The 71,381-nt window shown below is 39.6% G+C and overlaps 5 protein-coding genes and 1 long non-coding RNA gene across 8 annotated transcripts; 4 read left to right on the top strand and 2 right to left on the bottom strand.

Moving 5' to 3' along the window:
* Nucleotides 1-9,157: 9,157 nt before the first annotated feature.
* Nucleotides 9,158-10,188, top strand: LOC122003608 (non-specific lipid transfer protein GPI-anchored 12-like). Its single transcript, XM_042558695.1, has 3 exons — nt 9,158-9,532; nt 9,631-9,681; nt 9,750-10,188. Exons 1-3 carry the CDS (start codon nt 9,187-9,189, stop codon nt 9,899-9,901), a joined length of 549 nt encoding a protein of 182 aa, XP_042414629.1. The 5' UTR covers nt 9,158-9,186; the 3' UTR covers nt 9,902-10,188.
* Nucleotides 10,189-11,806: 1,618 nt separating this feature from the next.
* On the top strand, nt 11,807-17,094 carry LOC122005423 (protein ETHYLENE-INSENSITIVE 3-like 1a). 2 transcript variants are annotated; one of them, XM_042560456.1, is made up of 2 exons: nt 11,807-12,003; nt 14,825-17,094. In XM_042560456.1, exon 2 carries the CDS (start codon nt 14,885-14,887, stop codon nt 16,790-16,792), a length of 1,908 nt encoding a protein of 635 aa, XP_042416390.1. In that variant the 5' UTR covers nt 11,807-12,003; nt 14,825-14,884; the 3' UTR covers nt 16,793-17,094. The 2 variants fall into 2 exon arrangements, with proteins under 2 accessions (XP_042416390.1, XP_042416391.1); XM_042560457.1 differs by lacking the exon at nt 11,807-12,003 and adding an exon at nt 12,583-12,606.
* Nucleotides 17,095-17,320: 226 nt separating this feature from the next.
* Nucleotides 17,321-18,044, top strand: LOC122005427. The gene is made up of 2 exons (XR_006118396.1): nt 17,321-17,420; nt 17,527-18,044. It is a non-coding gene; the product is annotated as an uncharacterized LOC122005427 (long non-coding RNA).
* On the bottom strand, nt 17,742-18,454 carry LOC122005426. The gene is made up of 2 exons (XM_042560458.1): nt 18,093-18,454; nt 17,742-18,020 (listed from the first exon to the last, which is right to left on the bottom strand). Exons 1-2 carry the CDS (start codon nt 18,190-18,192, stop codon nt 17,878-17,880), a joined length of 243 nt encoding a protein of 80 aa, XP_042416392.1. The 5' UTR covers nt 18,193-18,454; the 3' UTR covers nt 17,742-17,877.
* A 15,099-nt stretch (nt 18,455-33,553) lies between these two features.
* On the top strand, nt 33,554-38,459 carry LOC122005428 (cyclic dof factor 3-like). 2 transcript variants are annotated; one of them, XM_042560459.1, is made up of 2 exons: nt 33,554-33,760; nt 36,805-38,459. In XM_042560459.1, the coding sequence occupies exons 1-2, from the start codon at nt 33,602-33,604 to the stop codon at nt 38,065-38,067; spliced, it is 1,422 nt and encodes a 473-aa protein (XP_042416393.1). In that variant the 5' UTR covers nt 33,554-33,601; the 3' UTR covers nt 38,068-38,459. The 2 variants fall into 2 exon arrangements, with proteins under 2 accessions (XP_042416393.1, XP_042416394.1); XM_042560460.1 differs by lacking the exon at nt 33,554-33,760 and adding an exon at nt 33,800-34,025.
* A 728-nt stretch (nt 38,460-39,187) lies between these two features.
* Nucleotides 39,188-40,769, bottom strand: LOC122005429 (thioredoxin-like 1-2, chloroplastic). Its single transcript, XM_042560461.1, has 4 exons — nt 40,395-40,769; nt 40,052-40,228; nt 39,793-39,957; nt 39,188-39,702 (listed from the first exon to the last, which is right to left on the bottom strand). Exons 1-4 carry the CDS (start codon nt 40,608-40,610, stop codon nt 39,460-39,462), a joined length of 801 nt encoding a protein of 266 aa, XP_042416395.1. The 5' UTR covers nt 40,611-40,769; the 3' UTR covers nt 39,188-39,459.
* Nucleotides 40,770-71,381: the final 30,612 nt, after the last annotated feature.

Raw genomic sequence — 71,381 nt, forward strand, 5'->3', positions numbered from 1 at the left:
TTTTCCGCTGCGTTTATACTCTAAGTTTTCGAATCGATATTCACCCCCCCCCCCCTCTATCGAATCTAACGGTCCTACAAGTGGTATCAGAGCAGGTACCGCTCTGATTTAGTGCAACCACCAATCAGACTAGGGGTGAAATTCTTTCTTTCTTCGATCTTCAATTTTACACTCAAAACTCCAAACTGGTTTATAATTTTCTATTATTTTTTTTTGCTAAATTGGTGCAACACCAATCTAGATTTTTCTACTATTTCTCTCTTCCCGCACTACTAATCCAAGACCAAGTCTTGGGATTTTTTTTCGGTTATTTACCTGTGCACAGAATGTCCCAACAAGAAGGATTCAGCACAGTGCGACCTCCACTCTTCAACGGGGACGACTTTCCGTACTGGAAGAAGCGCATGGAGGTCTACCTCAAAACAGACTTCGACCAGTGGATGAGCATTACGAGACCCTACAAAATTCCAGTGGACAACTCCGGGAATCTAGTGGATCCTGAAGACTGGACAGCAGATCTGAAGAAAAAAGCATCAACAGAAAATAAAGCGATCAACACTCTACAGTGCGGATTGACAAGAGAAGAACTGAACAGAGTCGGTCCACACAAAAACGCTAAAGAGCTATGGGACAAGTTGATCGAGCTGCACGTGGGAACGAGCGACGCTAAGGTAACAAAACGAGACCTGCTTTTAAATAAAATTTTTAATATAAAAATGCAGGAAAGAGAAACAGCGAATCAACTCCACGCGAGGATCAAGGACATCCTCAACGGGCTTCAGGCGATAGGCCACCAGATGGAAAATAGAGACTTAATAAGGTACGCATTAAACGCCTTTCCACGTAATAGTTTGTGGGCATCAATAGTGGATGCCTACAAAATTTCTAAGAATCTTTCTAACTTAAAATTAGATGAGCTTTTTTGTGAATTAGAATTACACAAACAAACTAATGCTGGAGTCGAGAAAGGTATAGCTCTATTTGCAGGTTCCTACAAAGAAAAGAAGAGCAAGCCTGAGGGTGAAGAAGATTCCGACCAAGACTCTGAAGACGAAGAACACCTGGTGAACTTGGTAAGAAAAATGTTCACCAGGAGAAAGAGGAGCTTCAGCAAAAAGGACCTTCAAAAGATCAGCTCTCCCTCAGAACAAAAGAACGTGACTTGCTACGGCTGCAATAAAAAGGGACACTACAAGAACGAATGCCCAAAACTGAAGTTCGACAAACCAAAGCCAACCAAAAAGAAGGCCCTCAAAGCAACGTGGGACGACTCCTCGGACGAATCAGAGGAAGAAGAACAGAAACATCAGAGCCACCTCGCACTGATGGCCCGCGAAGCTGAAACAGAAGACGAGTCGGAAGATGAAGACGGGTCTGAACCCGAAACAAGCCACGAGTCCGTACTCGTTTACGAAGGCTCGAATGAGGTATATTTTAATTTAAACAAAAAAATTTTTAGAATCATCTCCTGTTTAAATAGTAAATTAACTAAAGTAGAAAATGAAAACAAATCACTTCTTGAGGAAAATCAAAACCTCAAGGAACAATTAAAAAATTCGAATCCAACTCAAGATCTAACACTTGAGGAGGAGAATTTATCATTAAAAAATGAAATAAATAATTTAAAGGAGATGTTAGAAAAATTCACAACAAGATCAAAAAATTTAGACTTAATCCTAAATAATCAAAAAGCATGTTATAATAAAACCGGACTAGGATATAAGTCGAATTCAAATAAAACCTTCAAATCATTAATAACCCAATACAAGTCAACCAATGTAGCTTGGGTCCCGAAAACGTGTCTGACCACACAAGTAGGACTTAATCAATATTATATACCTAAAGAAAAAATACATTATATAAAATTGAATAAACCAAACCAAAATCCAAAATACAAACCTAAATCAAATTCAAAATCTAAACAGTTTAAAAATCAACAAAATTATCACCAAGTTAACTATAACTATAAAAAGAATCGACACAAGCCTAAAATCAAAACTTAAATTAATGGCCAATAATTCAGGGGGAGGCTCCAGAATAGCTGGCACCTCCAAAACTAACTTACCCGACAGGGTAACCCAAAACTAACTAACCCGGCAGGGTAATTAGAATTAGAGACCAAGTTTAACTTGAATCATGGTACTGGAGAAGTTTTTGGATGATAGTATGTTAGGGAAGCTTGGGCATCGCATGTCTAGAAAGATATGGCTTTGATCTGGTGCATTTGGCCAAGTGAAACTGACCGAAGCTACCCTTAAATGGATCCTAATCAGTTAGACCAAGATTTAGTACTAAGCTCCGTGGATAGGACTATTCGGAAAATCTCGAAAGGTTGGTTACTTCTAATGACGTCCATGTGACTCACCAAGCTTAGAAATTTATCCGAAGAATGCCTATTTGTGGAGACCAAAGCTAAATCTGAATCTAACTCAAGTTAAACCAAAACTCCATAAGTAAAAAAAAAAAAAAAAAAAAATCTAATTTCATCTCACAAAATCATAGGATTCCCTGATTGATAATATAGATCGGGTGAGATGAATAAGGTTTAAAATTTTAAACTTAAAAAATTATTTTTAAAATTCTAATTTTAAACTTAAAAAATTATTTTCAAAATTCTAATTTTAAACTTAAAAAATTAATTTCAAAATTTTAATTTTAAACTTAAAAAATTATTTTCAAAATTTTATTTTTAAACTTAAAAAAATTATTTTCAAAATTCTAATTTTAAACTTAAAAAATTATTTTCAAAATTTTAATTTTAAACTTAAAAAAATTAATTTCAAAATTTTAATTTTTAAACTTAAAAAATTATTTTCAAAATTTTATTTTTAAACCTAAAAAAAAAAAAATTAATTTCAAAATTTTGATTTTAAATTTAAAAATTTTAATTTCAAAATTTTAATTTTAAACTTAAAAATTATTTTCAAATTTTTTATTTTTTTAAAACTTAAAAATTAATTTCAAATTTTAAACTTAAAAAATTATTTTCAAAATTTTAATTTTAAACTTAAAAAAATTAATTTCAAAATTTTAATTTTTAAACTTAAAAAATTATTTTCAAAATTTAATTTTAAACTTAAAAAATTATTTTCAAAATTCTAATTTTAAACTTAAAAAATTAATTTCAAAATTTTAATTTTAAAAAATTATTTTCAAAATCTTATTTTTAAACCAAAAAAAAAAAATTAAAATTTTAATTTTAATTTTAAACTTAATCTCAAAATTTTAATTATTTTCAAAATTTTATTTTTAAACTTAAAAAATTATTTTCAAAATTCTAATTTTAAACTTAATTTCAAAATTTTAAATTTTAAACTTAAAAAATTAATTTCAAAAATCTAAACTTAAAAAATTATTTTCAAAATTTTAAACTTAAAACTTAACTTCAAACCTAATTTCCAAAAAAAAAAAAAAAAAAAACCAGGGCCGGGCGCCCCTGGTATTCCCCTCCAGGGCGCCCGGAAGGGGATCCGGGCGCCCCGCCCTAGCAACCCCGGGCGCCCGGAAAGGATCCGGGCGCCCGGAGTCCCCTATAAATAAGGGGCAGCAGGCGCCCCAATCCTTGCCCCACAACAATCTTACTTTTGCCAAGGTTCACTCCGAACCTAAGTGCGAGAGTATTTTAAATCAAATTTTCTTGCGGTGAAGACGCTGTTGCGATTCAACCGAGGTCGTCAGATCTATATCTTATCGATGGCTCCTCGGTAAATCTTCTTCCCCTATCTAAAACTTTATTTGAAGTTATCTTTGCAACCTTTCTTAGAATATTTTTTAACAGTAGGAAACGAACAAATACTGGTGCTGGACCCTCTAATGCTAGCACTGACCTTAGGTTTCCCACAGAAGAACTAAGGATTAAGTTTGAGTCAACCATTTATAAGGCTATTAGGACTACCTGCATAGATAGATCGTTCTTTCTAAGGTCATGTCCCTCCGCTTTAGAGGTTATAGGCCACTATAACTTAAGGAATCTCGTCGAATGTACCAGTCCAATAAACATAAGTCTGTGTGCCGAATTTTGCAATAACCTAGTGAAAGTAGACGATCTCACCTATACCACTAGGGCAGCAGGCACTGATATCACATTTTCCCCTACGACTATCCGAGAGTTTTTAGAGTTGCGTCCATCTACTTGTTCTTTTTTGTGCTATCCTCCGAGGGATCTACCATTCGGAGATCCCTACTCACATATTACTCTCGATACGATTTATTCGTATTTTTTTGGGGGAGAGAGAGATCCCACTATGACACAGTTTAGGTCAGTAGAACTTCGGGTCCAGGACTACGCTCTTTATAGGGTTGTAGTCCTTTGCATTTTACCACTGACTACTCGGGACATCGCTGTGATGCGCCCATTCCATTCGTTCTTACTCTATGCCCTGATTCATAGGTTAGACATTGACATCAGCCTGCATATCTTCTCCACCATTATCTACTCAGCTGGATTCGTGACTGATAGACAAGTCCATATGCCATTTGGTCACATTCTGACAGCCTATATGTCCTCGTTGCACATTGATGTCACTAGAGGAGACATTGCCCATATGACTGAGTTCGATGTTATAGCAGCTCGGAACTTCTCCCTAGCCGGTATCCAGATAGATAGAGATGACGGGACTATGTCTTGGCGGAGGGGGCACAGCACCAGCCCGATCCAGATGCACAGATGGACGAGTTCATGCTCGCACTATTTCCAGAGGAAGCCGCACCGGCTCCACCACCGCCCCGAGCTCGAGCACCACGACACGCTTCCCGCACTCTAGCCGACCGTATGACCGGACTAGAGAGAGCTATGGCGAGTCTCCAGCAGGAGAACTCTGATTTTCATCGGGACATTCGGCGAGAGATAGCCGAGTTACGAGCTGCCGGGATACCCGACACACTGAGCTGATGGCGCTTCTCCGATCCTTGGGATCTGGACCACCCCCTTCATCATCTCAGTAGATCTAGTTATGACTCACTTCTGTAGCTACACTACCTGTAAAATATTTTGAATCTATCTAGTGATATTTCAGACTTACATCAATTATGTTCTATCTTAATAGACTAGGATTCTTTTTAAACTATTTTTAAAAATAATGTTTTTTAACTAATAGGTTAAACTTGTTTGTTTTCAAAACTTTCCATTTTTAGATTTTCAAAAACAGTTTTGGCCTTAGACTAGTTTTGAATCCTTAGAAAGCATGTACCCATAGGACTAGTTTTTGAGCATCTCACCAACACCTTAGGCTTACCTTGCTTGTGTTTGACAAACATAGAAAGGGGTGAGATGCATAGGCAAACTGTCTGGACTTAAGATGCTTATTTCAGTGCATCAGCATAAGTCTGGACGTTAAATACAACTCAGATATTAATCAGATTAAAGTTCAACAGTCAAGTCAAACACTGACTGGTTATAATCAACTTAATCTGACTAACCAAGTGAAAGCTACTATCTTCTGATAGTTAGTTAGTACCTAATTGGTTAGACAGCTGGTTAAAGTTAAGTATCAAGTTCAGGGGGAGAAATTAACTTTATATATTTTAAAAAAAATATTTTTAAAACACCAGTTTTCAAAAAGTTAAAATTAACTAAGTTTAATCCCACCTAATTTTTTTAAACCTGATTTTAAAAGTTGAGTATAGCAAATTTAAACTTATTCAGTTTTTGTAACATATGCTTGAAAATTCAACTTTCCAAACTTAGCTTTTATCAAATTATCCTTAAAAATTTATTTTGGCAAAAATTTTACTTCTTGAAAAATTATTCTTACTTGTTTAAATTTTTGCTTTGTTTTTAAAAAATCGAAGTTGAAAATTTACCTTGTTGAAAAGTAAATGTTACTTAAACATGAAAAGTAAATTTGAAAAACCTGATTTGAAAATTTTTACACACTTGAAAAGTTAAACTTGATTAACTTTAAATTTATACTTTTCAAAATTCAACTTGTCTCCCCCAAGTCAACTTGACTATTTTTTAACTTGGTGTTAAAAATTGTACCAAACTCAGATTTTTTTTTCAAGATTAGCTGTAACTATTTTTTTTACAGTAACTTGACACTATGATTGTTTACCCTTGTTTTTTGATGAATGCCAAAGGGGGAGGGTTAGGCGGTTAAGTTAGATAAACCAAATTGAAAACACTAAAACTAACTTTAAAACCAATGTACTTGATTTTTTCGTTCTTTCACTAACTTAACCAAGTTGTCATTCCATCAAAAAGGGGGAGATTGTTGGTGCGGGTAGCACTAACGGTCTAACCCAGGTTTTGATAAATGACAAATAGGTTAAGTTAGTTTTGTTGTTGTCTGACACTTTGATCGAGTGTGCAGGAGAAGTCCAGCTAGGTCGACGGGCTGACCGGATAGCTGGCGAGAAGTCCAAGCGGGTCGACGGGCTGACCGGACGCTTGGCGAGAAGTCCAGCTAGGTCGACGAGCTGACCGGATAGCTGGCGAGAAGTCCAAGCGGGTCGACGGGCTGACCGGACGCTTGGCGAGAAGTCCAGACGGGTCGACGGGCTGACCGGACGTCTGGCAGGTAAGTGAGGTAAGTCACTGGAGGGGAGTGACTGTGAGGACGCGTTCCCGGGAAGGGAACATTAGGCGTCGATCCGGCTTAGATCCATTTCGGATGTCTAAGTCGAGATCGTGACTAGATTCCGGTCTCGGAAAGACGGAATCTAAGTCATACTCTTTGCTATTACTTTGTTGAACTTTAATTGTGCTAACAATCTGTTTTACAGGATATATATTTGCCTCCGGACTAACGTTTGTCGTGCAGGACGGATTCTGCGGGAAAACAGGGTCCGGGCGCCCGGAAGGAATCCAGGCGCCCGGAGGTCCGGGCGCCCGGAAGGGATCCGGGCGCCCGGGAGGCAAACTTTATCCTGATTGCGCATCGCCACGTGGAGCATCTCGGTTTGAGCAGCTACGTCACATTCCAGGCGCCCGGAAGGGATCCAGGCGCCCGGAACAGCATATAAAAGAAGCCCCAGACAGGAGCTTCAGAATCAATTCATCTGAGAACTCTTCTACTGCTGGTCTTGCTGCTCGACGTTCAGTGCGACGCCAACAACGCTCCGACAAAGTGCTCCTTCGGCTTTTATTTAATTTCCTTGTCGGTATTGCTTTATTTTCACTAGCATTTCCTGTACTTATTCTGTAATCATATTTCAACTTGTTAGTGATTGCCCAACGAAAGTGGTCAAGGACCACGGGCCTTCGAGTAGGAGTCGTCACAGGCTCCGAACGAAGTAAAAACATCTGTGTCTATTTTACTTTTCCGCTGCGTTTATACTCTAAGTTTTCGAATCGATATTCACCCCCCCTCTATCGAATCTAACGGTCCTACAGTTATATCTCTCAATATCCTTTTGGGAGATAGTGCCGCTGACATGAGGCATGGTCAACTGGCGAATCATACGGCAGAAGCTTCTACTATCTTGTTAGGGATATAATGCCCTGTTAAGGTATGGTGTCAGAGACACTTTCCTGACAGATCCTTTCATAGGACACATTGGAGAATGTGTCCATGCCTTAAGGAGCGTGCACGTCGTCCACCATGGCTCTATATAAAGGGGTCCAAGTATCGGTGGAGGTACGCATTATTCACTGTTTACGCATGCGTTACTGTTGCTCTACTTTCCTCTACAGTTTCAATGTCTGACTTAAGTGTCAAAGGGTCAACGCCATGAACCCCTTCCCTGGCTCAGCACTGACGTTGCTTGTTTTGCAGAGCAGGACACGGTCTACATCTAGTCAACGCAGCTGCCATATCTCTAGTTTTCCACCCTCCCGTTTTCGGACAGGATTAGTCGACATGACGTGACCCCACAAGATCTTCTGCAGTATGATGACATGATACTTTCTTTACTAGGGTATGATATCCAATTAATAAGGAAAGAAGTACTACTCCTCATTCAACAATGTTATACGCTATCATGGGCAAATGTATGCTTTACACATTACACACATTTACAAACTACACATTTCCCTATTCTCCTTGCTCATACTAACTTGAGCATCGAAATGACCGAGCCAAATATTCCTAATTTTTATTCTAACTCTCTTTCTCTCTCAAGCTTCATAGATGCTCCTAGTGATTCGCACTCTCTCTTTCTCTCTTTCCCTCCCCAAAGACCTGTCAATATAAAAGATAACTCATCGGTGACTCGTCGTCAGCAATATCAGGTGGGAACATCAATCTTACAACACCAAGTGAAGTTGACAAAACAAAATCCGGAAACCAAACTGAACTAACTGACAGTATTTGGTTTATCAGCTTAACAGATTGAAAATATTTTTGCTTCAGGTTGGATTCAATGTGGCAAACTGAATTTGACACTTTATCGACTCAAAAGGTTTTGGTTGTTTTGTTGAAGTAGATTGTGATCTGACTAGAACCCCATGCCCCATGGCACTTTCTCTTCTCTGCTTTTTTTTTTTTTTCATTCATTTCTGTTCCTAGTTTGATTACAAGGTGTCTGTTTTCAGACAGTTCTTACAAGGGTTACTGATCTGACTTTCTGAACTCTTAACTCATATAACAAGTTCATGTTAAAAAAACACTGCATTATCCACATGCAGACAAGAGCTTAAATATAACCATTGACAACTGACACCCACCTGGTGGATTATTACTTGCTATCCCTCCTCAACCACAAATGGAATTTGAAGCAATACAGACAACTAGCGTTGTCATCCGAACTATTCTGCCTGCATATCATTTCACAGCACTGTTGCACTTGTATCATTCATTACCAAGAAATCGACTTTCTGCTCTTGACATCTCAGCAACTTGCCTGATGAATTTCTACAGTCAGTATACTTGTCTAGACCATCTGCATTTTTGGTGCTATGAAGTAAGACTTGTACTGTACCTTCCAGGATCCAAAATTTTAAAATTTGTTTGTTTTTCCTTTTGCAGTGTGTTTCACTCATTCTTTACGGTTTGTTTGGAGTTAGATATATTGAATCAAAACAATAATCAGATAAAACATAATTGCTGATAGTATAGGGACAACCAGTTCATGTGAATTTTTGTGTGAGTGGTTGAATTACTGACAGCAGAGGTAGCAGTTCATGTGATCTCCCAAGAGCAGCAACATTCACCGCTGCGCATCGCCACAGTGCATGACTCCATTAATACCCCTCGACTCAATACTACATGTCGAACACGTGCTGCGTCTACCGAACCACCAGACCACATGTCGAACACTCGGCGGGGCATCCTCTCGCTCTTCGTCCACCTCTCCCTGCTCCGCGCCGCGCGGCCGCAAGGGCCGTCGCCGTCCCCCGCGCCCGCAGGCGAGTGCGCCGTCGCGCTGCAGAGCCTGTCGCGGTGCTCGACGTACGTGGAGGCGGGGAGCAACCTGAGCAGGCCGCAGAAAGGCTGCTGCCGCGCCGTCGCCGCCGTGGCGGGGGCCGAACCGGCCTGCCTCTGCGGGCTCATCGACGACTACCGAGGCTTCGGGGTGCGGGTTGACACCACCAGGGCCCTCATGCTCCCCTCCGCCTGCCGCGCCCCACCGCCGCCGGCGAGTCTATGCGCAGGTGAACTTGAAAATAATAATAATAATAATAAATAAAATAACAAAAATCAAATCGTGTGCTCACGATCTAATCGATACTGCCGGATTGCGCCTTTGTAGTTCTCGGAATGCCCGTTGCAACTGCTGTGCTGCCACCATCGGAAAAACCAGGTAACGATGAACTCCTTTTACCGTCTTTAATCAAAGAATTCGACGTTTTGGTTTTAAATCGCGCACAGGAACAGGATGCTGTGCCTCGGGGGCACCGGCGGCGGCGCCACCGATCAAGAACGGCGGTTGTAGATTAACGACCATGGTTTGGCGTGATCCTCGTCATGCCTTTTGTCTGGCGCTGCTGCTGCTGCTGTCATACTCGTTCCCAAGCTTGTAGAAAAAAATTGATTGCATCATGGACTTGCAGACGCTGTGTTCTTGTGAACAATCTGAAGAGAAAACAAGATTTGTTTTTGAGATTCCACGCACCGGCAGCTGACAAACTTGTTTCATGGTGGTCACGTTGTGAATTTAGTTGAAATCTACTGTTACATTTGTTTCTTCTTCTTCTTTTTTTTAAAAAAAAAACAGGTTGAAAGTCAAAGTCAAACAAAACATGGAATCATGTTGTCGAAGTCTCCCGTCTCTATGGCATGCCCCACTAATAAAGGGCCCCTTTATTTCGCTGTCTGATAATTGTGACTTGAGGTTGATACTTATCACCTAATCGACATGATATCGTATACATTAATTTTTTTAATCTCTGTCGTTCGTTTTTATGAAGTCAACTAACCTTAAAGCTAAACAGTTGACATTCTATACATCCTCAAAGTTACACAAATATTACTCCAAGATGATGCGCTAATTTAATATCTACAATTATGAGGATCGAACTTGGACACATTGGATTTGATGTTTGCTAGATTCATTAACCTAATGTATTAAATTAGGCAGAGGAAATATTAAAAAGTGCATTGAATTACATTACTTTGGTTGGGTGTAATCTAATTCAATTTGTAATATAATCAAATTTGTTAGATATAATCTAATCCAGTTTGTAATATAATATAATGTATCTTAATTACGTTACTATGTTTGATTATATAATGTAGGTAATCTTTGATTACAAAAATAATTACATTTTTTTTTATTTGATATTCATTATTTTTTATAAGGAATGTAATTCATATTATTATAAAATGATAAAAATATCCTGTGACTTCTATCGACGGTCGTCGCATTTCTGTCGGAGCTTGTGTCCGGTGACCGATGACTGCAGGACGACGACGGTTGACGACTGACGACGGTCGGTGACAGGCGACAACGGCGGCGGTTGGCGACAGCCGGCGACCGGCGACGACGATGGCCGGCGACCGACGACGATCGACGACTGGCGGCTGCCGACGACTGACGATGGCGGCGGCGACCGACGATCGGTGACGGTCGGCGACTGGCGGCTGCCGGCGACCGGTAGCGGTCGACGACCGACGATGGTGACGGCGATCAACTGCGGTCGGCGATCGACAGCGATCGGCGACTGGCGGTTGCTGATGATCGACGGTGGCGGCGACGACCGACGACCAGTGGCGGCCGACTACCGGTGACCGACGACGGTCGACGACCAGCAGCGGCCGATGACCGGTGACCGGCGGCGACCGACAACCAGCGACGGTCGGCAACCAACGGCGGCCGGCGACCGGTGACCGCAGATCGATGACCGGCGACAGCCGATGGACAAGTGGCGACCGATGGACGGTCGACTGACTAGGAGTATATTCGACATTCAAATTTTGGTTAAACAGTGACCTCGTAATGTAATCAGATTACATAGTATTACTTTGTAATTCATATTACAAAATTTTACTATCTTTTTTAATTGAGATTACATTACATTACATTCCAGGTTTAAAGTTAAAACAAATAGAATAATCAATCTGATATTATATTATAAGACAAATTACATCCTATTAAACGTAGTCTTATGAATTTCATTTTTTTTATTCATTCGTATTCATTTTATCTGGTGGGAAATATTTTTATCCCTATTAGTTTAAATTAAATTTCGTATTCATACAGACATTTTTAAATTTTTATATTGCGACGGTAAATTCGCACGTGCCCGGGGGCATCCCCACCCACCATGAGCAATGGACGAAGGAAGCGAGGCGGGGTAAGAAAGCGACGGAGTCCATGGAGATAAGAAGAAGAGGAAGCGGAATAGACTGTAGCAAGGACCACCACCTTCTCGGCCCCTTCCTATTCTTTTTTCCTGTTTCTTGATGTTCTGATCATTCTTTAACTTTTTTGCCGTCTCTATCATCCTCTCTCTATTTTCCGAGCCCATCCTTTATTTTCTTCGCTGATATATCGCTCTCTGTCTTCCCTCTCTGATCTTCTCCAGCACTTCGCTCCTTGAATCCCTCCGGAAGCTGAGGAATCGTTGCCGAGTCGCGTGGAGGTGGAATTTACGGCGTCGCGGATGCGGACGTTAGATAAAAGGTGCGATTTTTGCTCGTGTTTTCGCTTAACGGTTCCTCTTTTCTCTCTCTCTCTCTGAACGTTTCTGTGTCCCTGCAACTGTGGATCTCAGCGCCTTCCCCCCTTGATTTCTGTGCTTTGGTTTCCCCTTGGTGGCGGCGTTCGGGATTGTGCTTGCTAAATGTTAATAGTGGTAGAGAGATGCCTTTTCGTCGTCGTTGTTCTACTCGATCTTAGATACAGATCAGATTCGATTTGCCTCCGATAATTTCTTGGATATTATGGAACTATTCCTTGTAGTTGGTTCATATTATTATTGCTTGTAAGGAATAAAGATGGATTTTTTTTCTGGGGTTTTGGTTCGACTACTGTTTCAGGGAAGAACCCGCGTTGACATATTTCGTTTTAAGCATTTTTCACGCGTGATGCCGTGTGTGCCCGTTTGAGTAAAACATGTGGCCCCCTTTTAGCGAGGTAATTAATGAAGTTGACGAAGGCAATTTTCGTCCGGATCTTCTCATTTCCTCTGTGCAATTGCCCTAATTAAGATCTGGAGCTTATAATTTTTGTTCTATTCGAATGAATCCTAGTTCTTTTCTGATCGAAGGCCTTAATTAAGATCTGGTCAGTAAGTTGCTACCAACCTGGGAAAGTTCGGTGTGTGTCTGTTTCTTCTTTCTTTAGTCGACTTCATATCGTGTAAAATAGAAATTATTAATGTTTTCTTTAACCAAAAAAATTATTGATGCTTCATTTTTTGGTCAAATTAATGCTTTCTTTGTTTGCTGGAGATTTATATGTTTGAGCTACCATGCTGAGCAATCAGAATATATCCGGTGCTTCCATTTGATTCATCTAAGATAGCAATCAAGTGTTGCCTCTTTAATATTTGGCTTCGGATAATTTAGTTTTTGTTAAGCTTGTATGGTCATCCATTTATTCATTACTACTTTTCTGTTATTGAGATGGATCTGTTGCTTGTGTAGATCTAAAAAGGAACTACTTCATTTTTTGTTCAAGTTTGATAAAAGAACATTATTCTTCGATCTGCATGGGTTTGTATTATCTTTTTGTACGTCTTGATTAATTTTGGCTGGACATTTAGTCAAAGTGGTTGTCTACGGCTCTGCCCTTTGGTGTTAAATAATCACATAGCTGTTCTCTAAGTTCATATGTTTTGGAAAACTATTCATATCAACATTGTTCTAGATGACCAGCTATTTCTATTAACCCAAGTTGCTTTTGGGATATTAGCTTCTTTTAGGGCCTTGATACAGCTTTCATAGTTGAGAGATTCTTTCTTACTCTATATGATATGCTCAGTAATCTCTTCCTGCAAACATGACAGACCTATTAAAGTACTTTGTAAGTTCATTGTGAATCTTTTTGAAACCGTTTCCTCTTGATTTTGGTAGGGCTGTAAATGAACCAAGCGTTCGTGAACAAGCTTGGTGTTCGGCTTGGTAAGAGCTTGTTTATGTTCGTTCAATATACATTAGATTAATTAAACAAACAAGCTTGAACAGCTCGTTAAGCTAAACAAACAAGCTTGAACACATGTGTTCAGCTCGTTAACGTTCGTGAACAATGTTCGTGAACAACGTTCGTGAACAATGTTCGTGAACAACGTTCGTGAACAATGTTCACGAACAATATTTATTAATAAAATTCTTTTCAATATGATAAATAAATAATAAAATAAAATAAATAAATTTAAATTATCAATCTTAATATCCAATCAAACAATTAAAAGTTTCAAACAATCAAACAAGCTTGAATTGAGAGCTTGATAACATCTAAACGAACCAAGCTCAAACCAAGCTCAAGCCAAGCTCGAACCAAGCTCAAGCCAAGCTTGAATTGAGAGCTTGATAACATCTAAACGAACCAAGCTCAAACCAAGCTCAAGCCAAGCTTGAACCAAGCTCAAGCCAAGCTTGAATTGAGAGCTTGATAACATATAAACGAACCAAGCTCAAGCCAAGCTTCAAACAAGCTCAAGCTCATAAAAAATAAACCAAGCCAAGCTTGAACACTCATTTCAAAAGCTTGGTTCATTTTAAGCTCGGCTCGGCTCGGCTCGGTTATCTTATCAAACAAGCTTGAACACCCCAAAGCTCGGCTCGGCTCGGCTCGGCTTGTTTACAGCCCTAGATTTTGGTTTTGCAAAGTTTTGGATTGTTGTATTCTACCTATAAGTGAAGCAAAAGGTTCCAGAGTCCTTGAAGTTATTCCATCTGAAATGGTATGAAATATGAATTGTGCAAACATTTTAAACCATTCATGAACTTTATTGCAACATAGGGGTTTGGTTCACAGAGTTTGCGGTTAAAGTTCACCTGTTCTAGACAAACATGTTTGTCTGATTTAAAGTTCCCTGTCTCACAGTGTTATCACCTTATAAACTGCTTATGAACATTATATGGTTTTATCCATGTTAAGTCAATGTTATCTCCTAAATACATTCTGCAATCTACAATTTAGAAAGTAAACACTATTTCCCTCATAGTCAGTCATACATATGAAAAGATGTCTGCATTATCACAAGTTTATATCTTCTTGCTATGCACTTCCCCTTTGTTAACGAACACTTCGTTCTTTGTCGTTAGTTACCAAATGCAACTTTTTGCTCATATGCTTTTAAATTATTTCATATCTGTTATCTTATTAGATTTTAGTTTTTTGAATTAGATAATTTGGATAAAATATATGCATGAATTGCCTAGGAGTGTTTATAATCTTGTTTCACTGATAGTCCTGCATTTAGATTCCCTTGATTTGAAGGAATCACAACTCTTTAGACACAACGTGATATATTCTCAAGCTTCTTTTTTTGCTACAGGTTGAAACAGCAAATACTCGACCCTAGTACATAAGTCTTCTATCTTTGCATCTTGCAGTTATGGGGGGATTATTAGTTGAAGACATGGTATATCCTTGTGGCTCAAATTATGCACAAATTTTTCCTTCCAATAACGAGAGGAGTATCAGTTACGGTAGCTTCCTTCAGCTGCCTTCAACCGTTGAATGCATGATGGGAGAAGGAGACCTTGTTGACATACCACCTGAAAAACTTGCTGAGGCTGGTGATGAAGAGAGTGATGAGGATATTGACATAGAAGAACTTGAACGGCGCATGTGGAGGGACCGTATGCGATTAAAGCGCTTAAAGGAGCAACAACAGAGCAAAAGCAAGGATCTCGGTGATGCGGCTAAACAATTTCAATCCCTAGAGCAGGCTCGTCGGAAGAAGATGTCTCGGGCACAGGACGGAATTCTCAAGTACATGCTGAAAATGATGGAGGTTTGCAAGGCTCAGGGCTTTGTCTATGGTATAATTCCTGAGAAAGGCAAGCCTGTCAGTGGTGCTTCTGATAATCTTAGGGGTTGGTGGAAAGAAAAGGTCAGGTTTGATCGGAATGGACCAGCTGCCATAGACAAATATCAGGTTGAAAACGGCATCCCTGCATCCAGCACTGATTTCAACTCTGGAGCTGCCAGCTCTCATTCATTGCAGGAACTTCAAGACACGACATTGGGTTCTCTCCTGTCGGCTCTGATGCAGCACTGTGACCCCCCACAGCGACGGTTTCCTCTTGAGAAAGGAATCCCGCCGCCGTGGTGGCCTACTGGGAGGGAGGAGTGGTGGGGTCAGTTAGGCATCCCAAATGAACAAGGGCCACCTCCTTACAAGAAGCCTCATGATCTTAAAAAGGCTTGGAAGGTCAGTGTCTTGACAGTGGTGATCAAGCATATGTCTCCTGATATTGAGAAGATCCGTAGGCTTGTTAGGCAGTCCAAATGCCTGCAAGACAAGATGACTGCTAGGGAGAGTGCAACATGGCTTTCAGTCCTTAAGAAGGAAGAGGAAATGTATATGAAGTTGCATCCAGATGCACATGTACCCTCATCCGCAAAGGCTGGTATTACTGGGGCATTCTCCTTCAACTCCAACAGCAGTGAGTATGATGTGGAAGGTATCGAAGAAGGCAAAAGCAAGGATTTGGAATATAAGTTGGTCATGGAGAGTAACTCTTTCAAACTGGGAGTTAATACAGGTAATGCAAAGATTGTTAACACTGGTCCGATGAAGGAAGAAACTGAAATTGAGTTATTTCAGAAGAGAAGTTCTGTGGAGCCTGAACTCAATATAAACCACAGGATCTATACTTGTGAAAACGTGGTATGCCCACATGGTGATGTTGGCAATGGATTTCTCGATAGGAACGCAAGAAACAGTCACCAATACTTCTGCAAGTATCAGAACATTCTTCCTCCAGGTATTGGGATGACGAACAACAGCCTTCAGGCAACAGAGAACAACTCTCCAGTATTTTCTTTGCCAGCAATTACCCGGCCAAATCCTTCATCGATTGGATCATGTCAGAATCCAATCAACCTTTCTGACTTGGGCATTCCTTCTGATGGACAAAAAACAATTGATGAGTTAATGAACTTATACGAAAACAATGTTACTGGCAGCAAGAACTTGAACTTGGGGGGTTTGACCATGTACGAAGGCTCGAATGATCTTCGTCCTGAACATCGGATGGAATACAACTTATTTGAACAGGGCCCGGCAATTGGTGCGGAACTATTTGAAGAAGTTGGTGGCTTGGTGGAGCAATCTCAGTACATGGAGGCAAGCATGGTGCAGTTTCAGCAGGAACTTAGTGGGCAACCAATTGAAGCGAGTGGAGGCATCAGACTTGGGTCCGGCCTCAATGTCCCTCGATTCAGTTACTCTGCAGGTGCTATGGGCATGGAGGCATCCATGCAAAAGCCAGGTGGATTCAATTGGTTCTCTTGAGAGAAATGGTAGGAAAAATGATCATCTCAGCCAAAGCAGAATATAAAGGACCTTCAATTTTGCTTGCGGTGATCTCCCTGTATTTAGATGTATGCATTGTTTTTCTTTGTAATATGCTGAACAAATTACTAGGTTGCCTAGTATGCTCCTTCAGGGTGAATCATTCCTTAAGCTTCTGTTAGGACTATAGCTAATGGTGTTTGTATTTGCTGTGCTTACTGCTTAGTGCTTATCGAACACTTTCATTCGATGAGCTTTATATATATTCCATGCTTGAATACATAGTTCCATGTCGTTCCTCATTTTGTGCCTGCTGTTGGAATACACAATTTCATAAATATCTGGTGTCAACTCTACATCTGCTGCTCTCCCTCAACTGTACATTTACAGATTTCTCAATTATTGGTGCTTCAGAATTTCTGTTTGTCCTGGACCTACTGATTCATCTGTGCAAAATGGAGGTCTCAAATCATGATGTGGATACAGGTATGGACTATGAAATAGACGTGCACTAACAAGTTTAAATCCAGCAATTTCCTTGAGATCTGAACTTTTGCAGCCATTTTTTACTTGAAGCTTGTCTCAAGACCTTATTCCATCACCATCTGGGAGTGCCCTTCTACCATAAGTAAGTTCACTTTTAATTTTTATTATTTATTTGCAGTAAATAATTAACCCTTCTACCACCAAGAAATTACAATGCTCTTCCCCTTATTATCTAATTTTTGCCCCAGCAAGAACAACAGAGTGCCATGAACATTCTCTTCCAAGCATCAGAATGAAGAACAATTTTTTACGTTAGATTGATGTCGTGCACAACATGTCCTTAACGAGGTTGTAAGATTAGAACTTGGACAACTAGAAGATCGATAAGGCTTTCGAGGATATTGCTCGAAAGACTCTACTCGACAGAATTAGCATGTTTTCTTCAATAGAAAATGATCAATCATACAGACTGAGATAAGAAGGTAATACTTGAGCATTGCAGGATTAATCTTGCATGACTCTTACAAGTTACAAGGCTGGTGGTACATTCAAAAGGATATACACTGCAAAATCAAAAGGATATTTAAGAATGTTAAAATTTAAGGTTTTCCAGGGTTCCTGGGATCATGGCGGCTGTTTGCCCCAGAACCCGGGTAGTCGTTGACCTCAATCTCCATCCTTGCCAGAGTCTGTTCTGAAACCACCACTGCTGCTTCATCTTGGTTTCTCAATGCAAGGCTTCCTGCAACAACAACCGGATATGGGATCAAAACTTGGAAAAAAGAAGAAAGACGTGAATGAAACCGTTGCTCACTTGAGAGAGGAGCTGCTGCATTCAGAGAGAGGAGGAAGTGATATGACAGTAGCAGAAACAGGCAGAATCGATTCAGCAGAAGCTTCATGTTGTAATCCATCTGCGCGTGCGTGTTGGTTTGCCTATGGAGAAGGCCGGTCACTGATGCATGGTCTGTCTTTATATACTGCAAAAAATCAACGTTGTCTTCTGTTCATAAGCTGGAATGTCTTGGAAGAATGTAGAAACAACGCCGAGTCATCTGCAAGCACTAGAAGACGACAAGAACACAGGAAGATTTTTTTGCTGGGCACAATTATTTTAAACATTGCCAAATGGTGCAGCAACACGGATCAAAAGCAGAGGAAGGAAGCTGCACATCGTATCATGGATAGATAGTCGGCCAGCAACAATGAAAAGAACGGTGTGCTCCAAGTGGTGCATGCAGTGCCAAAGCAGGCAGGAGCACTACTCTGATACATTAGTCCTCCATTGGTGGATCGTTGCATTAACCTTTAAAAAAAAGAAGAGTTGAACCAGGTTTGTGGATGAGAATCTGGTGAGCAACTTGCTTCGGGAAAGCATTAAATATAGGATCGGTCTTCCCTCAAAACAAACGTGTAGATTCTGCAGAGATCCAATGAGATATTATCTCTATTGTTTTAGACACTTGATTGATGAAAATATATGGGAAAATGGACCATTAGCACGCAAGCATCCACTGAAAGTGCTGCAATGGAGTGAGAGCTACTACCACCAGCAAAGTTCAGGAATTTGGAGAACAAAAAGGCAGCAGAATTAGCTCGGAGTCAAAATTAGATAAGTTGGAAGTGGAAGATGGAGAAACTTGGCTACTCTACTTGTCTGCCTTTTTGACTTGGTTGCAAACTTGGTTTAAAATAAAAGAAAATCAGGAAGTGGATGGCTAAAAGAACTAATTAGAATGATAATTGCTTTTTTTTTTTGTTTGCGAAGAACTAAGAGAAAGAGTTCATAAGTACTGCATCTCACTGTTGAATGAAAATATTAGGGGGTGTTTGGTTCTTTCTTAAGAATAGAAATCGGAATGGGAATTATAGTATTATGGAATAGGAATAGATATGAGAATGGATATCACTCTTAAAAGTATAGTTAGTTGAATATTTTTTATCGGAATAAATTAAAATTTTCTTTTTTACTCTTAAAGGAATATAAGAAAAAAAATTAGATATGAGAGAAAAATATGATGAAAGTATGATGAGAGATAAAGTATGATGGAAAAGAATGAAGAAAGGGAAAGTGTAATGAGAGAAAATGAGAAAAATAGTGTGTAATAAGAGAGAGAATGATGAGAGAGAAAATATGATGAGAGTGAAAGTATGATGGGAGATGATGAAGAGAGAGAAAATATAATTAGAAAAAATAAGGAGAGTGTGATTGGAAAGATTGAGGAAAGAGAAAGTACGATGAGAGAGAAAGTATGATGAGAGAAAAAGTGTTTAAGAAAAAAAAAAAAAGAGTGTGATAGGAGAGATTGAGGAGAGAGAAACGTGATGAGAGAGAAAGTGTGATGAGAAAAAAAAAAGAAAAAATAGAGTGTGATGAGAGAGATTAAGGGGAAAGAAAGTATGATGAGAGAGAAAATGTAATGAGAAAAAAAAAGAGGGAAAAGAGTATGATGGAAGAAATTGAGGAGAGAGAAAATGTGTGTAAAATAAAGAGAGAGAAAATATGATAGAGAGAATAAGGAGAGAGAAAGTGATATGAAAAAAAAAATTAAATAAATATATTTTGATATTTAATATTAAGGGGGGAATTTTAGTTTTAAATCATGGGTAATTTTGGAATAAGGAAATATTTTGATTGTTGAAAATATAGTAATGGCTCATTGAAGGGGGACATGTGAATGAGTCATTACCCAATTATAAGGATTCATTCCTTTATTTGTATTTCCATTCATGTAATCTGATCATGTCCGAGCGCTAAGTCGACGAACGCTGGGGGCGTGGCACTCTCCGCTGTCTCCGACTGGTGGTGTAGATCTCCAGCGAACCTGCAAAGAAGCCGAGCCGGGAGGGGTTTCCCGGCGACGACCCTCCGACGCTCAAGTCAGGCAACGAAGAAGCAGAATAACGTTACTGTGGCTACAGTGATGAGAATCGCATACCTCCGTTGAAGTCTGGGGGTCCTTATATAGGACCCCGGGGAGGCGCGGATACGCTTCTCGATGCGTGCACGTTTCCCCAAACATATCTCAGTAGGGTTGTGTCAGAAAAGCATGTCTGACGTCATTCCGCAATCGTCCGAGCATATCCCGAATGTGACGGTGGAAACTTCCACCGTACGATACTCTGTCCTCTTCGGCCGTCGACCGTGCTGTTTGTCGGTGGCAGGTATCTCGAGGATGAAGTTACCAGTTGTCCTTTTTGTCTCCTAGCGCTCTTGTCTGCTCCCGGGCCGAGCGGACCAGCCGTTCGGCGCTCATGTACTCCAGGAATGCACATACCTCAGCCGGGGCGGGGAAGCCCTGCTCGTGTGCTCGGATGGAATTACGCCTTATTGTTCTGCGGCTTGACCGAGCGTTTTGCTCAGCCCATAGACTCTATTTGAGCATCGGAAACCTGACCCCCTGGTCAGGTTGTCTTTCGTCCGGTCCGGGGGACCCTTGGCCGGACGTCCGGTCGGCCGGATGCTTGGTTGGCCCGCCAGTCCGCTCAGCGTGATATCTGTCCGCTCGGCCTGACCCTGGGGTTGACCCTCATGACCATTGACCTCCACGTGTCGTTGACCTCCACGTGTCGTTGACCTCCTGCCATCGAGGGTCCCCCGTCCTTACCACCGGATCACATGCCTCCCCCTCGAGTCTAGTCGAAGGAGGCGCTAAGTCCTACTGACTGGACTGCGTCTGGTTGGTGTGACCGACCGACCAGGGACTATGCAGGTAGGTAACGCCGCTCGGCGTGTCCCCGGTTGGTACTTGGATGGTTTCGTTTGCCTGCCATTGTCCCGCCGTTCCGGCATCGGTCACCCTGATTATCCCTAGAAAACTCCTCGGCATTTGTGTAAATCACCGTCATTAATGCTGAGCACGCGGCCACACTCGCATGATGGTGCTCATTAAATGCGACCTGTGAGCGAGCGCCACGTGGTCGTGCATTCGTCACCGTTCACTCGAGCCGTCAGGTCTGATGTGACCTTCGGCTCTTTCGAATTTGACGGTCAGATCCCCTCCTTGGATCCCGTAACCTGGATCGGACGGCGCCGGTTGATCGCGCCCAATGTTTATAAACATCTTTCCTCTTCGTCCGCTTCACGATATCGCGTGCGCATCCGAAAGCTTCTCCTTCTTCTCGTCCAACGCTCCGACGAGCTCGCTGCTTCGCTCTCTGGTGATCCATCACCGCCTCCTTCGGTCCTATCCTTTGTAAGGCCCTTTCGCCCTTTTCCTTTCAGTTCCTTCGTGCTTTTCTTTGTACTTCTCATTGTTTTCGTGCTCGTTTGGCCACTGTTCCGACCATCTTGCTTGTCAAACTTTGGTTTCCTCTGTATCATTCTTTGTCTTGGATAATGGTCAGTCCTTCTCGTCCCTCCGACCTCGCCCCTGGCCTCTGGTATACCACCACCGAGAGTCGATTCGATGAGAGGGATGCGCTGAGCCTTACCCGAACCTTTGAACTTCCCTCTGACCACGAACTGATATTAGCCACATCTTCCGATCGGCCACACGACCCTCCGACCGGCACTGTTTGTTTTTCCGAGACCAATTTGTGGCCGGTCTGCGCTTCCCAATTCATCGATTCTTCCTTGAGGTGTGTAACTATTTCCGCCTTCCGCTCGGCCAACTTGTCCCCAACTTCTTTAGGTTGCTGTGCGGCGTAGTGGTCCTTTTCAAGCTGCACGGCATTCCCTTAGTCCCCAGAGTTTTCCATTATTTTTACTATCCCAAACAGTCCAAGTGGGGTACTTTTCTCTTCCAATTGCGGATCGGTCTTGTCTTTTTCGACAAGATGCCGACCTCGAACAAGCATTGGAAGGAAAATTATTTTTACTTTTGCTTTCCCCGAACGGCCATCCTTTCGCACCAAATGGCAGACCACTGTGCCGAGCCCGCCGGACCTCGGTAAATACAAGAGCCAGCCGGATTATCTTCATGCAGTCAATCTATTAGCCGACCAGAGGTTCAATATCAATAAGCTACTTTACGAGGGGGTACTATATATATTTGGACTGAGCCCGATCAGAACGAAGCTCCCGAGCAGCATGGGTAAGCATTTTCCTTGTCCCCCTTCCTTTTGGTCTAATTGATTTATTCTTCTTTTATGCAGCTGACATCATGTGGCGCGCCAAGGTTGCCGATCGGCTAAAGTTGAAAGCTGCCGAGGTGGAGGCGGCAGCCGCGAAGGAGATGGGCGACCTGGGTATTGAACCGGTCGGCTCACACAAAGGGGAAAGTGCAGAAGCTTCACCTGCCGTTGGAGAGTCGGCCGCTCGGACTTCTACAACTGCACCGGTCGGTGATGCTATCTCATCCGTCGGACAATCGGTCTCGGAGGAAGCGGGGCACTCGACCGAGGACTCCCCACTGATAATACGCAAACGGCGTCGGACGACCCTCCACACCCAGTCAGCCACATCTGTGGAGCTAGTGACTGAGTCGACCGATGCCCCTGCTATAGCAATCGCCCCTGCCCCTGCTCCGGTCGAGGCCCTTTCTTCGGACCGAACTCCTTCCCAGCTCGATCTACCGATGGCTTCCCTTGGAGCGCCGCCTGTAAGTTCCCAACCACAAGCTCCCGTTCGGCTCAGGCGGTCTGGTATAGTATCTGCCCCGCTCGGCGAGTCATCCGAGCGCGCAACCTCGGCTCAATCTGATCCGAGCGGCCGTCGAGTGGTTAAGGCCATCCTCCACCTCCCAACGGAAGAATTTCTTCTGGCGACTGATCGACCAGTCACCCCTGAGCATCATATTACTATCCGCGGACCTCTTGCCAGGATATGGGAGGACGCGAGAGCCCGTGTCGCCATGATGACTCCCGGTCAGCTCGGCGACAGCCATTTGCAGCAAGCTACCAGGGTATGCTTCTCGACACCATATGTCCTTATTTGACTGGGTCCATGATATTATTTCCTTTGTGCACAGACTTGGGTAGAGAACATCGCAGTTAGCCACCGCCTGGCTGCACTGGAGGAAGAATTAAAAAGGCTTCAAATCTCTGGAGGGGGCCCTCATATGCCGCGCTCCAAGCCGAGCTGAGCAAATCGGAGAAATTACTGGCGGCCGAACGACACAAGTCCTCTGGCCTGGAGACCAGGGTAGCGGGCCTTGAAGCCCAGGTCAAGTCTCACGACCGGGAGATGAAGCTGGCGACCAACAGAAAAAACACAGCCATCTCCGATTTAGAGGCCAAGAATGTGCAGGCCCGAGCGCTGGAGCAGTGCGTCAAGGAGTTAACCGATCTGCTTTCTGCTGAGCAGGCGGACCGATCGGCCTTCGAAGCTAAACTGCAACTAGACAAGAAAGATCTCCAAGACGCTCTTGATGCTTCCCGAGCAGCGCTAAAAGAATATCAAGATGGTGAATCAAGCTGCTTCGAGGTGATGAAGAAAAACTATCTCCGCTCGGACGAATTCGGCGAGAAGTTTAGCGATCGGCTGGTTATATCCTTCGAAAAAGCCATCCGGGCGACCACGACTTATCTGAAAGCTTAGGGCCACCTCCACGAGACAGCCTTCATACCTCCCAAAGAAATGGCTTGCCTTTTAAAAACCATTCCCGGACCCATCTTTGATCCACTGGAGTGAGGAGCGTCTCTTACTTGTCTATGTATTGAAGTTTTGTCTGTATGCTCGTTGTTCGGCGAGTTAACATTATCGTCTTTCAATTTGACTTTCAACTTACTTATCTGCGCATTTCTTGGCGATGGGTCAATGAAACTTCGCTTCTGTTGACGTTACTTCTGTGACCGTATTCTTTCCAAGCGGCCTTCGGTATTCTTCGGACCGACGCATTTATAGTTGCGTTTTTTAACTCAGGGATTTAACATCGCCGCTCGACGGTCTTCGAGCCGGGGGGTTTATAGTCGTCGGTTCGACTCTAGAGTTTAATATCGCCGCTCGACAGTCTTCAAGCCGGGGGGGTTTATAGTCGTCGGTCCGACTCTAGAGTTTAACGTCGCCGGTCTGACTCTAGAATTTAACGTCGTCGCTCGACGATCTTCAAGTCGGGGGGTTTATAGTCGCTGGTCCGACTCTAGAGTTTAACGTCGCCACTCGACGGTCTTCAAGCCGGGGGGTTTATAGTCGCCGGTCCAACTCTAGAGTTTAACGTCGCCGCTCGACGGTCTTCAAGCCGGGGGGTTTATAGTCGTCGGTCCGACTCTAGAGTTTAACGTCGCCGCTCGACGGTCTTCAAGCCGGGGGGTTTATAGTCGCCGGTCCGACTCTAGAGTTTAACGTCGCCGCTCGACGGTCTTCAAGCCGGGGGGTTTATAGTCGCCGATCCAACTCTTTAACGTCGCCGCTCGGCGATGTAAAATATCGAAAAATGGCGAATAATGATAAGGGAATTTTTTAGAATTTTTAGAAATTTTTAGAGAATTTTTCGGAGCTTGTACGGACGAGTTTACCGGGATAAAAACGGGGTCCCGGTTAAGCCTATTTAGGCTACCCATTTAAACGAGGAAAAGTTGAAATTTTCCTTTTTATTTTCTTTTTCTATTTCTTCTTTTCCTCTCCCGCGCCCATTTCCTTTCCCCGACGTCGTTCCTCTTCACTCTGACGGTTTCTTTTTCCCCTAACGCCCGCGCCGATGCCGCCCTTGCGACTGTTCCTCTCCTCTCCGGTACGAGGGCAGTGGCCGTGGGGAAGCCTTGTGTTTTCCCTTCTTCCGATCTGTGCCCTAGCACTCTCTGCCGTCTCTCTCACGCGACGACAAGCCAAGGAAAAGCTCTGTCGCCGGCCACACACTCGAAACCTAGACCTTCCTCTCTCGGCACCGACACCCCGATTTCCTTTTCCTCTTGGTTCTTCTCAGCACCAATCAACGCTCGAGCGCCGGCCGCTGGCATCCGAGACCCCGCAGCCGAACTCTCACTATGCCCTAGGTTCTCCGCCGGCATGTCTCTGCTCGGATTGTTTCCGGCCAGGAGGAAGGAGGATTCAAGTCCTAGTTTCTTCCTCTGCCCTAGCCCCGACTGACTCCCTCTCCTCCCTGTGCTCACAACCCCCCGCACCTCTGCACAGTTCGAGCCCTAGCCGACTATCCACCGTCGACTTTGTCTTCATTGGTCCACTTCGAGATGGTTGGAGAATAGCAATATCAGGTTGTTCGACCACATTATCCAGCAGTGATCTGGCAGTGGGATTGAAGATTCATTGCGATGGTAGTATATCGGGTTTTCCAACAGCCACCCATTTTCCGGCAGCCACCTTCTAGCAGCGAACAACCCTATTGGGCAGTAACTCTTTGTTTCCAGCAGCAATCAGCTCACCTTGTTCTGTGTTCAACAGCGGTTGAGCTTGAGGTATGGTGTAGGAATTTGGATACGTATTGTAGTTGGATGATGTGATTAGGGTTTTACCCTAAATTAGTCGAATGGATTTTTATTTAGCTATTCATTTAGATTTTTAGCTAAATAAAATGTATACATTAGTGACACAGGACTTTGACGCGGACGAGCACTTCGACACAGAGGTCGTTTAGTTCGATCTACATTGGAGGCGGGTACCTCTTGACTTATCTTTTATGATATTGTCAATTGGATATGCATAGTATTTTATAGCTACAAGCAATGATCATATTTGCCTTTGGTATGTCACGGTTTGATATCCATAGCATGTTCTGTTTTGTCGCTTGTTATGTATCCATGTTTATACCTCGTGATTATTGCCATGAGTACCTTAGTTCCTAGAGTAAGTGACATACCATGCTTTACTGAGTTTAGGACTAGATTCTGGATTTTTATTATCTGGCATGTGTACCTATATTTTTATATCATATCTGATCTGTGTACCTAGACCCTTTTGCTTTGATCCATATATATTGTTGGTACATATTTTATGGAGGTGGATATGTTCAGGACCTAGGTTGTTATACCATAGAGGACCTGTATACCCTAGATCTGTGGATTTGACTTACTGGTACTAGGGTACACATTTTTATATATATATGGATTTGGTTCAGGATATTGTCATGCTTAGTGTCATGCACCATTCGCATAATTGCATGCTGCGTGATAGGCTACTTAATTATTGTAGAGCATATCGTCAGTTTCATCACTGTTCGGTGCTCCGCTGGGACGCTCATGGGTAGCGAGACGCAGCGTGGTAGCACGTCAGATTGCTCGGTGGTGCTCCTTTGGTCTGCTCATGGGTAGTGTGACGCAGCGTGGTAGCACACCGGGATCCCTCCCCGTTATCGTGTACCAGGAGATGAGAGCATTGCGCTCCCCCACTTATGATTTGGGGTAGGAGGACAGGTGTAATCCGACAGCATCACGTCCACTCGATCACTCATCAAGAATAGTGACGTCAGAGTGCACGGTTGTCACAGCCTTACCCACTCGGTCTCATCATTGTGTGTGAGATGGCTGACTGGCGTCAGGGGTGACCATGTCATTGGCATCATACGCATTGATGCATTTATTGCTTGTGCTTGCTGCATTTATTTGCTGCATTTGGTTGGATGCATATGTTTGACATGCATACAGGATTTATGACACTCTCGGTTTGACGACCCTTTTGTTCTGGATAGGAATTCCTGGTTAGTACAGCTTCCTTAGTTACCTTTCAGTTTTGTATTTTTCCTATATATGATTAGGAAGTTGTATTCCATGTTTATTGTTGTTAGATATATCTTACTAGACATGTCTATTGGTATTCGTTGAGTTGTTGAACTCACCCCCGTAGACACTATCTTTTCCAGGTACTAGGTTGTTTATGGAGTCGCTTAGAGTATCCTGTCTGCTGGTCCCCACGTCACATCAGAAGACCTATCTCCGTTTTTGTTTATTTGTATTTTGGTAGATGAATGTGTGTATTTGGCTTTGTGTTCCGGTTTTGTTTCCGGAGTGTTATGTTGTTGTGTGGTGTAAGCCTAGCCGGCTAGCAGTGTTTTGTTTTATTTTGTATGAGCTTGTATTTATGTTTTTCCGCTGTGTTGATTTTGATTTCAGCCGAGTGGGCTGATAAAAATATATATAACTGCGTGGTTGTTGTTATATTTATCCAGCCGTGTAGGCTGAGATTATTAACTGCGTGGTTGTGTATATATATTCCAGCCGCATGTGGCTGATGTATATTGTGTCTGTAGAAATGTTTCAGATTGTCACCTGTACAGGAGAGGTGCTGTCGAAATTTCTTCGGACAGGGATTTTCCCGGGGCGTGACAGACGGTCTTCAAGCCGGGGGGTTTATAGTCGCCGCTCGATGGTCTTCAAGCCGAGGGGTTTATAGTCGTCGGTCCGACTCTAGAGTTTAACGTCGCCGCTCGACGGTCTTCAAGTAGGTTGTCGTTCGGCGAATAACACTCAAACTCTTCGCAATTTTTCTTATCTTCAATCCTGCAGCCAAAGGATACATACGAACGGAACATACATGAAATGAATTACACTGGTGCACCTTTTATCCAGCACGGTACGGCTGGAGATAGTTTGCGCTCCATGGTCGATCTAGCCGTTATCCGCCTTTATCTTCCAGGTAGTAGGCACCCGATCGGAGCTTCTCGACGACTTTAAAGGGCCCCGCTCAGGGAGCTGCCATTTTGCTCACATCGCCGACCGGCTTCACCTTCTTCCATATAAGATAACCGACCTGGAATGCTTTGGGAAATGGCCACGATGAAGCTGGCGGTCCGTGTTCTTCTGAGTGACTCCTCTCCTAGCGAGATAGCCAGCAGGACTTGTTCAACCAGCAAAACTTCGTTACCGGTGAATCCGTAGAGGGGGGTTGTCATCGGCAGCAACTCGGCTCGGTCGATTTGCAATTGGTCAAATGCCTTCCGGAAGATTATGTTGACCGAGCTGCCTGTGTCAATAAAGATGCGGTGAATAGTATAGTTAGCTATTACCGCTCGGATAATGAGGACGTCATCATGCGGGACTTCGACTCATTCGAGGTCCCTAGGCCCAAAGCTGATCTCAGGCCCGTTCGCCCGCTCTTAACTGCAGCCGACCACATGTATCGTGAGTTGCCTTGCATGCGCCTTCCGTGCCCTGTTGGAATCTCCTCCGGTCGACCCTCCGGCGATGATGTTGATTTCGCCCCTCGAGGCATTTCCTCTATTCTCTTCCTCCCGAGCGGACGACCTAGGTCGTTCATGTGACGCCCGGGGATTAGCTTTGTGTGGCTGATGAGGGTGCCGCTCAGGTTATTCTCTGGTTGCCCGTCGCCCGACCTCTTGGTGCCGATGTCGCCTATCAGGTGATGGGGATCGGCGGCGATAACTCCTGGGAGCGGGATGAGCGATCGGAGGGAGACTTCGACAATCCCGGGTGTTGTGTGTGACGGATTGGTGGAGCGAGCAAAACATGGGAGTCCATATCTTCCCCTTTGGCTTGGGCCGATTGGCCGCTACTTGTTGAATGACGTGCGACCTTGCTTGCTGATGAGGACGAGCTATCTCTGCGCGGGGTCCTCTCGGTAGTTGATAATTGGAAGGTGGCTTCCGCTCGGTGTGGGCTAGTGGCTCGGATGGTGCTTCCTTTTTCCTCGCCATCTGAGCTTCCTCCACGTTGATGTACTCGTTGGCTGTTCAGCATGTGGTCGTATCTGAGAGGTGGCTTTCGGATAAGTGATCGGAAGAACTCACCGTCCACAAGCCCCTGTGTGAACGCGTTCATCATAGTTTCCAAGGTGACCGTTGGGATGTCCATAGCCATCTGGTTGAAGCGTTGGATGTAAGCTCGGAGCGTCTCCTTCGCGCCTTGCTTGATGGTGAACAGACTGACGTTAGTCTTCTGATAGCGTCTGCTGCTCGCGAAGTGATGGAGGAACGTCGTACGGAACTCTTTGAAGCTTGTGATCGATTCGTCTGACAATCTCTGGAACCATCGTTGTGCCGACCCAGAAAGGGTGGTGAGGAACACTCGGCACTTCACATCATCTGTATATTGATGCAATGTAGCTATGTTGTCGAACTTACCCAGATGGTCGTCCGGGTCGGTGGTCCCGTTGTATTCCCCGATCGCCGGGGGTGCGTAATGCCGTGGTAGTGGGTCGCACAGGATTACCTCGGAGAATTGTCTATTGATCCGCTCGGGGGACGCGTCTGTCCGTGGCGCCTTGCCCTTCCTTGCATCGCGGAGGGGCGCCTCATCGGACGAAGAGCCCCGGTCGAGGTTGTCCTGCGTGACTTCCGAGGGCGTTTGGAACAAAACCCGATGGAATGGTATTGGGGCGGGCGGAGCTTCCACCTGAGTGTTGGTCGGGCCCTTGTTCTGGCCCCATATCGAGAGCTGTTCCGGCCGATCTTCTAGTGTCGCCCGACCGCCTGATGCCGACGTTGCCTGTTGCGCTATCCACTCGGCTTGAGCCTTTTGCTGTTGCTCGACTATCTTGGCCGCTCGCACTTGGATGAGCGCGTCTAGTTCTTCGGGAGAGAGTGTCACCGTGAGTTGGCATCCAGCTTCTTCCATCGTCTTTGCTCGGATTCATGTGCGTTCCCACAGACGGCGCCAATTTGATCCTGTCCGAGAGCTAAGTCGACGAACGCTGGGGACGTGACACTCTCCGCTGTCTCCGACTGGTGGTGTAGATATCCGGCGAACCTGCAAAGAAGCCGAGCCGGGAGGGGTTTCCCGGCGACGACCCTCCGACGCTCAAGTCAGGCAACGAAGAAGCAGAGTAATGTTACTGTGGCTACAGTGATGAGAATCGCATACCTCCGTTGAAGTCTGGGGGTCCTTATATAGGACCTTGGGGAGGCGCGGGCACACTTCTCGATGCGGGCACACTTCCCCAAACATACCTCAGTAGGGTTGTGTCAGAAAAGCATGCCTGACGTCATTCCACAATCGTCCGAGCATATCCTGGATATGACGGTGGAAACTTCCACCGTACGATACTCTGTCCTCTTCGGTCGTCGACCGTGCTGTTTGTCGGCGGCAGATGTCTCGAGGATGAAGTTACAGTTGTCCTTTTTGTCTCCTAGCGCTCTTGTTTGCTCCCGGGCCGAGCGGACCAGCCGCTCGGCACTCATGGCCTCCGGAAATGCACATACCTCAGCCCGGGCGAGGAAGCCCTGCTCGTGTGCTCGGATGGAATTGTGCCTCATTGTTCTACGGCTCCGCCGAGCGTTCCGCTCGGCCCATAGACTCTATTTGAGCATCGGAAACCCGACCCCCTGGTCGGATTGTCTTTCGTCCGGTCCGGGGGACCCTTGGCCTGACGTTCGGTTGGCCGGATGTCTTGGTTAGCCCGCCAGTCCGCTCGACGTGACATCTATCTGCTCGGCCTGACCCTGGGGTTGACCCTCGTGACCATTGACCTCTACGTGTCGTTGACCTCCTGCCATCGAGGGTCCCCCGTCCTTACCACCGGATCATAATCCAAACATTAACAATGACAATCAATGATTGCTATTTTCATTCTCCACTCTTATTCCCTAAACCAAATATCCCCTTAGTTTCATTCTTTGTCATATCACATCACGGATAAAGGTGATAACTTCATCTTTTACTGTAATATTGGCACGTCAAGCTTGGGATCTCATGGTAAAAACAAGAGTTCATATTCAAACTCCAACTTATATAGGGGTGATAAAAAATCGATTAAACCAATTCACTGTTAGAATCTATTGAATTTGAAACCTCAGTTTCATTAATTTAAATTTTTTTTTTAAAAAAAATATCAATTTACTCGGTTCAATTTTGATTTTAAATTTTACAAATCGATTAAATTAATTTGATAATTTAATATTAGTCCACAGATGATATCATAAGCCGACTGATAAGAAAATTTTAATTAATTCAGTAACTGATCGAGGTAATAGATTTTATATTGATTTGATTTTAGAGATAAAGGTTGGTCTATTTGATTTATTAAAAATTAATTTAATCAATTTTAATTTATTGGATTAGGTCAGTTCGATTTTGAACTTATTACTTAGTATTAGCTTTGTGTGCCTCCTCGTGATCCACATAAACAAGAAGGATTTATGATCGAGGTAATAAAAGATTTTTGAAGAGGTTTATTAAATGAAAAAACGGAATAAAAAAGTTTTAATCATTGTGGCTGCAAGGTTTGAAATTTATAATTCAAGAATAATAGTGAAGTTTTAAAATTATTTTTTTTATTTTGAAATTGATGTAATATGTATGTAGGAGATTAGATCCTTTGGTTTATGATCATCTGGACCATGGGAGATCCTGCAAGCTCATTGATGGGGGTGAGCTAGACCCACCTATTTAACAGGTGAACTACAATCTACCCCACCAATGAATTGACTGGGGTTCAGGATTGATCTAGAGATTCTGAATTAGAGGATCCCTACTTACATGTAGTCATACAATTATATGTTATTAAATGAAGTTTTTTGTTACCCTCAATGTGCTACATCAATGTCACATCAAAAATAAAAAACTTAGTATTCTCTCTACAATAAAAAAATCTCTTTATAATTTTTTTTTTTTTGACTATATATTATAAATCATATAACTCCTTACCTTTCAAATCATAAATCAAAATGTAATACTATTTTATCATTAATTACAAACTCTATTTTTAAAAGAAAAAAATAAATTTAAATTTTTAATACTGTTATTGAATTATAAATCTTAAACCTCACCTCTCTACCGTGTTCAAATTTTCTTATTAAGATTTTTTAATTTGATAAAATTTACATTAGATACCCTAAACTTACACATCAAAGTCAAATCTAAAAAGGTCAATCACTGTTGAGTCCCCATCACATTAAGATCGAGGATAAAGGAATTAATTGCTTCCTCATTTCCAACTCAACTCTGACTTCTTGTCCCAAAACTCATTTATGACCCTTTTCTCATCTCTTATTATACATTTTGTCTCACAAATATTTTTTGCCAAATATATTTATAGTTTTGACCGTTATTAAAATACTCTAAAAATACATTCTCTGTTTGCAAAATATTCCTGAAGAATGAAGTTTTTATTTAGTATAAATTGATGGATCTCTAAATTTAGCTAATCTGAAGATTAATGAAAAAAAAAATCAACCTTGCAAGCTGTTTAGCTATCAGATTTCAATATGCAGCAAAAAAAAGGATAAATCATGTGAAGCGAAGCAAAGTAAGTATGTGGTAAAAAATGATTTGTTCATTCTAATATCTCTATTAATTCATTTTTAAATTACCACGGAGAAGGTAAATCATAAATGATTACTAATTATATATTAGTGCAGATGACAAGATATGAAGAGAGACATACTTAAACATGTCAAATTTTAATCCTAAGATTTTATATAATAATATCTCATATCTTAACCATCCTATCATTCTAAGATATCAAATAAAAAATATACATACCACGATATCTAAGATTTTTATTATGATTGGCATCCATTTCTTTCATTCATATTCAGTACTATATTTGTGGCTGGAAAATAATATAATAAGTTGATTATTTTATAATTATACATTTTTTTGAATTGACTTAAAGATCAATTTAAATGGTTAAAATCATAAATTTATATACAATTAAAAAATTAAATGGATATTTCAAATCAATCCCAAAGGAGTTAAACAAAAATTGAAAGAGGATGCTGGTTAATTTTCAATCTGCTGTGATTTTTTTAATCTATAAATATAATTTTATAAATCGATTAATTTTGAAGATCAATTTAATCGTATGAAAGTTTTCAAGAAGACTCATTCAATGATTATATTCTTCGCGTTATCATTCTATAAAAAAAAATTCATTGAGATTCTATCATTACATATTTGTTTAACCGTTTGAAAAGACATGCTTCTGATATATTTATATAATCTTTCATTTTGTAGGCAGATTCATGTGAAATTGAGTTTAAAATACTTAAAATAAATATTATTTATTAAAAGAAAAAGGGATGAAGTGATTTAGCAAAATATTAATTAAAGCGTGTTTTGATAAATACGCCAAAAAAAGGAAATTAAAAAGTCATCGTCTTATCCTTTACTTTCTCCGACCTTTATTGACGCTATTCTTCTCTTTCACTGACAGGTGGCGGTGACGCAGGGGAGGAGATCTATGTGCGGCTGGATCCAGTGTGGACGGGGGAGAAGAAACGGACACGTGGCTAGCGGGTCGAAAGTTTGCCGTTCCGGGTGCTGTTGCCGGTCGGGAATCCTTTTTCGTGTTCTTTTCGTTGGCCCTTTTGAATAGCGAGGATGACGTCGCCCATTGGATCGCCAACCACGAGATTTCGTGGCCGAGATTTGCTCTCCCTGCCGACTCGGACGCAAACGTGGCATCCGGTCACCGGCAACATCCGGTCACAGTGTTGGTGAAGGAAAAATAATTCCTAATCTTTTTGCACCCTTTTGTTTCCCCTCACATAGATTTGATTCCCTCTCGGAAGTCCTCGGAGCGGCGCGGAGGAGATGGAGGAAGGCAAGGACCCTGCTATTAAGCTCTTCGGGACCACCATCCCTGTGGTGGCTTCGGACTCGACGGTGGCGGAGGGACCGCCGGAGGATGGTGCGATTAAGGAGGTAGTGGCGGAGGCGGATTCGGCCGCCTCTCCGGCCCAGGGACAGAAGGTGAGTGGAGAATCAATTCAATCAGTCTCTTTTTCTCGATCCGTCCCTTCTTTATTTAAGGATTCGGTCAAAAAATTGCGTCTTTTTCCTGTTTTTCTTAGTCATTTGGCTTTAAGTATTGTTAGTTTGACGTCGGGTAAAGTTGCTCGGTTCTGGGTTTTTGTTGTTGGCAGTGGTGATTTGTGGGAACGATTGATTTTGAGTGGAATAGCTATCTGGAATCGATTTTAGATTCATAAAAATCTTTCTGGAATTTTCTTAGATGGTAGCGTTTCCTCCTTGATTCTCTTTTCTCAGAACACCGTGACCTTTCAGTGATGTTTATGGAACACCTTGAGTTTTGTTATCACTGATTAGATCGATCCATATTTTTTTATGCTTGTCTTCATCTTGATTTCATATATGGATCGAGTTCTTTTGCTACTCTATGTCTTCACTTAATACTCTGTTACCTTTGCTCTAACAAAGCTAATGAAATTTTGACAACCCTTTTGGAATAACCATTGATCGTTCCCTGGGGTTGGGTGTAATTTCTTACATACTCATTATGTTGTTACACTTGCATTAAAAGCTTGTGCAAGCCTTTAGCTGAATAAATTAATTAAAAGACTAGAACAGCTTTTCGCCAATAAGTTCTCTTTTAAAAAGTGTTTACTAGAAGGATTATAAGTACAGTTCATAGGCCTAAATTTTGTTTTAAGCCAAGATGTAGAGCATGGATTTCTTCACTACTACTGATCATGTTCTGTTAAGTTCTGCATGAGCACAAAGTGTTTTTTTCCCCACCATATGCAAAATAGACCTTATCCAACATATTCTAGTTTATTATACTTTTTGGAAAGTCTCATCCAGCCAATAGCCTACTTAATTGAGAGTTGTATTGTCAATTATTTCTATTTTTAGGAGCATATTATTTAAGTATTATGTTTCTTTCTGGTGCTGATAATGCAAATAGTGGCATTCAGACAAACTTTATAGCTTCCATGCATGACTTTGGAATCTCTTAGCATCTTTCACTGAATAATCACTGGACATTAATGCCTGTGTATTCCATGCAAGGAAACATCTGAGGTTATGTTGACTGCTTGTATCTGCTAGCTTCAAGATTTACCCGAAATAGGGAATCAGTTATGAACATGATAAATCAGGGAAAAAAAATGATCAATAAACTTGTCTTTATCTCCTATATATATATAAAGAGAGAGAGCTGATATGCTCCCCAACGGCTCGTCCGCACCACGCGTCCGCGATTGAGTGGTCGGGGCTTATATCCACACACACACACACACACACACACACACACACTAAAGACAAGTGATTTTGTTAGCTTTCCTTTCTCAATCAACCTCTTGCATTAATTAGGAATCCCAAAAGGAGTTGAGGAAAATTAAAGTCAAAGCTTATGAGTAGACTTTTTTTTTGTGTGTGTTTATGTTCTGTTTCTTTGGTCTAAGGATTTAAGGATAGGTTACATGAGGATACAGTGAAGCAGGTATTTGCAATTTGCATGTATAGTTGCTCATTCTTCAAGTACAAGTTTTATCGCCTTGCTTCTGATTGGTTATTCAACAAAGAGGTGTATGGAATGTCCAGAGCTGGATATCGCTTCAATGATATTTGTAACAGTTGTTGGAAAATCTTTATTGTGGAGATTCCTAGCCATTATTGATTATCGTATGTTATCGTCTCTTATAATTTGATTGGAAGTTCAGAGACATCTTTCATGCCTTGGGAGATGGTTTATAGCCTTGTACATGACTTGTTGATGGTTATCAAACAAATAACATTCAATAGAGATGCTACCTTGTACAATTGGTAAGGATCAAATTGTTGAGTAGGTCTTGGATTCATACTCTTCTTTCATCTATCAATATAAACTATTAATCAATGGGTTTTCTTCCATCTTCTCAAAAAAAGAAAACAAGTAATGTGCTACTTTAAGTTGGTACCATACTTACAGGAATGCTGTTTAAGCATGTATAACATTTACATATAGAGAGATAAGAGATGTGTGCATTTAACAAAGGTATGTTAATTATTAATTCTCATTTTCAGGTACATATGTTCGGAAAAAGGATAATGAATACTTTTTATTCATCTAACAAAGAGAAAGAGGTATTGATTGGCAAGAAGCAATGATGTGGAATTTACTAGTAGCAAAGAGAGTTTAACAGCTGACTTTCAATAGCAACAATGTGGATAGATTCTATTTTAGATGGATTCCTTCTTGTGAATCTCTACTAAATCCTTTTGCAAGTTAGCCATGGACAGGGGAATAACCTAAGGCTGAGCCTAGAAGTTATGGAGGCTTCAACTGCTAACTAATATTGAAGTCTTTTGCTGATAGACGTCTCAAACAAACACTCTAAAACAAGTGTCAATTCTAGTAAAAAATTTCATTAGATGCATTTTCTCTTTATGGAGTGATGGAGTTGTGTGACCATTTATTCTAGGAATGCCAAATTTTACTCACAAGATGGTGACATATAATGGATTAGCTTGTCTCAAGGGAACTTGCCCCAACTGCCAGTTTGTGTTCTTTTGTTTTTGTTTATAAACAAAGTGAAATTTTACATTGATCAATAGGATGGCGAAGTAATGGCACACTGTCCTATGTTGATTAAACTCGGACACAATTATGCAAAATGTGTGTAGATCTGTGCATCTGAAATGGTTATTTCTAGATATTTTCAAATCTCCCATTAATATGAAGGTGTCAAATGAAGAGTCCAATAACAATGACACTACTCAACTGACTAATCATTTCAGATAACTGACCTCTTACCGATCCCAAGTCATACCAGAGGAGAGATCATCACCAATGAACCTAAGGGTGGATGTTTTCTTGTGAGCGAGAACTCAGGGTTTGGTTGAGTCATAACACCTATCTTGGCATTGTTGGTTGTATTGGCATTTGGCAATGTTTTGTTTGGCTGTTTTATGCTGTTGTAGCTTCAGTATCTGATACAGACAATTTTGCTAATAAACATGTTCTGCATGACTTCAATTAATAATAAATAGCTCTTTTTGATTTCATGTTTCAGGATACATCTAAAGACTCAACAAATAGGGAGATCAGCAACTCTTCACCTGTTGCACCTAGTGAAGAGGAAGAAGGTACTAGTTTGACTGATCACAATGAAGATAGGAAGAAACCATCCACTGCAGATGAAAAAGAAACATCAAGTGCTAAATCTGAAGACTCCGGCACTGGTACTGATTGCCCTGAAACACAAAAGGTCCTCAAGAAACCTGACAAAATTCTTCCATGTCCTCGTTGCAATAGTATGGAGACCAAATTCTGTTATTACAACAACTACAATGTCAACCAACCTAGACACTTCTGCAAGAACTGTCAAAGATATTGGACTGCTGGTGGGACAATGAGAAATGTCCCAGTGGGTGCTGGCAGGCGCAAGAGCAAGCATTCTGGCTCACAATGTCGCAACCTAGTGATCCCTTCCATTGGATTGCAATCTGGTCAGTTAGAAACTCATAACTTGACTCATCAAGTTATCCCATGCTTGCCTTCCGCACCTCCACGACCACTGACGCAAAATGGGACAATCCTTAAATTTGGACAAGAAGTTCCTCTTTGTGAATCCATGGCATCTGCGCTGAATATCAGAGAGCAAGTTCCATATTCTGAGCCTGGATCTACCATACACAGAGAAGACAGGGAAGAACCTTCCTGTGCATCTTCGGCTACAACTTCTAATGTCAATGAAAATGGATATGGTAGAAGTGCAGCATATATGAATCAGAGTGGAGCACAAGTTTCCGGTAATGGGTTTATTCCGCTGCCTTATTTGCAGTGCTATCCTGCAGCTCCCTGGGCTTACTCATGGAATCCTAGCACAACGATGGAAGCTTCTCCAAATTGTTCAGGAACAGTCCCTTACTCTTTCATGCCTGCTCCATTTTGGGGCTTCACCACTTGGCCCCATGGAACATGGAATATACCGATGGCTGGGATGAATGGTTGTGCATCTCCATCATCCTCTACAAGCAACAGTGGTTGTTCTGGAAATGGCTCTCCCACGTTGGGCAAGCATTCTAGAGACTCTTCTTTGCAGACTGAAGAGAAGATGGAGAAATCTTTATGGGTTCCTAAGACTCTCAGGGTAGATGATCCAAAAGAGGCTGCGAAGAGTTCGATATGGGCCACCCTCGGCATCAAACCTGAGATCGGTGGAACCTTCCCATCCAAGGCCGAAAACAAGGTTCATAAATTGGACTCTGAGCAGGTATTACATGCAAATCCTGCTGCACTCTCTCGGTCACAATCCTTTCAGGAAACCACATGAAGAGTCTAGCACCAGAAATTCTACACTAACCTTTTTCATTGCAAGTGTTGCGCGAATAGTCATTGTACGGCGAGGACAGCATTGCTTTAGATAGCAAGAAAGCAGGATCCAGAAGCTGACAGTAGAAAGAATTTGCATCAGCTACTTCTAATCTAGCAGATACAAGAACTAGACTTTTCGAAATCTCTAAGTTCGTTCAAGAAATCTGTTGTAAGTAAACGAGAAAAAAGGTATTTGTCTGTAATTTTTATTGGTTGGACATAGTTTATCACCTGCATCGCTGGTGAGTCACCTTAGCTGGTGATTGAATTCATAAATGCAAAAATAATTCATAGCTGCACAACTGAAAGTTGTGCATCTTTAAATGATATTCTTCTAAAGGGAATTTTACTTGTGTTTTTGTTTAGTATTGGCTAGTTTGGAGTACTTGTCTTGCAAATTTCTGAGCATAAAAGCAATAATATTGAGTCCATTGATCCAAATTGCTGTGTCTGTTATGTTTTCTGCAGTGAAAAACCTTTAATGCAAGACATTTCTGAGAGGCTGTTCTCTGATTAGAGAAATTGTTCTGTAAACATTAACTGACCAACTACAAAATTAATAGAGCTTGGATTTGTTGTCCTGACTATAATATTCTTTTCCAACAAAATGAATGAAACAGGACTTCACTTTTTCTTTCTCAATCGTCAAGTTAATGACACTTCTGAAATTATATATTATAGGTCTTTGAAATTGTGGCATTTGTTCTACCAAATCATAGTATTTAAGAGTTCAAAACGTTGTATATATTTCTGGCTCTTTAATGCTGTAACGGCATAATATGTATCTTTTGTAAATACAGCTCCAAATTATATTATAAAGGTTTTGTAGGTACAAGAACCTGTAATATATCACAGTATATGAGCTTACAAACAATTAGTTTGAAAATTCACTACCATTTCTGATCACTCACTCAAGATCTATTTTCATGATTGCCCACAATTTCTTATTTTTATTATAAGTTCCTCAATCAATTATATAATCTTGTGCATGCTTCCACTTTGTTCACCCACAACCAGAGATAAACCATGACAACATTCAATCCAACACTACTTCAGATGAAGTCAATCGAACACTAAAATAAGCAGGCAGCCTCAACAAAGTAATATAACTTTTTGAAGAAAGATAGCAGACCCATACACGTATATAACAATTCCAATACGTAGAAGATCAGAAGAGCTGTCAATAGAGGAACAATATCCAACTTAAAGACTGCTCAGCACCAACATATTCAACACAAACCAGCAGGCTCCTGAAACTAAAAAAACAGCCTGCACAAACACCTAATTGTAAGGACATCTATTTACAAGCAAAGTGTAATGGATCGTGCGGTAGACAGACACACAGCAGTGTCTATCTTCCAGCCAAAGCCAAAGCCTTGTTGTCAGCATCCTGAGCGAACACAGGCATAGGGAGAGTTGATGCACTTCTCTCTGCAACCTCATCAAGGAAAGGAACAGGATTGCTGGGGTAGTTAAAGGAGAGATCTTCGTTTGCAGCCAAAGCCAAGAGCTCCTCCTTTTCCAGCCCCCTGGCTGGCCCAAGGCTACACCTGTCTGTGATGTGCTTGGCCAAAGCATCTTTGAACTTCTTAATCTGTTTTAAGCCAGAAAAAGCTTACTCATCAAACAAATGAAGATGAAGCAAATGTTTCAATGCTTAGAATTTCATTGATAAGGATCTTACAGTTGCATTGGTGCAGCTGAAGCTACACAGGCGCCCCTGCGCTCCTCGATAAAATCTAAAGAAAGGTAGGACATGAACATGCATGCTGTAACACATGGACTTGTGTAGCTCATAGTTTATTTGGAGGAATGAAACATCTGGATTCAACCCAGCGATCTGACAAATCTGCAAGCAAACAAGACGCATAATCAGAAAGTGATGTCTAGATTCTCATAGAGAAAAAAAAAATGAAAATTTCTTCGGATGAGAGATGTAATACCTTAGGATGGAGGGCTCTACAGCCTCCGCAACCAGGGGAGAAGAAATCCACCACAACCAGCTGGTCGTCGGCGTTCAATAAAGAGTTAGCGAGATCCTCCGCTGACTCGATCTCCTTCATGTTGGGTAGGAGACCCTTTTCCCACCATTGGATTGCCTTCTTGAAAGAAAGACCCATCTGCGATCCAAGGAAGAAAAAAAAGATCTCTCTTTTTAATTTAGCAAAAAGGACAATTTATCAAAGCACAGGAAAACGCAAAGAGAATCTTCTACAAAACCCGACAAAAATCGTAACTTTATGCAATAAAAAGCAGATATATAGAAATTTGGCCGGATTTGGTAACCTGTGTAGAGCTAGAAGCGAGGTGGCCTTTCAAGGGCATACCTCTCGGCGAGCCAACGATCAGCCTCCCTCCATGGAACATGTTATCCCTAGAAGACGGCCAAGGCTCAAACTTAAGAGATGAAGATCGAATCGAGACCGCATGCGAAAGTCGGGAAGAACGGATCCCGCAAGGAGAAAGAAGGTCCCTTTGAACCGAAGAAGTTGCAGCGGCCATGGCACCAAAGATCAAAGCTTTCCCGCTTCTCCGTCAAAATAAAACCACTGCGAATCCGCAAAACGACACCAGATCGGATCAGGAGAGCGTAGGAAGAAAGCTTAATCCAGAAGCAATGGATAAGGGAGAAAAAAACGTGGGCGGACGGGGAAACAAAAACAAAAGCGCATCTTCAGCACGCTCCGCTAAAAATAGCACAACGGTTCCACGCCGTTTTCTAACGGCCGCTCCGTTGATGAGGGTTCCGTGATGGATTCTGACCGTTCATCTCGTCGACAACCTAATACGGATCACGCGGCAGTAGCCACGTGGTCGTTAATAGCACTGGCACGTGCACACTAAGCCTGCGCGGGACTTATCGCTGAGGAGCCAGCGATGGAAAGATCTGTGTGCGTAATTGTTAGACCCGCAATCACACCTGGTTCAAAGGGAAGTCAGCCGGAAGAAGCAAGGCTGGGCGAGTGGTGGGTGAAACGTGTGCATGTGATCATAAAATAGTCCTCGTAATTTTGACCATCGATACCCATGATCTTATCGAAAAGACCAGAGATACTAAAATCTAATCATTATCCATTAATGATACGAGGTAATCCGTTTATATTACAAATTATATCAACATTAATCCGAAGTGTCGACGAGTCTTTGACACAATCGAATTTGGAACAAAACGCTGGATTTTTTTTTTATATATAATATAGATATATAGACTTCGCCTGACCATTGAGGTGGGCAGTCCTTTCTTAGTTGTAAAAGATGGTCGTCTCTAATGTAGCTGTCAGTCCGTCTCCAAATTAATATAATAAATTATGAAAAAAATAAATCATGAATAATTTCTTTCTTTAAACAATCAAATAGTGTACTAGGAAAAGCAGATACTTAATTATTAATTAAGATTTAATTTTCAGATCTTACGAAAATAATATCACCATACGACCTTTGAAATACAATAATAATATATCAACAGGACTGACTCTGAGGTATATCATCGGAGATGATGGTCAAGGACTCTCGATTTTTAAGGACCCCTAAATTTGACATGCATATATATATATATATAATTTTAATAAAAACTTAAAAAGTATATTTGATTGAATTATTTTAATAAATGTCCAAAAATATATATATGGTTGAATTGTTTTAATAAAGGTCCAAAAAAATATATTTTCTATTAAAATTTAAGAAAAAAATCTAAAAAAGAAAAGAAAAAAAAAAGAAGGAAGGTAAATGATTATTTTTTTCTCTTTCCAAGATTTTATTTCTTGTACAATTCTTTCTTTATTAATTTGTATACAAAAGTCATAAGACTCTAAAAAGTAAATTATGAATCTTGAACGTTAATTTCCTCCCTTATTCTCCTTTGAATCTCTTCTAATTAAATTAAAAAAATTTATTAAACTTACAATATACGTTACCTACTTATCTATATTTTTTTCTTATTGTCAACATTCAATATTGATTTTTAATATTGTATTAGAGTCAATATTTTATGATTTTTTTTACAATTTGAAATAATTTAAATAAATCATCCCAATTTTAATCATCATAGAATAAGTTATATCGATTGCTTCAAGCACAAACCAGACTTTATTGTTCTTTGACTATTATTTTCACTACTTATGTTTATTTCATTATTAGCTTTGTTGCTGGTTTTGTGTGTTTTATTTTTACACTTGAAATTTGTAATACAAACATGTTTCTAAAAAACTATCAATCTTGGAGTTAGAAAAGAAGCAAAAGAAAAAGAGTGGAACAAATTATTCAAACTCACAAAGGTTGTAAGTTTTTTAAAGCTAACTCTTCAATTGAAAATTCAGTTAATGAATTATAAGAAGAAAGTCAAGAAGAACTAAATTATCATATAGCAAATGAACAACAATCAAGTAATCAAGAAGAATTAAATAATCATGCAATCAATGAGTAGGAAGAATTGAGAGAAAATGATTATCATAATCATACAATGAATGAGCAGGAAGAATTGAGAGAACATGATGATAATGACTTGAATGTAAATGGCTTGACATTTTTATGTATCGAAAATGAGGTGTTAGAAATTTTAATTTTGAAGACCTTATTGATGATTTTGCTTCTCAAAATGCTAGAAGATATAGATTTTTTTTTCAATGATTATTCCATACTTATTTTTATTTATTTATAGGTATTACACTTTTTGCAGAAACTTAAGAAACATATTTTTGTATGGTGTTGCACTTTTTGAAGAATCTTGAGAAATAAATTTTGTATGGAGTTTACCATATTTTAAATGAAATATATTGATTTTCAAATTTTTCTATTAAACTATATTCAGATTATATGTTAGTAATTTTTTTTTCCTATAGAGGTCACTTTTCTCTTTTCGCCCAAGGGCTCTCAAATGTTAGGGTCGACCCTGTATATCAACTATCGAAATCAAATCGTGTACTTGTCGTAAAGGTAAAATCCTATTTTTTTCATGCATGGTACTTCAATCTTCAATCAGACCGTCAAATATAATTTTTCCATCAAATCCACACTAACATTTGCTGGATCGAACTGTAGTCTCCTCATCAACACTGTTACGCCCTAGGGCACATTGAAAGTTTTCTATAACTTTTACTCATCTGTTTCTCACTGTCAGACCCACACTCACAGTAAAATAAAGGAAAAGAAATTATGATGGCCGAACGACCTTTTTAGATGGAAGAGATTTTATTATTCCATAAGAAGAAATTATTCTCTTGGGGATTTAATCTCTATCATCCAAATACTAAGTCGACTACGCCTACTAGGCACATTGGAACTTTTCTTGATTAGCGTAAGCATTGCCAAGGAACGTGCATTTGTGTCTCAACTCCTAAGGCTTTCAGTCCTGCAGTAGCCTGCATGAGTAAATCTATAATAGATCCCATCTAAAAGGGATAGGGATGACATATTGGATAGATAGTTCTATCGTGAACTGGAAAAAGATTCTGAGATAGAGAAGAGATGACATCTGACACTCCTTCCTATGTACACTGTAAAGAGAGCAAAGTGAAACGTTAGAGCCAGGCCCGACCCTAGAGGAGGGCAATCTTGGGCGATGGCCCTGGGCTAGATTTTGGGGGGCCCCAATTTTTTTTTTAAGTATTATGTTTTTAGTACAGGAATGAAAAACAAATTTAGGGTAAAATTTCATGTTTCTTCCATCTACACTTGCGCGATGAAAAACTCACTGCCACCGCAGCACTGCCTGCACCTGTGCCTACGAGAAAGAGACGGACTCAAAGATATGTCTTCTCCTTTTTCTATTTGAAATTCTCTGTCCATGTTGCATCTCTTCTTCTTCTTTCGCTCACAGCTCATCTAAGTCTTCAACGGTTATTTCTGTCGCATCTCTTCTTCTTCTTTTGCATCTCTGTCTCTTCTCAAGATTTTTTTTACTGTTATTTGTGTTATGTAGAATTTCCAAGAACAGAGATGATAAATACAACCCATTGAATTAACATTTTCATTGTGAATTGTGAACTTTGGTTGTCTATTGTTGTTGTGAAAAATTACTCTCAAATTTTTGTTAGATTTGATTTTTTGGAAGAGAATTTTGTTTGTTTAGTGGTGTCTGGTCTTTAGTGACTGGCGTGTGACAGTGTGAGCATTAATGGTTTCTTGCTAGCTAAGCTAAGGTGTTGTTTTTCTTTACTCACTCAAAGAATTGCTATTTCTTAATAAATTGGTACTTGCTAATCAAATTAAAAATTTCTATAGGGTGTGTGTGCTATTTCTCCTTGGCTTATGACCAATTATTAATCTCTCTTGTTGATGTCTTTGATTTAAAATCAAGTGAGCACCTCAAATTCATCTTTTGTCTACTTCCTTCTGCGATAGCTGCTATTGTAGACTTGTAGTTTCTATGTAGATTCAATGATAATAAATTTAGGTTTACAAGATAATTTTCCAGTCACACAAATTGTTCTGTTCATCATGGATATGGTGCAAAAGAAAAAAGGAAAAAAAAAATCAAAATCTAGGAAGTATCCATTGTGCTTCAACCAATTGCATTTGTTTAGATATAGCTTGTTATATTAGCCATTATTTTGTTGTATATAAATATAATATAAGCATGAGTTAGGCTTTACAAGGATCAGATAATCTAATCTTGTTTCGATGAGTCACTAGTCACTACTTTTGCTTGAACTTATGTGTTTGAACTTGTGTTGTTATAATTAATATTGTTATTTCTTTAAGTACCATAATTTTACTAATTAGTTTTAATTTGATAATGATTTAATTTTCTTTTAACAGGTGTTGTCTGATGAGGTGTTTAACTTAACGACCTAGGACATTTCCATTAATATTGAAAACTATCATATTCTAGGTGTTATTCAGCTATGACTACGAATGATGTAGATGAGTGTAATGAGATTCACGATGTTAGGAGGCGTTTGGTTTAGGGGAATAAGAGTGGAGAATGAGAATAACAATCATTGATTGTCATTGTTAATGTTTGGATTACATGAATGGAAATACAAATAAGGGAATGAATCCTTATAATTGGGTAATGACTCATTCCCATGTCCCCCTTCAATGAGTCATTATTCTATTTTCAACAATCAAAATATTCCCTTATTTCAAAAATACCCTTGACCTAAAACTAAAATTTTTCCCCTTAATATCAAATATCAAAATATATTTATTTAATTTTTCTTTCATATCACTTTCTCTTTCCTCATTTTCTCTCATCACACTTTCCCTCTCTTCATTCTTTCCCATCACACTTTCTCTCTCATCATACTTTCACTCTCATCATATTTTTCTCTCACATCTAATTTTTTCTCTTATTTTCCTTTAAGGGTAAAAAAGAAAATTTTGATTTATTCCGATATAGAAAATATTTAATTAACCAAACATTACTTTTAAAAGTGATATCCATACTCATACCCATTCTCATTCCACAATACTATGATTTCCATTCCGATTCCTATTCCTAAGAAAGAACCAAACACCCCCTTAATGAAGAAAGGGAAAAATTTGAGTGAGCATGAAAATGTTTTAAATAGGGTAGATAATGAGAATATTGACATTGATGAACAATTTATTTTTTCACTTGATATATATGATCCAAGAAATTGGGATAATCTTGATAACAATGCATGTGATATTTTAGTTGCGAAAGGGTCTATAAGAGAAATGAATATTGTATATCCTTTAGACAACACTTCTAGGCATTTTTCTTGTGCTCATTATTTTAGACATTTAAGTAATGGAGAAATAAGAGACCAAAAGTGGTTGGTTTATAGTAAATATGTGGATAAAGTTTATTGCTTTTGTTGTAAGTTGTTTAAATCTGAAAACAATAGAAGTTCATTAGCAAAGGATGGATTTAGAGATTGGAAACATCTTAGTGAACAACTTAAAGAACATGAAAATACTATTGAACATATAACTAACATGAACACTTGGCATGTAACAACCCAAATTTCCTCATTTCGAGTCCTAAAAGTAATTTAAAAATATTTAAAAATACCTTAGAAATATTCTAGAGATTTTTAGAAATTTTTAGAGTATTTTTATGTATTTTTTGGAGGTCGTTTGGTATCTTTACTAAACGAAGGAAGTTTCGACAAAAAAATATCTAAGCCGAGATTCGAATCCGCAACCTCCGGCCGAGCCAACTCTTAAGCGGATCCTGCTGACCAAGTGTGCAAGCGGTCGATGTTGATCAAATAGGCAGCGACATGTATTTAAGGAATAACAGTGAACAGAAATACCTAGGTTTAAGAGGGTTAAGTGATTTTTCGTCCTTTCTCGAATTCTTTCTCACCTTTCCCCCTCGCGTGCGTCGGCGCTTCTCGTCTCAGGCGAAATCGCAGCTGGAGGCTAGGGCTTCTCCGGCGACTGACCAAGGGAGATTTTCGGGAGTCTTTCACACCTTCTCGGTCGTCTCATCGAGGGGAGCACGCGGACACAGAGGAATCACCGAGATTTGGAGCTCACCCGAAAACCTAGAACCTTCCTTCTTCGGTTGTAAGTCCAAGAACATCTCTGTAAGTTGCTACTCACCTGAAGTAGGATAGTTCCGGATTTCTATTCTTTTTGTTTTCGAATTTTCTGTGAAGATTTTTGGTTGTGCTTGCTGCCGTGAGTTCTTATAGGAAGATGAGTAGGGGTTTTGATTGGTATAGGTTAAGCTGTGGGTTGTTTCCTTCGAGCTTTGAAAGTAGTAATTCAGTTTTCTTGACTAGAATTCCTGTTGCCACCTTATTTGGCATGTGCGGTTTATACAGAGCCCTGTAAGTTTCGGATTTTGTGCTAAGCAATGAACATAGAATGGGTTAGATTAATTTTTAACATGTAGTTTGGTTCATTGTCATTGCTTGGTTTCAGTTTGTTTTGAAGCATGCTTAAAGGTTTCCTTTACTCTATAAAAACATAAGCTGTGAATAGGTTTTTGTATAGGTCTTTATGTTAAAACATTACAGCAAGCTTAACTTGGTACTGGGCAATGGAAAAAGGGTAAAAATAGCCTCTTTTGAAACTTCTGTGGAATCCAGTTTTTCTTCCATGGTAGCATTCTTGCTGTAGTTTCCGGAATGTGCTATTGCTGTAGTATTTCCACTGTAGTATTCCTGCTGTAGTGAGCTTTGAATAAGTTTCGCACAATTTTAAGCTTCAGCAGGTTTTGGTTTAGTTGTACCATGTTATTTTTAGGCACTTCAGTTTATGATGGCATGCATAATTTTTATAAGTATTGCTTGCAGAATTTGATAAGTATTGTATGCAGATTTTGATTTGTTTAGCATTTCAGAATCTTGTTAGACAAAGTATGTAGATTTATTTCTGTTTAAACTGCGGTCTTGGAACTTCCCAAGCACAGCAGTTTCAGTTGTTATAGCATTCAATTTTAGTTTGTTTAAGTATTCAATTTTGGTTTGTTAAAGTATTTGAGATCAATCTTGTATGAGACATCCTTTTATTAGAGGTATTAACAAGTATAAGAAAGATTAAGAAAAGAAAGAAAAAGGCCAAGGCCTTAAGTAGATCCCAAAGTCAAGACTTTAGGGATTTTGACACACAAGGTGCTTGTTAAAATGTCAAGACATTTAAAGAAGAAGTAATTAAGATATTTTACTTTGAAGAGGCTAGTACCCGACTTCCAAGGTTGTCGTTAAACAAATCCAGGTGACCAATTCCAAGGTCTTGGCCCTGGTAAGACCAAGGTCTTTACCCTCGTAGGACTTGTGACTAGCTACCACCGTCTCTATTAGGGAGCGCGCATTGGTACTAAGCCTGAGCCCAAGAGAAGTTGATTATTATTTTGAAGTATTAAAGTATAAGTTTTGAAACAAATGAAACAAGATTCACTTATGTTTAGAGTCAGCAAGTTTAGTTTCTTTTAATTCGAAGCATGCAGTATTAGTTTTATTTGTTTCCTGATTAGTTTATTGAGCATGATTAGCCTTATCTTCTAGCATGCAGTTTTATCCTTGTACATCATGTGTATGCAGATTTTAGTGTTTTGCTATGGATTATGCATGAGCAGATTTATTTCCTAATTTTAGCACTTTTAACATGAGCAACTATATATGTTTTCTTTTAAAGCATTCAGTTTCTAGTTTCTTCTTGTATACATGCATATTCGAGTTTTTGTGAGTTAGATAGCGCTTACTAAGTAATTTTGCTTATAGTTTGCATTTCCTCTTACTGCAGATAAGGAAAGGAAAAGATATAGCAAAGGAAGGCGACAAGGTGGTGCGGATGGTGTGTGATGCCAGGACTATGGGAGAGACTTGGGATGTTATTGAGTTTCCGTGTTTTAGTGGTTAATAAATATTTGAGATTGTATCTTACATTTCATGCCATTGAAGATTATTCTGGTTTTAGATTATATGCTGAGATGAGTTCTATTTAATAAGTAGATATGTTGGTGTTTGACACTTATTTAATTGCGTGGGTGTTTGATATATGTTCCAGCCACCTGTGGCTGATGTATACTATATATGTATCTCAGTTTATGGTCACAGATACGGGGGAGATGTTGCCAAAATTTTTCGGTAGAGACTCCTCGTGGTTTCGATCATACCGGTTAAGTAGAGTTAGTAGTAAAGTAGCGTCCACCTCTAGAGAGTAGTAGGGAGGTGTGGTCGTTACAGTTGGTATCAGAGCAGTTCCCATTCTCCAGCATCACACATCAGCACCAGCCTTGCCGTTTTCAAGTAAGAAAGTACTTAAATTTTTCTTTTATGCCTTTCCTTATTATTATTTGCAGTATAGAGTATCTGCTTATATGTGCTTAAGTAAGATAGAAGTTCTTGTTCCTCCTTTATTTATATATATGTCTAGGAAGAATAGAGACGATTTTAGTTTTTCTCTTTTTACATAACTAGATGTCAAGAAGAGGACGTCCCCGTACCGCTCGTACTGAAGATCGAGCACAAGAGAACGAAGAGCCCAGAACAACTGAACCTAATCTCTCTGAAGTTGTTGCTCAACTCCAGAGATAAGTAGCAGAGCAGCAACAAGTGATTGCTAATCTGATGGCCAATCGGCAGCCAGTCCCTCCCACTCCTCCAACTATCAATGTGGAGACTCCAGTGGTGACTGAGGTCCCACCAGCCGCCCTGGAAGTTGCCACAACACCTAGAAGACAAGAAGCATACCTGATACAGTGGCTGAAGCTGAAGCCAGAAAGTTTCTCAGGCACGACTGAGCCCTGGGATGCTCAGGCTTAGTTCAAGACACTAGAGAGCACCATGGAGCTTCTTGACTGGCCAGAAGTCGAGAAGGTCAAGTGTGCCTCTTTCTGCCTATCTGGAGATGCTCGTATGTGGTGGGAGAGAGTTAAGAGTAAGAGAGCAGTCAATCAGATGAGTTGGGCTGACTTTAAGGCAGAGTTTTATGAAGAATTCTTCCGCCAGCGGATCACCAATAAGCATTATGAGGAGTTCATAGAATTCAGACAAGGTGACCTGTCAGTGGAAGGAGCAGTAAAGAGATTCAATAGGCTATCTCGTCTCTGCCCAGAGCTAGTAAGCACGGAGAAGGAACGAGTCAGACTGATGCTCAGGATGTTGAGGCCAGTGATAGCACTTAATGTGAGTAGTGGAACTCACCAGCCCCAAACTGGCGAAGAGCTGGTCAGCAGAGCATTAGTTGCTGAGCACTATCTGGATAGCATCAAGGCACAACGAGCGCAACACAAGCCAGTCAAGATCGAGGACAAGACAGCAGGGAGTCAGAAACCTCAGGCAAATAAGCAGTACTGGAAGGGCAAAGATAACAAGAGAAAGCAGTGGAACTCAGGAGGTAACCAGAAAGGAGGACCTGCAAACAAGTAGACCAAGTTCCCTCCCTATCCTAAATGTGGGAGAACACATCTAGGAGCCTGTCTTTTGGGTAAGAAGGGATGTTATTCGTGTGGGCAGGAAGGACACATGGCTAAAGAATGCCCTAACAAGCTCAAAGCACCTCAGCCACAACCAATACAATATGGAGGCAAACCTCAGTTACATTATATGCCTGCAACTCTGGAAGGACCTCAGCTCAGTCAAGGAAGGTTGGAAGCCCCACCAGCTCCAGCCAGTGTCAGAGTATTCTCCCTCACTAAAGAAGAAGCTACTAGTGCCTCTACGGTCGTAACAGGTCAAGTAGTTATTTTTCAGCATATAGCTACTGCACTATTTGATACTGGGGCGACCCATTCTTTTGTATCAGTACCCTTTGCCAAAGAATTATAGGTACCTACAGTAAGCATGAACTCCAAGTTCCTGACGACCCTACCTTTTGGGGAAGTCATGGAATCCAAACAGTGGCTTCGGGCTGTACCAGTCAGAATTTCAGACCGAGAGTTATATGTTAATCTGGTAGTCCTCGCCATGCAGGATTTCGATATCATTTTGGGTATGGATTTCCTCAACAAGTACAGTGCTTTGGTGGACTGCCGCAGAAGGAAAGTAATCTTTAGTCCAGAGGGTGAACCAACCTTTGAATTCACAGGAGTGCCAAGGAGGAGGACCCAGAAACTCCTCTCTTCTCTGACAGCTCACCAGATGTTAGCTAAAGGGTGTGCTGGTTTTCTTACATTCATTGTGAGTACAGAAGAACAAGAAAGACCCAAGCAGGAAGATGTTCGGGTAGTCTGTGAGTACCCAGAGGTATTCCCAGAAGAGCTACCTGGACTACCTCCCAACAGAGAAGTGAAGTTTGAAATTGAATTGGTTCCTAGTACCAGTCCAATTTCAAAAGCTCCATACCGCATGTCTCCAGCAGAGCTGAAAGAGTTACAAGAACAACTTCAGGAGTTGCTTGACAAAGACTTCATCCGCCCTAGTCATTAACCATGGGGAGCTTCTGTGTTGTTTGTCAAGAAGAAGGATGGATCTATGCGGATGTGCATATATTATAGGGCTCTGAATCAAGTGACAATCAAGAACAAGTACCCACTGCCCAGAATCGACGACTTATTTGATCAATTGAAAGGGGCAACAGTGTTCTCTAAGATAGACCTGTGCTCTGGGTACCATCAGTTGAAAGTGAAGGAAAGTGATATACCCAGAACAGCTTTCAGGACCAGATACGGACACTACGAGTTTGTAGTCATGCCTTTTGGTGTGACTAATGCACCTGCAGTCTTCATGGACTTGATGAACAGAGTGTTCAGAGAATACCACGACAAATTTGTCATCGTGTTCATCGACGACATTCTAGTCTATACCAGAACCCCAGAGGAGCATGACACACACTTGAGAATAGTCCTGCAGACCCTGCAACAGAAACAGCTTTATGTCAAATTCTCGAAATGTGAGTTCTGGTTAGAGCAGGTGGCGTTTCTAGGTCACATCATTTCTAAAGAAGGTATTCAAGTGGATCTTGCCAAGATAGAAGCGGTCAACAACTGGAGTAGGCCCAAGAACGGCACGGAGATCAGAAGCTTCCTTGGTTTAGCTGGGTACTACAGAAAATTCGTGGAGGACTTTTCTTAGATAGCTTCTCCACTAACAGCTTTAACCAGGAAGAACAAGAAGTTTGAATGGTCAGACAAATGTGAGCAAAGTTTCCAAGCATTGAAGAAGAGATTGACTAGTGCTCCTATTCTGACTGTTCCAGAGAGTGACAAGAATTTTGACATCTACAGTGATGCTTCCAAGATGGGCCTAGGAGCTGTACTCATGCAAGAAGGAAAAGTTATAGCTTATGCTTCCAGACAACTCAAAGACTATGAGAAGAACTACCCCACTCATGATCTTGAGCTGACAGCTGTGGTCTTTGCACTGAAACTCTGGCGACACTATTTGTATGGAGTCCAGTGCAGAATCTTCACCGACCATCAGAGCTTAAAGTATTTCTTTACCCAGAAAGACTTAAACATGAGACAGCGCAGGTGGCTAGAGTTGGTCAAAGACTATGACTGTGGAATCCTCTACCACCCAGGCAAAGCTAACAAAGTGGCAGATGCACTAAGCAGAAAATCCAATGCATCCCTGATGTCTTTGTCATCATTAGCCCTGCCACTGCAGAAGGAGTTGTCAGATTTTGGAATGGAAATTATTTATGGGCAACACTCTGCATTGACCTTAGAGTCTACCTTGCTTGAGGATATACAGAGAAAGCAAAGTGAAGATCCAGACATCCAGAAGATCAAGCAAGGGATACAAAAAGAAGAAAATTCGGAGTTTCGAGTATCAGATAGTGGAATTCTTTATCAGGGGAGCCGCCTTTGTGTCCCCAATGATGAAGAACTGAGAAAGAGAATTTTAGAAGAAGCTCATAGTACACCTTACTCTATGCATCATAGTTCTACCAAGATGTACCAAGACGTGAAACAGAGGTTCTGGTGGTCTGGACTCAAAAGAGATGTTGCTAAATATGTCAGTACCTGCTTGACATGTCAGAGGGTCAAAGCAGAATACCAGAAATCAGGAGGAGTTCTACAGCCTCTCCCAATACCAGAGTGGAAGTGGGAAGACATATTCATGGACTTTATAACAGGTCTTCCAAGAACCATGAATGGATATAATGCGATATGGGTAATAGTGGACCGATTGACCAAGTTTGCTCATTTTCTAGCCATCAAGGTGTCCCACTTTATAGAGCAGTTGGCACAGCTATATGTTAAGGAGGTGATTAGACTTCACGGAGTTCCTAAATCTATTGTTTCTGATAGAGATGAGCATTTCACCTCTCACTTTTGGGAGTGTGTTCAGAATGCACTAGGCACCAAACTCAAGTTCAGCACAACCATCCATCCTCAGACTGATGGACAGACAGAGCGAGTAAATCAGATTTTAGAAGATATGCTCAGAGCTTGTGCACTAGATTTCAAGGGAAGTTGGTGCAAGTATCTGTGCTTAGCTGAGTTTGCCTACAACAATAGCTATCAGGCCACCATCAAGATGACACCATATGAGGCGTTGTATGGCAGGAAGTGCAGATCACCCATTTACTGGCAAGAAGCAGGTGAAAGAAGAGAAATGGAAGTAGAGCTGGGCATCCAGACAGAGATGATAGATGAGACCACTCAGGCTATCCAGAAGATCAGACAGAGGATTGAGACTGCCTAGAGTAGACAGAAGAGTTATGCTGACACACGCCGTAGGCCACTTGAGTTTCAAGTAGGAGATTCTATTTTTCTCAAGGTCGCTCCTATGAAGGGAGTGATGAGATTTGGCAAGAAGGGTAAGTTAAGTCCTCGCTATGTAGGACCCTACCTGATCATATAAAGGATTGGGAAAGTAGCATATAAGCTGGACTTACCACAGGACATGTCGGCAATACATAACGTATTTCATGTCTCCATGCTAAAGAAGTGTGTTCACGACCCTAGCCAAGTCATTCAGCCTCAGTCAATGCAGATCCAGGAGGATCTTAGCTATGAGAGCAAACCTGCACGGATAGTGGACAGAGAAGTTAAGAGACTAAGAAACAAAGAGGTGCCACTAGTGAAGGTCATCTAGCAGAACCAGAAGCATGAGGAAGTTACTTGGGAGCGTGAGAACAGTATGAGACAGAAATATCCAGAGTTATTCTAAGTTCGAGGACGAACTTTTTATAAGGTATGGGGAATTGTAACAACCCAAATTTCCTCATTTCGAGTCCTAAAAGTAATTTAAAAATGCCTTAGAAATATTCTAGAGATTTTAAAAAAATTTTAGAGTATTTTTATGTAATTTTTTGAGGTCGTTTGGTATTTTTACTAAACGAAGGAAGTTTCGACAAAAAAAATATCCAAGCCGAGATTCGAACCCGCAACCTCCGGCCGAGCCAACTCTTAAGCGGATCCAGCTGACCAAGTGTGCAAGCGATCGATGTTGATCAGATAGGCAGCGACATGTATTTAAGGAATAACAGTGAACAAAAATACCTAGGTTTAAGAGGGTTAAGTGATTTTCCTTCCTTTCCCGAATTCTTTCTCACCTTTCCCCCTCGCATGCGTCGGCGCTTCTCGTCTCGGACGAAATCGCAGCTGGAGGCTAGGGCTTCTCCGGCGGCCGGCCAAGGGAGATTTTCGGGAGTCTTTCACACCTTCTCGGTCGTCTCGTCGAGGGGAGCATGCGGACACAGAGGAATCGCCGAGATTTGGAGCTCACCCGAAAACCTAGAACCTTCCTTCTTCGGTTGTAAGTCCAAGAACATCTCTGTAAGTTGCTACTCACCTGCAGTAGGATAGTTCCGGATTCCTATTCCTTTTGTTTTCAAATTTTTTGTAAAGATTGTTGGTTGTGCTTGCTGCCGTGAGTTCTTATAGGAAGATGAGTAGGGGTTTTGATTGGTATAGGTTAAGCTGTGGGTTGTTTCCTTCGAGCTTTGAAAGTAGTAATTCAGTTTTCTTGACTAGAATTCCTGTTGCCACCTTATTTGGCATGTGCGGTTTATACAGAGCCCTGCAAGTTTCGGATTTTGTGCTAAGCAATGAACATAGAATGGGTTAGATTAATTTTTAACATGTAGTTTGGTTCATTGTCATTGCTTGGTTTCAGTTTGTTTTGAAGCATGCTTAAAGGTTTCCTTTACTCTATAAAAACATAAGCTGTGAATAAGTTTTTGTATAGGTCTTTATGTTAAAACATTACAGCAAGCTTAACTTGGTACTGGGCAATGGAAAAAGGGTAAAAACAGCCTCTTTTGAAACTTCTATGGAATCCGGTTTTTCTTCCATGGTAGCATTCTTGCTGTAGTTTCCGGAATGTGCTATTGATGTAGTATTCCTGCTGTAGTGAGCTTTGAATAAGTTTCGCACAGTTTTAAGCTTCAGCAGATTTTGGTTTAGTTGTACCATGTTATTTTTAGGCACTTCAGTTTATGATGGCATGCAGAATTTTTATAAGTATTGCTTGCAGAATTTGATAAGTATTGTATGCAGATTTTGATTGGTTTAGCATTTCAGAATCTTGTTAGACAAAGTATGCAGATTTATTTCTATTTAAACTGCGGTTTTGGAACTTCCCAAGCACAGTGGTTTCAGTTGTTATAGCATTCAATTTTAGTTTGTTTAAGTATTCAATTTTGGTTTGTTAAAGTATTTGAGATCAATCTTGTATGAGACATCCTTTTATTAGAGGTATTAACAAGTATAAAAAAGATTAAGAAAAGAAAGAAAAAGGCCAAGGCCTTAAGTAGATCCCAAATTCAAGACTTTAGGGATTTTGGCACACAAGGTGCTTGTTAAAATGTCAAGACATTTAAAGAAGAAGTAATTAAGATATTTTACTTTGAAGAGGCTAGTACCCGACTTCCAAGGTTGTCGTTAAACAAATCCAGGTGACCAATTCCAAGGTCTTGGCCCTAGTAAGACCAAGGTCTTTACCCTCATAGGAGTTGTGACTAGCTACCACAATCTCTATTAGGGAGCGCGCATTGGTACTAAGCCTGGGCCCAAGAGAAGTTGATTATTATTTTGAAGTATTAAAGTATAAGTTTTGAAACAAATGAAACAAGCTCCACTTATGTTTAAAGTCAGCAAGTTTAGTTTCTTTTAATTTGAAGCATGCAGTATTAGTTTTATTTGTTTCTTGATTAGTTTATTGAGCATGATTAGCCTTTTCTTCCAGCATGCAGTTTTATCCTTGTACATCATGTGTATGCAGATTTTAGTGCTTTGCTATGAATTATGCATGAGCAGATTTATTTCCTAATTTTAGCACTTTTAACATGAGCATCTATATATGTTTTCTTTTAAAGCATTCAGTTTCTAGTTTCTTCTTGTATATATGCATATTTGAGTTTTTGTGAGTTAGATAGCGCTTACTAAGCAATTTTGCTTATAGTTTGCATTTCCTCTTACTGCAGATAAGGAAAGGAAAAGATATAGCAAAGGAAGGCGACAAGGTGGTGCGGATGGTGTGTGATGCCAGGACTATGGGAGAGACTTGGGATGTTATTGAGTTTCCGTGTTTTAGTGGTTAATAAATATTTGAGATTGTATCTTACATTTCATGCCATTGAAGATTATTCTGGTTTTAGATTATATGCTGAGATGAGTTCTATTTAATAAGTAGATATGTTGGTGTTTGACACTTATTTAATTGCGTGGGTGTTTGATATATGTTCCAGCCACCTGTGGCTGATGTATACTATATATGTATCTCAGTTTATGGTCACCGATACGGGGGAGATGTTGCCAAAATTTTTCGGTAGAGACTCCTCGTGGTTTCGATCATACCGGTTAAGTAGAGTTAGTAGTAAAGTAGCGTCCACCTCTAGAGAGTAGTAGGGAGGTGTGGTCGTTACATGACATGAATTAAAAATGTGATTAGATAAAAATCAAACAATTGATAAAGACCTACAATGAGAAATTTTCAAAGAAAAAGAGCGTTAAAGACAAGCTATAACAAGAATATTAGAAATTGTAAAATATCTTTCTAAACGTTATTTGGCTTTTTAAGGATCTAATGAAAAACTTTATCAAGACAATAATGGAATTTTTTGGGGTTGATTGAAATGGTTTTTGAATTTGATTATGTGATGCAAGATCATATTAGACATATTCAAAATAATGAAATTCATTATCATTACCTAGGTCATAAAATTCATAATGAGTTGATTTCTATTTTAGCTAATAATGTTAAAAGTGTTATTATTAATAAAATTAAAGAAACAAAATATTTTTCAATAATTCTTGATTGTACCCCAGATATAAGTCATCAAGAACAAATGACTTTTATAGTACGATGTGTTAATATGTCGGTTAATAAAGTGAAAATAGAGGAGTACTTTTTGAGTTTCTAAAAGTAGATGATACATCTGGTTTAGGACCTTTTTAATGAATTATAAAATGTATTAAAATCACTTGATCTTAGTATTGAAAATATTAGAGGTCAAGGTTATGATAATGGTTCCAATATGAAAGGAAAACACCAAGGAGTTCAAAAGAGGTTACTTGAAATAAATCCAAGAGCGTTGTATATGTCATGTGCTTGTCATAGTCTTAATCTAACTCTTAGTGATATGTCACACTCTTGTGTTAAAGTTGTTTCTTTTTTTTTTGGAGTAGTGCAATACATATATACATTATTTTTAAGTTCTCCTAAGAGATGGAAAAGTTTATTTAATAATGTGAAGGGATTAACCGTCAAATCTTTGTCGAATACTCGTTGGGAAAGTCATATTAAAAGTGTTCAAGCTATTATATTTCAAATTGTGGAAGTGAGAGCAACTTTACTTGAATTAAATAATATTTGTGATGACGCAAAGTCAATAAGTGAAGCTGAAAATTTAGCTAATTCAAACGAAAAATTTGAATTTTTACTTGGTATGGTCATTTGGTATAATATCTTATTTGTTATAAACATGGTGAGTAAGAAATTACAATCAAAATCTATGTGCATTGACTCTGTCAGGAAACAATTAGAAGATGTAATCTCATTTTTTGAAAAGTATAGGAATGATGGTTTTGCTACAAGTTTGACTATTGCTAAGAGTCTTGCATTAGATATGAATATAGAACCAATATTTACAACAAAGCGTCATATTTTTAGGAAAAGGCAATTTAATGAAAGAGAAGATGATGAAGTTTCACTATCACTAGAAGAGTCCTTTAGAATTGATTATTTTATTATTGTTGTGGACATGACAATTGCTTCTTTAAAATGTAGATTCGAGCAAATGAAAACCTTTGAAAATATATTTGGTTTTTTATTTGATTCAAAAACATTAAAAACTTTGGATGATGATGAATTGAGAAAAAATGTGTCAATTTAAAATCTACTCTAACTCATGACAACTCATCAGATGTTGACTTAGATGATTTATTTACTGAATTAAAAATATTACAAATGACTTTACCAAATATGATAATGTTTGCAATTGATATTCTTGAATTTGTTCACAATGTAGATTGTTATCCAAATATTGCAATTGCTTATAGAATTTTGTTGACTATGTCTGTTACAGTAGCATCGGCTGAAAGGAGTTTTTCAAAATTAAAATTATTAAAAATATATATTAGATCATCAATGTCTCAAGAAAGATTAAATGGGTTGACAATTTTATGTATTGAGAAAGACATCTTGGAAAATCTTGAAACTGATAATATTATAGAAGATTTTGCAAATAGAAATGCTAGAAGAAGTCATTGTAGATAAATTATATATTATTAGAAATTTATTTGGGATCTCATTTTATGATTTCGCCTAGGGCCTCCTGATTCGAAGGACTGGGGTTGTTTAGAGTTGTTAATACCCAAGATAGTTTTGATGTAGTCAACTAAGTTCAGTTAGGTCCTGTTATGTTTGATCCTTGTGTATAAATATACAGAAGCTTAGAAACACAAGAAATCGAGCGGAAAATGCAGCTAGCGAGAAGGATGACATGGGAAGGGAGTCGACAGGCTCGGTGCATCCGAAGAACGAGATACTGCAGAAGAGTACACCGACATATGAGAAGAATGCACACGGCAGTCTGATGGACGAGAAGTCGGGGAGGAACGCTGCTCGAGGAGAAGGTTGGATTTAGGTCTCCGGTTAACTGGAGAATCACCTACGTAAAAAGATCAACAAAGGAGCTAATCTGCCATATGAAAGACACCTTCCATGGCTTGGAAGGTGTCTTCCAAGTGACCATTAGCGAAGATAAAGTTTATCTTTGCACAAATAAAACTTACCACGCTGGAGGTGCATCCCACCTTATTGAAAGTGTATTTCAACCTTGGATAAGATTTTATAGAGGCTATAAAAAGACCCCTGGAGCTAGGAATAATGCAACAATTGAACTACAAATCTTGTATTCACTTCCTAGTCATTCTGTGAGCTGTCAACGTCTGTAAGAGGCTACTCCACCTTCAACAAAGGAGTTTTTCTAGTGGAGTTTTTTTCAACGCCTTGCATTAAAAATCACCTAATTTGTAACTAAGTAAATAGATTGTCCTCTTACTTTTCTTTAATTGTTCAGTTTTATTATTCTATTTATTATTATTATGCTACTAATCAAATCAAAAAGATGTAAAGGCGTTTATTTTTTCTATAGGCAATTTGTCCCCCTCTTGTCGGCCCCGCTGTGCCAACAAATGGTATCAAAGCTAAAACACCTCAGAAGGACTAATCGTTGACTGAAACACCGAGATGATGGCCTGACTGACAATTTACCCGTCGAAGTTCGAAAGAGACTTCGTGCAATAGAAACACCGGATGGAATTATTCTTTAAAATGGACTTTGAGATTCTTTTAATTATAAAATATGATTTTGTAGCTCCCAAAGACTCACAAGGAAATGAAAAAGAAGAATATCAATGGACCAAGAAGGAGCAAGCTGACTTCATAGCAAATGGACGAGCAGAGTTCCACCTGTTGGTTGATACTCGGAATATCGTACTGGTTCCCCTGTACAAAATTTTTGTATAAGTCCTGAACCATTCCTAACAACCTATTGTATTCTTTAGAAATTAAATTAGGAATCGCAAACAAAACTTAACATTATTGATTCTAAATTTAACTTATCTGTTCTTAGAGGTTTAGACTTGGATCGCAAACGATACTTAACATTATTGATCCAAATCCACCCATGTTAAAAATCCAATTAAATATTAATTTCAGATATCGGCTTCCAGGTTAAACATGGCGAGGCACTAGGCCTTCTTGGGTATGGGAGCATCCACCACTTCCTAGACAAAGCGTTTCAACTAAATTTAATATTTAATTTCCTTATAGTAACCCTAGGTTTAACCAAAAAGAACAATCGAATCACAAGTTTGAAAACAAATAAAAAAACATAAACACAAATCACAAATTCGAAACCTAGAATCATATACCTCTTGTGTTCGGTATTTCAAAATCTATACAAAGAAAACTAGTATGATGCGGAATAGAATTACTAGTTATACCTTTCTTTGTAAGCAACAACCTCTTGATCTTCTATCGTATTCCTCTTCTTATCTCGGACGTCGTGTGGGCGACGATCTACTGAGACAAGAACCACCCAAGCTTCCTTCTTCTCCAAGCAAGTTTCGGCCACCACAAGAACTCCAAGAGAAGATGAGGTTTGGCCACCACCAAGCGCCAAGGGATGCTAAGAAACAATACCTCCTATCTCTCCTTCTTCCTTTAACAAGATTCGGCCACCAACCAAGCTCCTTGAGATGAAGATGCCGCCGGCCAAGGAAGAAGAATAGGAGAGGGAGAGGAAGAGAGGAGCCGACCACCAACCAAGGAAGAGAGGAACCAAAGAAGATATCTTGTTCTAAGGTGAGGCACCTCTACTCTCTCTTTTATATTCCTTGGTCTTGGAAAATAAGGAAAGTTTTATTAAAACTTCCTTATTCTCTTTGCCAATGAAAGGAAAGTTTAATAAAATTTTCCTTTTAAACTATATATGGCCGACCACCTTAATCCCTCCAGACAAGGAAAGTTTTAAACACAAAATTAAAACTTTCTAATTTGTTTCCGAAAACTTTTAAATAAAATTTCTCTTTTGAAAATTCCCTTCATGGTTGATCATAAAAGGAAACTTTTATAAATTAAAATATCTCTATTAAAATATATGGATGATTTACAAAAAGGAAAGTTTTCTCTAAAATTAAAATCTTCCTTTCAATCTACAAATAAGGAAAGATATCAAATCACTTCTTAATCTTTTGTAGAAACTATAAAAGGAAATATTTAATTTTAAAACTCTCTTTTAAATCATGAGGATGGTTACAAAAAAGGAAAGTTTTATCAAAAATTAAAATCTTCCTTTTAACTACAAATAAGGAAAGATATCAAACCTTTCATTTAATCTTTTGTAGAAAACTATAAAAGGAAATATTTAAATTTTAAATTCTCTTTTAAAACCATGACATCCACATAAGAAAGATTTTAAAATATAAAAACCTTTTAATTTATTGTGGCCGGCCACACCAAGCTTGGGTTCAAGCTAGGGTCAACCACCTAATGAAACCAACTCACCTTGGTTTGGCCGGCCCTAGCTTGGGCTCCAAGCTAGGCTTGGCCGACCACCTTAAGGTGGGTAAGAAGGTGGATATAATACTTTATAAATAAGAGGCTATGATATGGACCGAGAGGAGGAATTGGTTATGGTCTTCCGACGAAATTAAGCTTCCTGTGTTTGCCCCGAACACCCAACTTAATTTCATCAATAATAATTCATACCACTAAAGAATTATTATTGAACTACCGCACCAATCCAAAATTATATTTTGGGCCCCTTCTTATCATGAGTGTATTAGTCTCCCTGTGTTTAAGATATAGAATGTCCACTAATTAAATGAGTTACTAACAACTCACTTAATTAATATCTAGCTCCAAGAGTAGTACCACTCAACCTTATCGTCATGTCAGACTAAGTCCACCTGCAGGGTTTACATGACAATCCTTATGAGCTCCTCTTGAGGACATCATCAACCTAGATTACTAGGACACAGTTTCCTTCTATAATCAACAACACGCACTATAAATAATATCATTTCCCAACTTATCTAGCTTATTGATTTATCGAATTAAATCGTACCCTTTGATAAGTCAAAGAAATAAATACTAGATATATGTGCTTGTTATTATATCAGGATTAAGAGCACATACTTTCATAATAACAAAGGTCTTGTTCTTTTATTCAGTCAGTATAAAAAGAACTTACCTTAAATGGTCCAGCTCAATACACTCTGAGTGTACTAGTATAATTTTATAGTCAAGATAAACTAATACCAAATTACATTATGACTATTCCAATGGTTTGTTCCTATCCATCTTAGTCGTGAGCAACTGTTTATAATTTATAAAGAACTGATAACATTATCTTCTGTGTGTGACACCACACACCATGTTACCTATAATATAAATTAATTGAACAACTACACTTAGCATATAAATATAGACATTTGACCAATGTGATTCTTTATTTATAAAATAAATGTTTATACAAAAGCTAGGCTTTTAGTATACACTCTAACAATCTCTCACTTATACTAAAAAACTATACTGCCATAAATACTGTCATACATCTGATTCTCATTCCTTCATCATGCCCATCAAAAGCTCTTGCCTTAAGGGCCTTAGAGAAAGGATCTTCCTTCTATCATCTAATGCAATCTAGGCGACAACAATTTCTCCTCGTTATACGATGTCTCGTATTGGGTGGTACTTGCGCTCTATGTGTTTACTTGCTTTATGAGCTTTGTGGTTCCTTCGAGTTTGCTACTGCACCATTTATTATTACAATACACTGTAATAATTTTGGATAAACCAAGAATCATATCTAAGTGCATCATGAAGTTTCTGAGCCATACTGCTTTTATGACTTCCTCAGAGGTTGTCACATACTTAGCTTCTATGGTGGAGTCTGAAAAAGCATCTCTGCTTAACACTTCTTCATTGTTATGGCTCTACCTCCTAAAGTAAACACAAATCCCGAGGTTGACTTAATATTTGTCCCTATCTGATAGAAAATCAGAATCTGTGTAACCCACAGGGAGCAAATCATCTGCTTGGTAAACCAGCATATAATCTCTAGTCCTTCTTAGGTACTTCAATATATGCTTTACAACAGTCCAATGTCCTTGTTCAGGGTTACTTTGATATATGAAAATCATTCCCATGATAAAATAGATATCTGGTCTCGTGCATAGCATACATTAGGCTTCCTATAGCTGAAGCATAAGGAACTACCTTTATGTCCTCTATCTCTTTCGATGTCTTCGAAGACATCTCTTTAGATAAAGCTACTCCATGTCTAAAAGGTAGAAAACCTTTCTTGGAATCTTGCATGCTAAAACGAGTTAGAATTGTATCGATATATGAACCTCGAGATAAACACAACATTCTTTTCTTGTGATCCCTTATTACTTTGATCCCGAGAATATGTGCGCATTCACCCAAGTCCTTTATATCAAATTACTTGGACAATCATACCCTTACTTCTGACAACACTTTAATATTGTTTTCAATTATCAAAAATGTCATCTACGTATAATACAAGAAATACCACCACGTTTCCATCACACTTTTTGTATGCACAAGACTCATCCGAACACTGAATAAATCCATATGACTAAATTACTTCATTAAATCGGATGTTCCAAGACCTTGAAGCTTGCTTCAGTCTATAAATAGACCGACTGAGCTTACATACTAGATGTTCTTTGCCCTTTGCAATAAACCCTTCTGGTTGTTACATATGGATGTCTTCTTCAAGACTTTCGTTAAGGAAAGTTGTCTTGACATCCATTTGCCAAACCTTATAATCCATATGAGTGACAATAGATAAGAGTATCCAGATAGACTTAAGTATAGCTACTGGCGAAAAGGTTTCCTCACAATCGATTCCCTCTTTCTGAGTATACCCTTCGCTACAAGCCTCGCTCTTAAGGTTTCTACATTCCCATCTATCCCTCTTTTCCTTTTGTAGATCCACTTACATCCAACGGCTTTTACACTATTTTGTGATTCTACAAGCTCCTAGACCTTATTAGAATACATAGATTCTATTTCAGAATTCATTGCTCTTTGCCAAGATTCTGCATCTATATCTTGGAGTGCTTCATCATATGTTCGGGGATCAGGTTCATGTTTACCTGGGACCAAGTTAGACGACTCTCCCAAAAACATGAATCTTTCAGGTTGCCTAACAACCCTCCCACTATGATGAGGCACTGTCTGTTGTTGTGTATCATTTGTGATACGTGTTACAGTTTCTTGTGATATTTCATCTTGCACTGTTGGTACTAAAGTAGGCGTGTCCTCTCGCATTTCTTCTAGAACAATTTCACTCTTGGGTTTATGGTTTATTACATAATCTTCCTCTAAAATCAAGCATTGGTGCTAACAATGATCTTCTGATTTTTAAGATTATAAAACAAACCACCTTTCATTCCCTTAGAATATTCTACAAACAGACAAACTTCTGTACGTAATTCCAACTTGTCAGTATCTCCCTTCAGCACATATGCTAGATTTCCCCATATCCAAATATGACTCAGACTAGGCTTACGCCCATTCCATAATTCTATGGGAGTAGAGGGTACTGACTTAGAAGGTACCATATTCAAAATGTACACTGCTGTTTTCAGAGTATATCCCCAAAATGAATTTGGTAATTCTGAATAACTCATCATTTATCTAACTATTTTCATAAGAGTCCTATACCTTCATTCTGCCACACCATTCTGTTGGGGTGTATCAAGTGCAGTCAGTTGGGATTGAATCCCGACTTCTGATAAGTGACTCCTAAACTCTCCTAAGAGGTACTTGCCACTACGATCTCATCGTAGAGTCTTGATACTTTTACCTTGATGTTTCTCCACATCAGTCTTGTACTCTTTGAACTTATCAAGGCACTTAGATTTGTGGCGTATCAAGTAAATGTCTCATATCTCGAATAGTTATCTATAAAAGAGACAAAATATTCGAAACTACCTCTTACCTGGATAGACATAGGACCGCATAAATCAGAATGAACTAGTTCTAACACATCTTTGGCTTCATACCCCTTCGACTTAAAAGCTTCTTGGTTATTTTTCCTTCCAAGTAAGACTCGTAGGTTGGAAAGTTTTTCACTACCAATGAACCCAAAAGTTCATCGGCTATTATCCTTTGAATCCTACTCAAGTTAATATAATCTAGCCTTAGATACCAAAGATATGATTGGTTCATTTATGAAGGTTGCTTTCTCTTAATAGAGTTATAAGATGTGCTATTAATTTCCATTTGTTACATCGTGGGAGTTATTGGATTTAGAGTATACAAATTGCCAACGAACGTACCAGAACAGATAACTTCCCTATTTATCTTGATAACACCTTTGCTATCATAAATAGACAGAATATCCATCCTTGTATTGTTTAGAAACTGAAATCAAGTTCTTTCTAAAACTTGGTACGTAAAGACTGTTGGTTGATACTCGGAATATCGTACTGGTTCCCCTGTACAAAAATTATGTACAAGTCTTGAACCATTCCTAACAACCTATTGTGTTCTTTAGAAATTAAATTAGGAATCACAAGCGGAACTTAACATTATTGATTCCAAATTTAACTTATCTGTTCTTAGAGGTTTAGACTTGGATCACAAACGATACTTAACATTATTAATCCAAGTCCACCCATGTTACAAAGTTGATTAAATATTTATTTCTAAAATTGGCTTCCAGGTTAAACATGGCGAGACACTAGGCCTTCTTGGTTATGGGATCATCCACCACTTCCTTGACAAAGCCTTTTAAAGAAATTCAATATTCAATCTCCTTATAGTAACCCTAGGTTTAACCAATAAGAACAATCGAATCATAAGATTGAAAAAGAAAAGAAAAGAACACAAACTCGAATCACAAATTTGAAACCTAGAATCATATGCCTCTTATGTTTGGTATTTCAAAATCTATACAAAGAAAACTAGTATGATGCGGAATAGAATTACTAGTTATACCTTTCTTTGTAAGCAACAACCTCTTAATCTTCTATCGTATTCCTTTTCTTATCTCGGACGTTGTGTGGGCGACGATCTACCGAGATGAGAATCCACCCAAGCTACCTTCCTCTCCAAGCAAGATTCGACCACCTCAATAACTCCAAGAAAGGATGAGGTTCGACCACCACCACCAAGCTCCAAGGGATACTAGAAACAAAACCTCCTTTCTCTCCTTCTCCAAGCAAAATCCAGCCACCACAAGAGCTCCAAGAGATGATGTGGTTCGGCCACAAAAGAAGAAATGAGAAGAGGAAAAGGGCCGGCCACACCAAGGAAGAAAAGAGAGAGGAATAATAGATGATAGGTTATTAGGTGAGGCACCTCTACCCTCTCTTTTATATTTCTTGGTCTTGGCAAATATGGAAAGTTTTAATAAAACTACCTTATTCTCTTTGCCAATGAAAGGAAAATTTAATTAAAATTTCCTTTAATCCTTTATCATGGTCAACCACATCAATTGCTCCAAATAAGGCAAGTTTTAAACACAAAATTAAAACTTCCTTATTTGTTTCCGGAAATTTTTAAAATAAAAATTTCTCTATTCATTTTCCCTTCATGATTGGTTATAATAGGAAATTTTATAAATTAAAATCTTTCTTATTAAAACATGTGGATGATTTCCAAAAAATAAAGTTTTCTTTAAAATTAAAATCTTCCTCTCACTCTACAAATAAGGAAAGATATCATATCTTTTCTTAATCTTTTGTAGAAACTACAATAGGAAAGATTTAATTTTAAAACTCTCTTTTAAATCATGAAGATGGTTACAAAAAAGGAAAGTTTTATCAAAAATTAAAATCTTCCTTTTAACTACAAATAAGGAAAGATATCAAATCTTTCACTTAATCTTTTATAGAAAGCTATAAAAGGAAAGATTTAAATTTTTAACTCTATTTTAAAACCATGGTATCCATATAAGAAAAGATTTTAAAAATAAAACCCTTTTATTTTATATCGCTGGCCACACCAAGCTTGGGCTCCAAGCTATGGCCGGCCACCCTACTTGGCTCAAGACTTTGGCTTGGCCGGTCCAAGCTTGTGTTCCAAGCTTGCTTGGCCGGCCACCTAAGGGTGGGTAGGAAGTGGGTATTTGGTGGATATCTCTATATAAAAGAGGCTATGATAGGGACCGAGAGGAGGAATTGGTTTTGGTCTCCCGATGAAATTAAGCTTCCCTCGTCTGCCCCGAACACCCAACTTAATTTCATCAATAATAATTCATACCACTAAAGAATTATTATTGAACTACCGCACCAATCCAAAATTACATTTTGGGCTCCTTCTTATCATGAGTGTGTTAGTCTCCCTGTGTTTAAGATATATAATGCCCACTAATTAAATGAGTTACTGACAACTCACTTAATTAATATCTAGCTCCAAGAGTAGTACCACTCAATCTTATCGTCATGTCGGACTAAGTCCACCTACAGAGTTTACATGACAATCCTTATGAGCTCCTCTTGGGGACATCATCAACCTAGATTACTAGGACACGGTTTCCTTCTATAATCAACAACACACACTATAAATAATATTATTTCTCAACTTATCGGGCCTATTGATTTATCGAACTAAATCACACCCTCTGATAAATCAAAGAAATAAATACTAGGTATATGTGCTTGTTATTATATCAGAATTAAGAGCACACACTTCCATAATAACAAAGGTCTTGTTCTTTTATGCAGTTAGTATAAAAAGAACTTACTTTAAATGGTCCAGCTCAATACACTCTGAGTGTACTAATATAATTTTATAGTCAAGATAAACTAATACCAAATTATAGTATTACTATTCCAATGATTTGTTCCTATCCATCTTAGTCGTGAGCAACTATTTATAATTTATAAAGAACTGATAACATTATCTTCTGTGTGTGACACCACACACCATGTTATCTACAATATAAATTAATTGAACAACTACACTTAGCATATAAATGTAGGCATTTGACCAATGTGATTCTTTATTTATAAAATAAATATTTATACAAAAGCTAGCCTTTTAGTAGACACTCTAACAATCTCCCACTTATTCTAAAAGACTATGCTGTCATAAATGCTGCCAGATTCTCATTCCTTCAACATGCCAATCGAAAGCTTTCGCCGGAAGGACCTTAGTGAAAGGATCTTCTGGTTATCATCTGATGCAATCTAGGCGACAACAACTTATCCTCGTTATACGATGTCTCGTATTGGGTGGTACTTGCGCTCTATGTGTTTACTTGCTTTATGGGCTCGTGGTTCCTTCGAGTTTACTACTGCACCATTTATTATTACAATACACAGTAATAATTTTGGGAAAACCAAGAATTACATCTAAGTCCATCATGAAGTTTCTGAGTCATACAGCTTTTATGACTGCCTCAAAGGTTGCGACATACTTAGCTTCTATGGTGGAGTCCGAAAAAGCATCTCTGCTTAACACTCCTTCATTGTTATGACTCTACCTCCTAAAGTAAACACAAACCCTGAGGTTGACTTACTATTTGCCCCTATCTGATTGGAAGTCAGAATTCGTGTAACCCACAGGGAACAAATCATCTGCTTGGTAAACCAGCATATAATCTCTAGTACTTCTCAGGTACTTCAATATACGCTTTACAGCAGTCCAATGTCCTTGTCCAGGGTTACTTTGATATCTGCTAATCATGCCCACGGTAAAATAGATATCCGGTCTCGTGCATATCATACATTAGGCTTCCTACAGCTGAAGCATAAGGAACTATCTTTATGTCCTCTATCTCTTTTGATGTCTTCGAAGACATCTCTTTAGATAAAGCTACTCCATGTCTAAAAGGTAGAAAACCTTTCTTGGAATCTTGCATGCTAAAACGAGTTAGGATTGTATCGATATATGAAGCTCGGGATAAGCACAACATTCTTTTCTTGTGATCCCTTATTACTTTGATCTTGAGAATATGTGCGCATTCACCCAAGTCCTTTATATCGAATTGCTTGGACAATCATACCCTTACTTCCGACAACACTTTGATATTGTTTCCAACTATCAAAAATATCATCTACGTATAGTACAAGAAATACCACCACGTTTCCATCACACTTTTTGTATACACAAGACTCATCCAGACATTGAATAAATCCATATGATTGGATTACTTCATTAAACTGGATGTTTCAAGATCTTGAAGCTTGCTTTAGTCCATAAATCGATCGATTTAGCTTGCACACTAGATGCTCTTTGCCTTTTTTAATGAACCCCTCTGGTTGCTTCATATGGATGTTTTCTTCAAGACTTCCATTAAGGAAAGCTGTCTTGACATCCATTTGCCAAATCTCATAATTCATATGAGCGGCAATGGATAAGAGTATTCGGATAGACTTAAGCATGACCACCGGCGAAAAAGTTTCCTCATAATCGATTCCCTCTTTCTGAGTGTACCCTTTCACTACAAGCCTTGCTTTAAAGGTTTCCACCTTCCCATCTATCCCTCTTTTTCTTTTGTAGATCCACTTACATCCAATGGCTTTTACACCATTTGGTGGTTCTACAAGCTCCCAGACCTTATTAGAATACATAGATTCTATTTCAGAATTTATCGCTCTTTGCCAAGATGCTGCATTTATATCTTGGAGTGCTTCGTCATACGCTCGAGGATCAGGTTCATGTTTACCTAGGACTAAGTCCGACGACTCTCCTAAAAACATGAATCTTTCAGGTTGCCAACAACCCTTCCACTACGATGAGGCACTGTCTATTGTTGTGCATCATTTGTGATACGTGTTGCAGTTTCTTGTGATATTTCATCTTGCATTGTTGGTACTAAATTAGGTATGTCCTCTCTAATTTCTTCTAGAACAATTTCACTCATGGGCTTATGGTTTATTACATTCTTCTTCTAAAAATCAAGCATTGGTGCTTACAATGATCTTCTGATTTTTAGGATTATAAAACAAACCACCTTTCGTTCCCTTAGGATATCCCACAAACAGACAAACTTCTGTACGTGATTCCAACTTGTCAGTATCTCCCTTCAGCACATGTGCTGGACTACCCCATATTCGGATATGACTCAGACTAGGCTTACGTCCATTCCATAATTCCATGGGAGTAGAGGGTACTGTTTTAGAAGGTACCATATTCAGAATGTATACTGCTGTTTCCAGAGCATATCCCCAAAATGAATTTGGTAATTCTGAATAACTCATCATCGATCTAACTATTTCCATAAGAGTCCTATTCCTTCATTCTGCCACACTATTCTGTTGGGGTGCACCAGGTGCTAACAATTGGAATTGAATCCTGGCATCTAATAAGTAATTCCTAAACTTTCCAAAGAGGTATTCGCCACCACGATCAGACCGTAGTGCCTTGATACTTTTACCATGACGTTTCTCTATATCATCCTTGTACTCTTTGATCTTATCAAAGCATTCAGACTTGCGACACATCTAGTAAATGCACCCATATCTCGAATAGTCGTCTATAAAAGAGACAAAATATTATAAACCACTTCTTGCCTGGATAGACATAGGACCACACAAATCAGAATGAACCAGTTCTAACACATCTTTGGCTCTATACTCCTTGGCCTTAAAAGGTCTCTTGGTCATTTTACCTTCCAAGGAAAATTCATAAGTTGGAAAGTTTTCTAGCACTAATGAACCCAAGAGTCCATCGGCTATAAGCCTTTGAATCCTACTCAAGTTAATATGACCAAACCTTAGATGTCAAAGATATGTTTCGTTCATATCCGAAGATTCCTTTCTCTTATTAGATTTAGAAGACGTGTTATTAATTTTCATTTGTTGCATCGTGGGAGTTATTGGATTTATAAATTATCAACCAACATACCAGAATAGATAACTTCCCTATTTATCTTGATAGCACCTTTGTTATCATAAATAGATAGAATATCTATCCTTGTATTATTTATAAACTGAAATCAAGTTCTTTCTAAAACTTGGTACGTAAAGACAATTTCTTAAAACTAATATTTTATTCCTATAAACATCTCCCACTGCAACAGCTGCTACTTTTGTAGCATTGCCCATGTAAACAGTGATTTCTCCTTCGTGTAGTTGTTGGGTTTCCTGGAATCCCTGTAATGATTTGTAGACATAATCAGTGGTTATCATATCTACACGCCAGGTACTGGTAGATAACACCACTAATCATGTTCCAACTACTTGAGAATAAGTTATACCTATATTGTTCTCTTCCTACGAGGACAGTCCGCCTACAAATATCCAGACTACTTGCAAATGAAGCACTTTCCTTTCGGCTTCTTCATTCCTACTTTTAGTCCAGTACCTAGAGATCATACAGTCTTGCCTGTCAGCCTGATTCTAGTGTCTGAAGAGTTCCTTGAGATTATACATCATGTCTTGGCCAATAGGCATGGTCTGATGCTGATGTTGCAGCACATTTGATATAAAAGCCAAATGTAACTCCGTGCCATCTCATCTGCCTTGACACATTTCCTATGATACTCAATCTCCTCTTCACTAGAATCATTATTAGGCACATTAAAGCAAACCTCTAATAGTACAAACTAATATCCTTCAACAGTTAGGACAATGTCCAGGTTTCTTTTCCAATCTATGTAGTTGGGACCAGTAAGTTTGTTCTCTTTTAGAATAATAGGCAGTGGGTTGAAAGCATCCTAAGAATCAAAAAATAAACTTTTGGTCAAGACTCTAAATTTATAATAATATTGATTCTTCAAACAATACTATTTAAATTTACCAACACCTCAAAACACCGTGAATTTTGCATGCCACGTTAGTGTGGACGTATACAAATTCAACATTTGTAAGAGGAGGGTCTTACCCATTAATTTTATTATCTTGTCATCCTAACTTTATGACAAATAAAATTAATAGTTGGTATTCCTTTGGTCACACAAATAATAGCAGTGACTCCGTTGGAGAGGATAATATTAAATGTGCCTAAGTGTATACCATTATTTGAT

This window comes from Zingiber officinale, chromosome 7B (assembly GCF_018446385.1).
Source record: "Zingiber officinale cultivar Zhangliang chromosome 7B, Zo_v1.1, whole genome shotgun sequence".
NCBI classification, from domain to species: Eukaryota; Viridiplantae; Streptophyta; class Magnoliopsida; order Zingiberales; family Zingiberaceae; genus Zingiber; species Zingiber officinale.

Excerpts from the sequence above, each read along its gene's own strand:
- LOC122003608 (XM_042558695.1), top strand. The coding sequence starts at position 9,187 with ATGTCGAACACTCGGCGGGGCATCCTCTCGCTCTTCGTCCACCTCTCC. Across the intron at positions 9,533-9,630 it reads GCCGGCGAGTCTATGCGCAG|TTCTCGGAATGCCCGTTGCA; the intron begins GTGAACTTGAAA and ends GCGCCTTTGTAG. Across the intron at positions 9,682-9,749 it reads GCCACCATCGGAAAAACCAG|GAACAGGATGCTGTGCCTCG; the intron begins GTAACGATGAAC and ends AATCGCGCACAG.
- LOC122005423 (XM_042560456.1), top strand. The coding sequence starts at position 14,885 with ATGGGGGGATTATTAGTTGAAGACATGGTATATCCTTGTGGCTCAAAT.
- LOC122005426 (XM_042560458.1), bottom strand. The coding sequence starts at position 18,192 with ATGGATTACAACATGAAGCTTCTGCTGAATCGATTCTGCCTGTTTCTG. Across the intron at positions 18,021-18,092 it reads TGCAGCAGCTCCTCTCTCAA|GAAGCCTTGCATTGAGAAAC; the intron begins GTGAGCAACGGT and ends TTGTTGTTGCAG.
- LOC122005428 (XM_042560459.1), top strand. The coding sequence starts at position 33,602 with ATGGAGGAAGGCAAGGACCCTGCTATTAAGCTCTTCGGGACCACCATC. Across the intron at positions 33,761-36,804 it reads CTCCGGCCCAGGGACAGAAG|GATACATCTAAAGACTCAAC; the intron begins GTGAGTGGAGAA and ends TTCATGTTTCAG.
- LOC122005429 (XM_042560461.1), bottom strand. The coding sequence starts at position 40,610 with ATGGCCGCTGCAACTTCTTCGGTTCAAAGGGACCTTCTTTCTCCTTGC. Across the intron at positions 40,229-40,394 it reads TCGCTTCTAGCTCTACACAG|ATGGGTCTTTCTTTCAAGAA; the intron begins GTTACCAAATCC and ends CTTGGATCGCAG. Across the intron at positions 39,958-40,051 it reads GTAGAGCCCTCCATCCTAAG|ATTTGTCAGATCGCTGGGTT; the intron begins GTATTACATCTC and ends GTTTGCTTGCAG.